The sequence below is a fragment of the Vigna umbellata genome, chromosome 1, assembly GCF_029865625.1.
Source record: "Vigna umbellata cultivar VRB3 chromosome 1, Vumbellata_1.0, whole genome shotgun sequence".
Taxonomy (NCBI): Eukaryota; Viridiplantae; Streptophyta; class Magnoliopsida; order Fabales; family Fabaceae; genus Vigna; species Vigna umbellata.
Genome location: NC_142165.1, coordinates 83,549,055 through 83,610,002, shown reverse-complemented (window position 1 = coordinate 83,610,002; position 60,948 = coordinate 83,549,055). Strand labels below are relative to the sequence as shown.

At 32.8% G+C, this 60,948-nt stretch overlaps 4 protein-coding genes across 6 annotated transcripts; 2 read left to right on the top strand and 2 right to left on the bottom strand.

The window, feature by feature from the left end:
- Positions 1-12,456: 12,456 nt before the first annotated feature.
- On the bottom strand, positions 12,457-17,876 carry LOC124832815 (heat shock factor protein HSF8-like). 2 transcript variants are annotated; one of them, XM_088104452.1, is made up of 3 exons: positions 17,758-17,876; positions 17,284-17,565; positions 12,457-13,948 (listed from the first exon to the last, which is right to left on the bottom strand). In XM_088104452.1, exons 2-3 carry the CDS (start codon positions 17,539-17,541, stop codon positions 12,686-12,688), a joined length of 1,521 nt encoding a protein of 506 aa, XP_087960578.1. In that variant the 5' UTR covers positions 17,542-17,565; positions 17,758-17,876; the 3' UTR covers positions 12,457-12,685. The 2 variants fall into 2 exon arrangements, with proteins under 2 accessions (XP_087960578.1, XP_087960577.1); XM_088104451.1 differs by lacking the exon at positions 17,758-17,876 and having other exon boundaries at positions 17,284-17,678.
- An 11,643-nt stretch (positions 17,877-29,519) lies between these two features.
- Positions 29,520-33,598, bottom strand: LOC124832814 (syntaxin-22-like). Of its 2 annotated transcripts, XM_047307120.2 has the most exons (7): positions 33,235-33,596; positions 32,516-32,609; positions 32,094-32,233; positions 31,774-31,848; positions 31,054-31,211; positions 30,836-30,936; positions 29,520-30,049 (listed from the first exon to the last, which is right to left on the bottom strand). In XM_047307120.2, the coding sequence occupies exons 1-7, from the start codon at positions 33,420-33,422 to the stop codon at positions 29,984-29,986; spliced, it is 822 nt and encodes a 273-aa protein (XP_047163076.1). In that variant the 5' UTR covers positions 33,423-33,596; the 3' UTR covers positions 29,520-29,983. The 2 variants fall into 2 exon arrangements, with proteins under 2 accessions (XP_047163076.1, XP_087960576.1); XM_088104450.1 differs by lacking the exon at positions 29,520-30,049 and having other exon boundaries at positions 30,062-30,936; positions 33,235-33,598.
- A 10,027-nt stretch (positions 33,599-43,625) lies between these two features.
- Positions 43,626-47,836, top strand: LOC124846743 (binding partner of ACD11 1-like). The gene is made up of 5 exons (XM_088104449.1): positions 43,626-43,775; positions 45,018-45,121; positions 45,217-45,292; positions 46,931-47,011; positions 47,085-47,836. Exons 1-5 carry the CDS (start codon positions 43,770-43,772, stop codon positions 47,655-47,657), a joined length of 840 nt encoding a protein of 279 aa, XP_087960575.1. The 5' UTR covers positions 43,626-43,769; the 3' UTR covers positions 47,658-47,836.
- An 8,742-nt stretch (positions 47,837-56,578) lies between these two features.
- LOC124846745 (uncharacterized) lies at positions 56,579-58,503 on the top strand. The gene is made up of 2 exons (XM_047324082.2): positions 56,579-56,806; positions 57,796-58,503. Exons 1-2 carry the CDS (start codon positions 56,685-56,687, stop codon positions 58,259-58,261), a joined length of 588 nt encoding a protein of 195 aa, XP_047180038.1. The 5' UTR covers positions 56,579-56,684; the 3' UTR covers positions 58,262-58,503.
- Positions 58,504-60,948: the final 2,445 nt, after the last annotated feature.

Here is a 60,948-nt window from a genome sequence, read left to right as displayed (position 1 = left end):
ATCAAATCCGATGATATTAGACTGGAAGTAGTGACAGTAGTCATTCAATGTCCAAACTTTGCGATTACTCTTTCTCTTTCTTGAGTCAATTAAAACATGGGTCTGCAAGGATGTCACATAGTTAGCTTTCATTTCTCATGTTAATAGAATATTAAGAGCATAAAATAACTACTATTTTAACCAACCGCATATAATGGACTAAAACATATCCTTTTCACTACTCCAGTACTCCTTCTTTCAAAGAACATGAACACGGATGTGCCAAACAAAATCCCCTACACAACCAAGAACTTCTTAATACTATACAATTCAACCGACATATAAACTAAATCATAAATTAACACACCAAATTTCAGTATTACCATGTTGCCAAGCTGCGTCCAAAAGAATAACACTCTTGGGTTCCAAATGTTTGACCGCAAATTTCAGAAACAACCCTTCAAACAAAAATATCACATAAGTCAACATGTTTCATCATCACACTAATAATAAATAAAATTTAAAAATTGTCAAATTGTCAAATTCATTACCTCCAAGGAAGCTTAAACGGAATAACCAAGTTGTACAAGTATTTTGGATTTACATTCAATAAAAATAAGAACTAACTTACCTCTTTCCGTTTAAACAAGTCCTCTATTTTGTTAGACCTAACTTAAGCGAAGGCCAATTTATTATTCGCGGGAAGACAATATGATGTGCACCGTCCGCTAAACCCAAACGTTCAACCGCCCATAGCTAAAAAACAAATATTAACCAAAACGATAATCATATAATAAACAAATTACGACCTCATGAAACGTAATAAAATTTTAAAATTCTTACCTGCAACACTACAACATTCCCACTGAGACCTAGGTCCCTTATGTCACGTTGCCTTATCATCCTTGACGCATTTCCTAAACTATTTACCACAAATGTGTGCACAGCTTTTGCCCAATTATATTGGTACAAATTATCGATGTTATCTAATACTGTAAAAGGCATGTTACTAACTGCCTTTGAATGTCTAGGAAAGTAGAAAACAATAAAACAAACTAAAATATACAAACGACAAACACAATCAACATCCATGTCATTATTTTGTATTAAGAACTTTATCCTATGTATGACATCTTTTAGAGTGAACGACTTTGACGAAAATTGATGACAAACAACAACATCAAAGTTATGATCAAAATTTACATCTAAACCACCAACACCCAACTCTAAACCCATGCAAACATCGCCAACTGTAAATGGTACCATTGTTTGCTTTAAAACAAAACATTCTTTGCGCCAAACCCAACGTCTAACCATTTCCTTGAACAAAGGACTGCAGAACTCAATTGGACTATTCATATAAAGGCACCACTTGAATGGAGTCTCCTCGATACGTGTCCTATCACTTTGGCGTAGTATAGAATTAAGGTCGACTATCGGTTTTGTGTCACTCCATGCCCGCAACCGCAACTACAATTCATTTTCAAACAATAAAACCATCATAACCTCTTTTCAAACAAAAAAACCATCATACCCTCTTTTCAAAGAAAGTTATAAGTTTTGATAATATTAAATCTACTTACATTCTTGTAACCTTCTTCTTTTGTGCAATCCATGACTACCAATCCAACAAAATTACAAAAACAATGTAAGATTAACCAAAAAACATGTATAAAAATCAATAACACTACAAAATGCAATAGACTTCAATTATATGTCAAATTGTAAAGGATAAACAACAAATGGAGAACCACACAATATCATTATTTATATCAAACGACCTTCTAAAAAACCCAATTCATCCCACCACATTTATTTCATCTATTTTTGGAGGTCCTCACTTCGGAGACACATTTTCAGTATCGTCAAAGGAATAATGTTTATGTTCTCATGTCCATAGTATCAATCACCACACAATTTATTTATCCAACAAATACTATTAACAAACCACCTCCATCATACATAAACAACATTCCACCGCCATCCAACAAGTCATATTTTTACAGCTTACAAACAACGTATCAAACATAACCAAAATCATCCACAAACAACATCATACATATATTAAAGCTTCATTCCACTGAAAAAAAAAAAACGAACCTTGAGTGAACACAACGTGTGCCGGTTGGAAAACCCCTCTTTTTAGTCCACCGGACCACTACCACTCCGACGACACTCCGGCGATGCTCCGACGGCACTCCGGCGGTGAATGCAAAGGTCCGACACAGGGAGGGAAGCCGGTGGGAGGAAGCGAGACTCAGAATGCGCCCCTAGTTCGCTGGGCCGGAGGGAAGACGACGCCGTCTTCAGTTCGTTCGCCAACGTCGGAGCTGCGGCGGCTCTGAATCGGAACCGGCTGGAGGGGTTCAATAGCTCCGAGACGGCCTTCAACGTTGTCCGGCGGCACTCCGACATGTAGTCCGTCGGACCTCTCTCTCTCGAACTCCCTTTCTCCAACTCTCTCGACCTCTCTCTCTAGCTTAGACTTTCTCTCTCTCAACCTTCGCGTTTCTCTCTGTACAATCCTTCCAAAATGAATTTCAAATTTGAAACGCCCCACTTCAAACCCCTGCCCACTCCCTTTCCACGTCATATTTCGTTTTACTTTTATTTTTCCACGTGGACCACTCCCATTTAGACACCTGTCCCGTGTCTAAATGTTGTCAAAAGTGGTTGTTCAAGTATCATTTTCCATATAATTATTATACGATTAACTTAAATTTATAAGGCTTATTGGCCTCTATTTTTGTCACCTTTGTACCTTTGTTCCATGTTAGACTCATTTGTTTTCAATGTTAAAATGTAATTTTTAATTTCGTAATTTATGTTCAATTTGATTATTTTTACTGACGATGTTTAAATAGTTAATCGCATAAAGTTCACCTAAGATAAATAGAATAAGCGATCACACAACAGTAATGTTCATAATGACCGACTCACATCATCAACTCATCACGTCATCACCATTTTCTCCAAATCAAAAACCTTAATTTCTGTAGGTTGTGGTTGATTTTGATTTCTGTAGGTTTTTGTGATTTAACGGAAAAGGATTTGTGAGTTTCGCTTCTTGCAGATGGTTTTGCATCATCAATGGAGGTTGAACGAGTTCAATGGTGGTGCAATTTGGGATTTTCCAGGTTTTCACAGAAGAGGCGCGGTTTTGCGAATTAGGGTTGATGTTCGATTTGAGAATTATGCGTTTTCTGTAGGTTCAATAGTTCTGTGATTTTTGGGGTTTTACTTTGCAGGTTCTCGTGAAATTGAAGTTCTCTAGTTTGGGATGGAGAAGATCAAGATGGTGAGATGTTGATGGTGGTTCTCATGGTGCATAGCGATTTGGGCTCACGGAATTTGTGTTGATTCGTTGTAGTGGAAGGTTTCTTTTGCAGATTGAGTTTCTTGGTTGATTCGTGGTGGCTTGTGTGGTTGCTAACGGCGAAGCTCATGGTGGTCCGACAACGTGAAAAAGATGAGGACATGAGTGTGGTGCACGGCGGCGCACTAGTGGAAAGAAAATTAGGATTTTGTCTTAGGGAAGATGGTGATGATGTGGCGAGATTCGTGACAACTTATTCCCTTTTTTGTTACGTGGACATAGTCATTAACGATTTAAACATCATAAGCCAAAAGAACCAAATTGAACATAAATTACGATATAAGGGATTACATTGAACATTCGAAAAAAATGAGTCTCACATCGAAAAAAGTTGACGAAAATAAGGACCAACAATGGTATTAAGCCAATTTATAATGATATTTTTCTTTCCTAATCTACTTTGCCTACAATAAAAGTAAGTATTGTTTACTATATCTACTATACCTATTAGAAAAGTAAGTGTTATGTTTTATCTATTAGGTAAATACCCTTCTTAAAATAGACTTAAATATTTATTGTCTCTATTCTTCTTAATTTTATGTTTAATTTAGTTCTTTTTCATAATATTATATAAATTTTTAATGACAAACTGTACATGTTACTTGTGTTTGAATGAGTTGTTGGATTATTGCTCATGTGGTCGTCCTACCTAAATCGAACCACGTTGTCAACCAAAAGCAGTTTCGTTTCTCCAATACTCTGACACATCATATTCCAAAACTATCGTGAACGCAACACCAACAAGGAGGAATCACGAATTACCTCATGCCTTCATCGTAAAATGTAAATCTATCTTCTCGAAACCCCTAATCATAAACCACACCTAGCACAAATCCATAATCACTCTCAAAATTAGGATTTTTGTGATGGTAGTATTGCGGTTTGTGTTTGCGATTTCCAAGTCTCTGTTTTAATTTGGGGGACATGATTTAGGGCCTTGATGATGCGATACTACTAACGTCGCAGTTCTGCTGCAATTGCTTGGTTGTTCGTTGTTGCTCGTGATTCTTGGTGGTTCACTTTTACTCGTGATTCTTGGTGGTTCATTATAGTGGTGAAAACGACATATTTGTGTTGGTGATAAAGGCGCGAGATGCAGAAAGGGTCTGACGTGGTTTGCATGATTTGGATTTGCAGGTGTTTCATTAAAGGCTAACGTTGGTTTAGACGTTGGTGGCTCACGGAGAAGTGTGGCGTTGTCAACCACCATTAGAGCCACCACCGGACCAACTTTATTCCTCCATCACCATTGTGAATGCAATACATTATGATTTTGATGTCCTTCTTGGGATGGATTGGTTGACTGACAATCACATTCTAATCTTATGTGGGCAATAAAAGATTGTTTTCCCATATGATAGTGTGGTATCGGGGTCATCATAAAAAACTTATCAGGGAAGTAACAAATGGAGCATTTTGTTTTATGATCGTGACTCAAAAGAAAAAGAAGAGTTTCAAAGAACAAATCGTGGGCATACTAATGGTCGAAGAGTATGCTGAGGTCTTTCTAGATGAAGCACTTTGATTACCACCGAGCAGAGAAGTGGATTTTTCTATCGATTTATTTCCAAGAGTAGGTATGGTATCTATGGCTCCATATCAAATGGCACTTGTGGAGTTAATTAAGTTGAATAAGTAAATTAAGAATTATTGGATATCAAACCAAGTGTTTCACCATGAGAAGCTATAGTATTATTGGTTAAGAAGAAAGATGAAATTTCTAGAATATGTGCGGATTATCGGCAGTTGAATAAATTAACGATTAAGAACAAATATTTGTTGTCAATAATTGATGAAATGCTGGACTAGTTAAGAGGAATTATTGTATTTTCAAAGATTAATCTGTGATCGGGATATCATTAGATACTTGCTAAACTTGAAGATGTGTAGAAGGTAGTTTTGGATCGAGGTATGGGCACTATGAATACGTAGTTTTGGGGTGATTAATGCTCCTACAATCTTTATGGACTATATGAATAGTGTTTTTCATCCTTACTTAGATAAGTTTGTTATTATGTTCATTGAGGATATTCTTGGCTATTCAAGGAGTCGGGAGGAATAGGAAGAACATCTGGGGACAACTTTAGGTGTGGTTAGAGAGGATCAGTTGTAAAGAAAAAATGTGAGTTTTTGTTAGATGAGGTGCAATTCCTTGGACATGTTATTTCTTCACAAGGAATTTTGTTATATCTAACTAAGGTGGAGGTAGTATCTAGGTGCGAAGTTTTGTGGGGCTAGTAGGGTACTACATGAGATTTGTAGAGGGCTCTCCAAGATTGTAGGCTCTTTAACAAACTTGAGTCGGAAATATCACCCTTTTATTTGGACATAAAAAAGGTGAAGCAAGTTTCAAGGAAATGAAAAGGAGGTCGACCAGTTCACCAATATTGGCTATTCCAGACACAAACAAATCTTTTGAAGTGTTATGTGATGCTTCTTATCAAGGGTTAGGTTATGTACCAATGCAGGAGAAGCGACCTGTAGCTTATGCATTGAGATAGTTGACGGTGCACGAGAAAAATCACCCCATATATGACTTAAAATTGGCGGCAGTGGTTTTCGTACTAAATACTTGGAGACATTTGTATATGGCTCAACTTCAAGTCTTTAGTGATCATAAAAGCTTGAAGTATTTGTTTGAGTAAAAGGAACTGAACATGAGACAAAGAGGTGGATGAAGTTTTTCAAGGAATATAACTTTGAGTTACACTATCATCTTGTGAAAGTCAATGTGGTGGTAGATGCCTTGAGTAGAAAGAAAACATATTTGTTAGCGAGGATGGTAAAAGAACATGAGTTGATTGAGCAACTGGGGGATATGAATCTAGGGATGGATTTATGCAAGAATCACATCAGTTGTAGTCAATTGACTATAACTAATGATTTCTTAAAGCTGATAAAAGACAAGCAATTGTTGGACAGTGACTTGAAGAAGATGATTTCTTAAGTTTAACTTTTTCTTTTATTTCATATGTCAATATCTTTTTAATATTTCTATTTCTTTTAGGTTGTCATATCTATATGTGTATCTATTTAAAAATTTTAACATCAACTTTGTAAGAATCGAGAGGTTTAGAAGAGTTTGGAGTAGACAGGTGTAAGCAAAGGATGTGACCGAGCGGTTTAGATTAAAATAAGATTGATATATAAATGAAAAGTTTCAAAAGTCTCGTCCCATTATCTGAATACAGCTTTATCTCTCCAATTTCTTCTACTCTCTTCTTTTCTCCTCCTTCTCTCTAGAGTTCTTCAATCTTAATTCATTTGTTCAACGTTCAGACTGTACCTAAAGAATCTGTGTGTCAAGAGCTTGCAATTCACCGATCGGTGTAGTGGTTAGAGCTGGTAAGTTTCGTTCCTTTAATTCTGGTGAATTTCTGGGATTTCTGACACATGCAAGTAAGCCTTGTTGTTTGCATGTGTTCATCAGCCTTCTCTTCTACTTTCTAACTTCATTTTTGGTACTTTGGTTGGTCTCTTCTCACCAATCAGTGAGTTATAGGTGTTCTTAGGATTTTCTGGAGGTGTGAGCAAATTTCTGGAAGGGTAGAAGATTTCCGTTCGGTTAAGAGGTAAGAGAAGCTAGTTAATTTAATTATTTGGTTGATGATGTATGAAAACGTTGTTTGATGGTTTTGCATGTGGGTGAAATTGAATGTTTGGGTGTTCGACATTGTTTGTGTGACATGTTAAATGTTGTGATTATTGAGTTGTAGATTATGCAAACTTTGGAGTGAATTCTGGGTTGAGAATAATATTCAGTTTTGGTAAATTCTAGTGTGTATTTCATTCTACAGAAGTTTTGTAGAATTATGCAGAAAGTTGAACAGACCGCTCGGCCAGGTTCAAGTACTCGGTCTTAGCGGTATTCGGTTTCATAGTAGTATTCGGTCTTAGTGTTGCTTGGTTTCGTATTGACATTCGATATTAACAATATTCGTTTTCGGCCTTGGCAGTATTCGATTTGATATTAGCGTTCGTTATTAGTCGTACTCGGTTTTGTATTAGCGTTCAGTTTAGTAGTGCTAGGTTTCACATAAGTGTTAAGTTTTGTATTTCCGTTCGGTCTTAGCAGTGTTCGGTTTTGTATTCGCGTTCGGTCTTAGAAGTTTTTGGTGTTGTATTAGTGTTCGGTTTGAGTATTGCACGGTGTTGTATTACGTTCAGTTTTAGTAGTATTTGGTTTAGTCATAACGTTCGGTTTCGTACTGATATTCGGTTTAGCTATAGAGTTCGGTCTTGTATTGGTATTCAGTATTAACTATGTTCAACCTTTTGTGGGACTTACCTGTTAATGACCGTTCGGTAATGTTTTAGTGATCAGTTTTATATTAGTACTCGGTTTAAGTTTTTAGTGTTCTATCTAAGTTAAAAAGTGTTCGGTTGTGTAAGTGTTCGACCTTTCAACTACAGTAGGCTCATGTTTTGAGCCTTACTTGTTAAATGACCGATCGATCATGTTCACGTTGTGAGTGTTTTTCCGTTCGGTCTCATTCATAGGTTATGTTGATCTTTTTCGTTCGATAGTACTCAGGGGTTGTATTGTTGTATATTTGGTTTTCTTCTACGAAATGTTATTCGGTTCTTAAATATTGATTTCATTGTTTGGTTCAGATTGATTATTAGAGTTGTATTGATCTATTATGTATGAGAAGTTGTATTAAAAATTCAAATAAAGTATGATGTTCCAACTTTATGAAAGAGAATTTCAAGGAGGAATGTCTCGGTGATTGGTTAATCAAGGTGGTGGTATAATATGAATATGGACAACGAAATCAACGACATTCATCCTAACATTCTAATGATTACCAAGTCTCAAGTAGAGATGGATAAGTCATGTCGTGAGAATAACAGGAGGCCCTAGCCGAGGGGGGGGGGGGGGTCCTACGGTGAGTGATAACGGGTTAACCTCATGTGGCAGCTGATGGATTTCTAGTTACTACACCCAGGAGTGCACGAACAACATATTCATACTAGTCCGGACGGCCAAGTTGCAATGGTCGGTTAATATGTGTTTATATGTTTTTCTACATGTGTATGATTATCTAATATGTTTGTTTGGATTGTATGTTCACATGACTATTAAATTACACTGGCTTACCCTTCTTTCTATCTTGCTATGTTGCCCGTTCGACATTTCTCCTTTGCAATGATCATCCGGTGGATGTGAGCAGAGGATGACGAGTGTTCGGTGGAGCAGTTGGATGGAGAGGATCCAGCTGCTTAGACTAGGACCAATCAGTCAGGTGGAGATTTTGTAGGGATCGATCGATTATGATTATAGTTTTGTTTTTTAGGCAGAATTTTGTAAAATTTTAATTTTATGATTATTTTTGGATAACTGTACTGTTAACACTTTATTACTTAGTAGATGACTGTTCTATTTTATCATGTTATGTAATGACTCTATAATATAGTTATACTATATTTTTCGAATGTTACAAACTTCATGTTGTATTTATTCTATACATAATAGGTTTAATCCTTTTGAACATCCCTATTTGTGGAGGTTTGTCTCAATTAGGTCCCTTGTTGTGTAAAATTGAATCAATTTAGCCATCGCCGTTAATTTGGCTGGACGACGTTTAAAAATGTTGTGTGTGGCAGAGTGACATGACCAAGTTTTACTACGTGGCACACATTGGTCGCTGAGTTGGTTTCTTTTATTTACATATTTAATTTAGTTGAATGAAATCAAAACGCAACGTTTTATTTATGCAAAACTGATTACGATGTTCAGGTTTTATTTATCCTCCTTCTTTCTCGCATTCATCCTCTTCCTTTTTATCCTCTCCCCGTTGTCTCTGAGGGGTTACCTTCCACCAACAACATTTGAATCAACTTGGTGCAATTCATCTTCGTCTGGATGGTTCCCTCGTTCATGATGTCCACCAACAATGAAACCTTCGCGGGTTGTATGAGATTCCTCTTCAGCTCCGAACCCAAATCCAAATTGACAAGAATCCCAATCGCTTCCGACCCAACCACGTGCGAGGTGAAAGGACCCAACAAGGAAGAAATCAAAGCAAGCCCATTGTTTTCCTCTACGGTTTTCCTAGTGGAGAGGTGGGAATTGATGAGTTTGCGATGTTTTTTGAGGTCACTGGGTCACTTCTTCGGTCATGCTGAACCGGCGAGATGGTGATGGAGGTGGTGACGAGAACTGCGCGATTCGAATGAGAGGGTGTTGAAGGAGGGAAGAGGGAAGAAAAGTTCATCTTTTGTCTTCACTCTCTCTAACATTTTCACTTTCTCAACAAATCCAAAATCTTCAAAAAAAAATGAGATTTGGTCAAATAGTCCAACTTTAAAGAAGATCCACTAAACACCGATTGTCTAGAAAAGGGGCCACCATAGAAAATATTAGCTCCAGTGCTCAAGCTAAAAGAAAACCGGCACAAGCTAAATCTGAAAAGAAATGTAAACTGAGGCAAGAGAACCTTGGAAACCCCAAAAATGGCAACAAGGTTCTGATCAAAGACGGTATGTGTAACTGAGGCTTGTACAATGTCGGTGTTGATGGCAACAGATCCATTCACACGCGAAATGTTGAGTGTGAAACTACCAGCACCCATGGCCTTAGTGGTGAGGGTGGGTTGGAAAGGGTTAACAACCGATTCAAGCGAGCCAAGAGGGTAATAGGAATGAAGGACATGGAATTTAAGAACCACCTATTTTTTATCTGCAGGTAGAGACTGAAGGTCCACAGAGGGTGGAAGATCAGCAAAGGCTTCATCCACCGGTACGAAAAGAGTGATTCCAGCACCACCCTCATTAGCCTCAAATTCCTAAAATAGGAAATTAAATAGTTAGTTAAATGTCAAAGTCTAAATAATGTACATATGATAGAGAGTTTCACATAAGTAACATGTAGAAAATAACTAATGAAATTCAAACTCAGTATCCGAATCACCAACACTACCTGAACTACGCCGGAGGCCGCGAGCATTAAGGCGATGACGTTGAAGTTGTGGTCATCGATTAGGGCTTTGGTGATGTTGAGGACGATGTTGGGGCGAATTTCAAACGCCATGAGGTCAAGGCCGTAGGGATGAGAAGGGAATTGACGACAAAGATGGTGACATTTTAGGGTAGGGTTTTGACAAAGGACAAAACGGTGACATTTGAGAGGGAGTAAGGGGGGAGCGGATCGAGACGAGGCCAGATTGGGGGTCGCGCGTGAGGATTTGGCGACGTACTTCTCCTAGTGGGAGCCACCAGGAGTTGCCAAGTGTACGGCGGGAGAGGCGGAGGGAGACGACATGGAGAGGATAAAGAGGAAGAGATGAATGTGAGAAAGAAGAGGATAATTTTTAAAAATTTAAAATAATTAAATTCCACGTAACTCTGTCACGTATTTCACATTGCAAAGTCAGCATCCTACATCACTGCAATCTTAACGTCGTTATAACAAAATTAACGACAATGCTCCAATTGACTCAATTTTACAGAAACAGGGATTTAATTGAGAATATTTACAATACAAGGACCTAATTGAGACAACCCTACATAAATAAGATGTCCGAGATGATTAAACATACATAATAACATTACACAATACATCTGTATTACATACATATTTTATTTTAATATAATATATAACTCAAAAATTTAGTTATAATTTTTAACCATATGGATAATATTGTTTACTATATATCACTAATCCATTAGTATCACTTTTATAATTTAAAACAAACAAATTCATATCTAAATATTATTTTTAATACTATTATAATTATTATAATAATAATAATAATTATGATTATGATTATGAGGCGTATAATCCATTATTATTGGTATTGGTATTATTAGCAGTATTTTGTACAATCCATTAATTTAACATAACAAATCAATATTAAAATAATACTATTTATTTTTAATTAATTTTTTATAAAAATAATGATAATTAATAATTTTTTTATATTATCAAATTCATTATTTAAATATTATATATAATTATACATAATTATAAAACTTAAGTATAATTATGTAATTAAACTATTATTTAAATATAATAATAATTTATTAATTTTCTTAATCCAAATTAAAAAAAAATTCACGAGTCTGAGACTAGTTTAGTTAAACATAGTATTTTATTATTAAATCAATGTTGTCTATTTATTAAAAAAAATATTTATATGAATTTCCTCGTCCACATTTATTTTATAATTTTATTATTTAAGTTTTTTAAACTAAAATAATTACTTTATCAATTTTATTCATTTGGTAATTATTATTTTTTTCAATTTAATTATTTTTATAAATTTAACAATTTTTGTAATCGTAAAACTACTTACAAAATAAATAAAAAATATTTACAATGAAATTATAAAATTTATTTATATTTACAGTAAAATTATAAAGATTATATTTTATAATCATGGAAAAAATGAAGCATGGTGAAATATAATAGTTATTGAAATATTGAGACCCACGAACAATTTTTAATTCTGAAATTCTAAAATATATTTTATTACTGTATTATATATTACAAATTTATTTTATAATAATACAATATTATAAATTAGTAATAAAAATACAATATTTAAAATAGAGAATTGAACTGAAAAATAAAAATAAAATATATTATTACCTTAATTTTACTAAATAATAAACATGTTACTTAATTAAACTATAACCATGTTAATATGATTTTTTTTACCGTATTTATATTAACTAATATTTCTATGTTTAACAATAAACTAATTATAATCAATAATAAATATTAATTAGGCCAATTGGAAAAGATTAGTGATTTAGTAAAAAATATATTTAAAATTAGCTTTTATTTTGTTTTAATTATATTTTTAGTACTTAAAATTAGAAATGAAGCTCACTTTAATTTTTTAAGTAAAATTTTTCAGATTTAAAAATGCAATTTCAACCCAACAAATTTACTATTTAAAGATTACAATATTATGAAAAAAAATCATTTTAATTCTTCAAATTTAGTATTTATGAAATTTTCTATATTTAGGAGAACATTTTAAGAAAATTGAATGACCAAAAACAGATTTACCTCAAATTTCAAAAGCTAAAAATGTAATTGAGTCTTTTTAACTAATAAATGAGTCCAACAAACACTGAGAATACATACTATGAGTTCACAATTAATATTTCATAAAATATAAGTAAAAAATCAATATTAGTCTACAACAAGACAATTAATTTTGGTCTGATATGCACAAACTAAGCCAGACTAAACAAAATCCATGTTAGTTCTGAGTGAGCACTTGCAGGTGTAATTAGTACTAAAAGAACATCACTCATTGTTGGGGACAAGGTTACCTTGAACAATATGAATTATTAATGTACATTTTCATAAGACATTCAATTTTTTTTTGCATCAGAAGAAAGTAAGCCCATCTGTTCAGTAAGTAGGTCCATATGTTGAGATTTTTCCCATCCATTTTCAGTTGGCTGCAACTCATTCTCATAGAATACTTCAGTACCATTCGTTTCAATATCCTCTGACACCGGAGTTCGCACAATATCATCCCAAAAGTGAGGATTGTTCAACAAATCATCGATGTCTGGTTCAGTTGAAATACTATCAAAATCAAGGGGTAGTGACATATTCACCCCAAATGAAGTAGGATCCATGTATCCGTCACCACCAGTTTCTGGTGCCATATAATTTTCTTGAGGAATATTGAGAATGTTTACTGCTACTATATCTGGTATTGTAGCAAGGTCCGGCATTATTTCATCTGTTTGAGTAACAGGGATAGCAGGTGCATTAGGTTCCCCAACTGAAACATTTAGATTAGGATATGTAACTTCTTCACAGGCTGCAACTTGGGAAGAAGATAGAATATCAGATTTTCCTGTTGAAGGACCGTGCCCTTGAGTCCTTGCTGCAGATGGAACATAAGAAGACTGCACCTTAGTTGGAGGGACCTCTTGAAGTGTTACTCCAGAAGATCGACTCAAAGAGTTTCCCCTGTCCATTTCACTGGATGGTGATGAATGATCACCAATCAAATAATTATCGGGGTTATTACTGAAAGATTCTTGTCGAGAAGCATCCAATTTCATTATTTGCCTTACCATTGCTTTTGCTGCTTCATTTATCAGAGGTTGATATTTAACAATTTGCCCATCAGAAGCAGCTGTATGTTCCATTTCACCAATACCTTCCTGCTTCAGTCGACGTTTTTTATTTGCCTCTGTTATGCGTCTATTACTATCATTTTGCTGTTGTACAAATTGAGCTAAGAAACCAGGGCTCTGAACAGCCTTTGCAAGGAATGACATCATTTGTTGCTGTCGTTGCTCCATTCCCTGAAGGCGCTGAACCATAGTCTGCAGCTGGTTATCAGTAGATTGCTGCTGCTGCCTCAATCTCACAAGCTCTTGCATGAGCACATTCTTATCTCTCTTGAGAATTTCAACCTCTTCCTCAAGTCCAAACTTCCCAACTTCTACACAAGCCCCAACCGATGAATTCTGTCCGTGTACTTGTTGTGCTTGTTGATGATTATGAGCATGGGCAGGTTTCCGCCGAGATATGGTCTTAAGCAAGTGCTTTTGACCCCTTAAAAATCCCTCATTTGCAAACTCCCAGCGATCCGGGTCTACCTTTCTAAAACCCTGCTTAATGATGAATTGTTGTGAGAAACGTAAGGTCACAAGGAGGCCAAATGTAAAACTTTTTATTTGATATACACAACATTTGGCATGCACTAACAGCCGAAAACCTTGAAGGAGGAAATTAAAAATGGTAACATATGGATAAGATGCAACAATATAGCAAAAAGATTAAACGGGCAACAAAACAGAATTATTCATTTAACCCACGTCTGCATGAAAAGGGCTCCTCCATAGCCTGAGACAGGTTCTTCTTGGGAACTAGATTCTAGGCAAAGTAGTTAATCCCATACACCAGAGCAAAGCAGCCTACCTCAGGACTTATGATACAAGATAAATTATTTATGATTTATACATTGCACACTAGCCGAAACACATGCACTACCAAACTTGTGTGTATACATTTCTATTACATTAAATTTGATATATATTATAATAATCCAATGCTACTTGTTTCTTTAACCCAGCCACCGGTAGAAACATTATGAATCTAATTCAAAATTTGTAATAAAAGCAGAAAAAGACTACGATTCTAGTGAATAATAAAATAATTTTAAAGCAATATTTTCAATAATAAAATCAAAGAGTAAAAAACAAAGGTCTTTGTAAACTGCACACACCAGAAAAAACCTTGAGAACAGAGGTGGGACAGAACAGGACAGGAGTTGCTACAAACAAGAGCAAACAATGCCATGAATTGCTGTAGAGTGGCAAGAAAATGACAATAAACACATGTAAAGGGTGAAATTCAAACCATAAGAAGAGCATGCACAACACAATGACAACTATGATTTCCTAACAATAGCAGGTGAAAACTAGAGCAAGAAGCACTGTCGAAACAGAGGGGGCCAAGATGAAGCTCATGAATCATCAGTAGTGACTGTGATACCACAATAATGCCATGATTATCACTAGCTTGGGGCTCTGCAATGGAAGCTTATGAAAATGTGATGCAAGGCGATGCATAACGAGCCAGTGGCACAACATCACAAAATCTCACAATCAACTACTAGATTTTGGAATTTAGATACTTTTCTCCTGCATATAAGCATACAAACCAACAAGGTTGCCAAAAAAATTTAAGAAAAGCTGTGATGCTTTCACAAGCTAAACTCCCAAGAGTTACATAACTTGAAGTGTTTAGAAAACTTAGACACACAAACATGGACCAACATGCCTATACATATGATCATTAACAGTTATCATTTGACGTGGCTCCAAAACTATGGTTCATCCCGTGTTGTTAAGATGTCACAAACTATGGTTATACAAAATTTAGAAGGAAGTAGCTGTATTGTGTAGAAAACTAGAAAACAATAGTGTATAAGTTTACCGAATATATACATCTTTATCCTAGAAAAGATTTTGACAATGAGCTTTTTAAAAAGTGGATTTTGGCTTAATTCAACTTTACAAAACTAGCTTACAAAGTAAGATTTATACTTACTTATATATTATAATTTAGAAGCATCTCTAGTTGATGTAAGATTTCAGACACAACTAGTCACATCAAGGATTGGGGACATCTCCAGTGTAGGACAAGATATTTGGAGGTAGTCTAATAGGAACTTGATAGACCAATCAAACCTTGCTATAACAGGCTCAAATGGATTTAGGCCTGATTCAACTCTATGAAAATTGGCTTGAATTTTGAGCTTTGCACCTACTTACATACCATAATTTGATCATATCTCTAATTGATGTGAGATCTCCAATACACCCATTCAAATTGAGAAATGGAAATCTGAAATGTGAGACTTTATAGTAACTTGATAGCAAGTGATATGATAACCCAACAAACCTTTTTAGGATAGATTGTGGTACATTTTAGATACCTAACTCAACCTACAAAACTAACTTACAAAGTATGAGAATTGCTTCCACTTATATATTATAACTTGACCATATCTCTAGTCAATCGAGCTAATTTGTTCTCAATAGCCAGAAGATTCTGACATCAAATGCACCCAAAATAACCAAGTATATAAATACCTCCTAACTTGAGTAGAAATGTCAATAAATAGCTATAGAGTTTAGTTTAAATTGATCTCTAGAAGAGGAAGTAATTAATAGAATTTGCATTCTAATAGAAAGTGCTCAACAGATCTGAAATAGAATGGTGAATGTGTGGCAAATGGCCTTTCATCATTCAAAATCACCTAGCTAACATTATTTAACACAAATACTAAGTTTGACGGCTTAGAATTTAAGTTTAAGTCTTAATTTAACTCCACAAAATCAACTTGGAAAGTGAAGACCGCCCATGCTCTATAAACTCTATTCAAGTAGTATATCTAGTTGATGAAAAACTAAATCCCCACCCTTGAAGCTACAATTAGTGCAACCCCCAAAACATGCCATAACTAGAGTTGCCTGGGATTGATCACTTCTAAAGGGGCTTTTCAACGTTACCATCTATTCCTCGGGCTACCAGCTTGGAGCACGGAAAATGCAAATGACCCAACAATAGATCTGGGATAAATTTTGATATCATCTTAAAAGTTGATTTTAAGCATAACTCAACTCCATAAACTAGTTGGAAAAAGTCGTAGTTAAATCAGGCTAGGAGTGACCGCACTACACAAAACATGGTTGCAAAGATTATTAATTCCATTTTCCTCAAAAATGGTCACTGCTTCGGCTGAGCCACCAGGTCATTTTTTACCCTAATCCTTAACTTACCACAATAAAAAAATAGACAAACTCAACTTAAAACAAATAATTTTTCATACTTTAAATGAAGTTACACATTCAACATAGTATAACCAGCCTACAATCAAATTTATGATAACATATCATCGGATCTAATCACTCGGTTTTTTGCAGCGAACATTGACGCATCCCCTCAAAATAGAGGACAGACCAATCAACGAGCATGCCTTGAGTCATCACACAAATAAACAAGCAATCATGTAACTTATCTAGCAAAGATATGTTTCCTCACATTCCCCTCAGGTGGTCCATCCCAAATAAACAATAATCGCAATCCATTCACTCTTCATAATCATCCAGACAAAACAACCCATAAATTTAATTACGTGATTGACCCAACATATATCCGAGAAATAAATAACAGTTACTTCCTCCATTATAATTCCAACTTCAAGGCCCACTATCTACTTCAGTTGAAACGACAACCAAGGACGGTAAACATAAAGAACAATTCAAGAACAATTCAAGAACAATTCAAGAACAATTCAAGAACAATTCAAGAACAATTCAAGAACAGTTCAAGAAAAACCCTCCATTTCCCACTCGGAAACAGTTAATCCAATTGACAATTGCCGGTAAACAATGGTCCAAGTGTAGAAAACGAAAGTCAGAAGGGGTTTACTTACGTAGGTGTTTAACTGGCGAACGAAGCTGGAGAAGTTATTGTGCTTGAAGTGTTTGGGCAAAAGGTCTCTGGCGAACTCCGGAGGGTTCCAAACAATGAAGCTGTTGTTCGTTGGACTCCACGACACAATTGAGTCCGTCGAAGGGTCGTCCACCATGTCATACGTCTTGCTCAGGAAAGGCGGCGGCGCGTTAGCGTTCGGAATCGGTGTCGGCCCCGCCGTCGACACTTCTCCGCTCCCACTGCCTGCTCCCTCCATTTCACAATTTCGATAATAAAAAATCTGAAGCCAAAATTAAAACGAAAAAAAATGCTGGGTTTTGTTATGTGTAATCTTGATTTCTACAGGTTGAGAGAGAAAAGGAAAAACTCAAACCCTAGTTGGAACCTGAGGATGCAAATTATGAATTATAATATATATATATATATATATATATATATATATATATATATATATTAGTGTTCGAAAACTAACCAGTGAGAAAATTTTACAGACAGAGAAGTTAGAGAGAGAAGGTATGGACGATGATGGGGTCAGGATTCAAAATGGGCATTTATTTATATCTGAGTGAGAATTGAGACCGTACGATATGCATTTTTTAGGAAAGAAAAATATCTGTTAGATTTTTGTTTTCTAGTTTTACTGAAAAACTTACCATGGGACAAATTTCGAAAAGGGAAAGGGGAATGATGACACCAGCATGATAAGTGAGCCCTTTGATTTTCAAATTTGTCACTACATGTATCCAACCCTGTTTCTCCATATGTAATCAAATTTACTTAATACGATTACAAATTTACTAATTCTAACAATTAACGTAACTTTAAGGATAAAATAGTAAAGAAAATATGTTTACGAAAAATTAGTTTTTTTAAACAACTTATTAAACATAATAAGTTTTATTGGCTTTATTTAATACAATATTTATAGATTTTCTACTTCTACTTTTTTTAGTTTTACATTATAAGATTAATGTATATAAATTAATTGAAGATTAAGCGAAAAATAAAATATAAATACAAAGTAAATCATGTCGTTTATAAAATAATATATATTAATAATAATCAAACTATAACAATTTACTCAATTAAAGTATAATTTTATATTTTTTTCCTGTAAGAATACAACAACACGATTAAATGATTCGCATTTTACCATACTTAGAAAAAATCAAAATATAAATAGACATCAAATAATCTTATATTAATATAAAATATAATATATATATATAATATGTGACATTCCTAAAATATAGACGTCATTCAATTATAATATTGGAAAGCAGTTAGAGACATATAACAGACTATTGTGATTACAGTCATCCAAAATAAAATCAGAATTAGTCTCTTAAACATAAAGGATCCCTGAGAAGTATTATCAAAATAGTTCTACAAATTATAATCCTAGAAGTACTAAGTTGTCGCATCACCATCTTCTAGCGCTTGCTCCACGGACACTTCCTCTTCATTTGCTCACATCCAATTGGATGATCATTGCAAAAGAAAACATACCAAAACAAAACACAACCACAAGAACAAGGGTGAGCTAGTTTTACAAGCAATCATACAATATTAGAGTAAATAACACATCAAGAATTACTTTTTCAATCCAAGCAAGTTAAATCATACAACCTAACATGTCATATACTAGACTTGACTCGTCCGGACTTAGAATGACTGTCGAGCTATGGCGGGTTATGCGCTCGTGGTGGCTTATGAAACTTGGGTTCCCCACCCTACCACACTCACGAGGTTAGCCTGTTCGGGCCTTGAGGCATACTAGAAGCCCCCAAGACTAAGACCTCATACTACTCCTCACCACATGGTTCAATCCTCTCTACTTGAGAATGAAAGACCATTGGAGCGTCAGGAAAACCCCCAAGACTGAGCTTCCCTACAGATCATTCTAAACACTAAGGCACCACCATGAATCTTCTCCTTGAAGATCATGGAATTACGTCCATCCATCATACTTATTACATTCAACCACCAAACATGTCTCATACATTCACATACTTTCAGTATAATAACATTACCACGATCATACTATGCATTTCAATCATTCCGCACAGTTAATTCAAACCAAAACAAGAGCAAATGAGCTTGAACCGAACGCTGTGAGTTTTGGCCGAGCACTGAGAGCTTTGGCCGAACGCTGTGAGCCTTGGCCGAACACCTAGAGCCTTGGCCGAACACTTAGAACCTTGGCCGAATGCTTAGAACCTTGCCCGAACACTTAGAGTCTTGGACGAACGCTTAGGGCCTTGGCCAAACACTAAAACCTTGGCCGAACGCCTAGAGCCTTGGCCGAATGCTTAGGGCCTTGGCCGAACACCTAGAGCCTTGGCCGAACACCTAGAGCCTTGGCCGAACACCTAGAGCCTTGGCCGAACACTATTTAGGGTCGACCGCTAAGAGAGACCGAACGCTATCAAGACGACTCACTAAGACCGAACGCTACCAATACCACCCACTAAGACTGAACGCTACCAATACCACTCACTGAGACCGAACACTACCAATACCACCCACTAAGATCGAACGCTACCAATACCACCCACTAAGACCGAACGGTCAACTGCAGCGTTCTGCATAATTGCTACCAGAACCCAACATGACCATTTCTAACCATTTCTACTAACTTCTAACACCCTTAATTCTTGTTTTATACTTAATTAAACTTATCTAAATGATTCTAAACATTCCTACTACCATTTTAAAGTGATTAGAGTTCAATTTTAACTCTAAAATACCAATTTCAACAACTTAGGGACCTAAATCCAATTCTGCTATTTTTAACATGTTTTATTCTAGTTTTAGGACTCGGATCAGTTCTAGTTGACTCACCTATGCTAGCCCAAACTACCCAATTGGTCATTGGAGAAGAACCCAATGTCTGAATGCATCAAACTCACCTTCGATGCCAGCACATATGACTAGTCACAACTGACTGGATCAGACCAGGGCTGCTCTATGATCAGGGATGTGCCAACTTAGGTTTTTAAGGTTCCTCTATCCTACCAACAAAGTACTCTTCCAATACTACACTTCCCTTCACAGTAATCTAAAACAGTACCTGTAATTATCCATATTGACTATTTTATCATAATTCTTACCCCAAACCTGAAACCCAGTAGAACCAACAACTCATCCAAGTCAAAAACATTCAGTACACCATGATTATGCTACTGTTACACATCCAATAATACAAACCAACATGCTCATCACCAAAAACATAACATAACAGTAAAATAAATCACAATTTATTCAAACACACACATAATACAGTCCAAACAATATATGACTAGCTCCCCTTACTTTGGTGGTTACAAGCACAATACTCTTTAGAAGAACCCCAAAACAGTAACCCTTGCACAGAAGCAAGTTCAACACAACCTACAAACCGTCAAATTGGGAACAGAGACATCTCTTAGAGTTAGAATAGGTAGAGAATCTAGAGAGGAAAACCATTGGCTACATGCAACTGCCAAAAATTGCATGTCCTAGGCTCAAGAGAAAAGGAAAACAGAAAAGATAACTTACCCGTCCAAAGCAGAATTTAATCGGATGAATGGGAAGCTCCCAACTCCATGAACGAGAGAACACCACCTATTTCAAATTTCAATGGTGGAAATTGACAGAAGAGTAGAGAGAAGTCAGAGCAAAAAGAAGAAAACGCAGATGTTTAGAGAGAGAAAGGAGAAGGAGTAAATAAACTCAGAGTTGAAAAAAGAAAGATCCCTACTAAGGTTAGGATGTCCTTAGTGATATGGGCCGAACTGCCTTAACGGTCCACTTATTTATCATGCTCTTACATAATCTATTTGAAAGTGAAATAAAAAAAAATTATTCCATCTAGAAGTAAAACATTCTGATAAAAGTTAATTTAATCGCTTCCAAATTTTATATTTGATAAAATTAACGTAACTTTTACAAAATGTTATTCCATCACCAACTTTATATAAATTTGATTTCATTCATCCAGTCGTTAAATCATAACTTTGTATTTTAGCGATTACATCACAAAATTAACTTTTTTATATAAAGTGGTTGAGAATATAATTAAGTCAAGTAAAAGTTACATTGATTAATAGTATATCATTAATACCTTTATAAAACATTAATTTGTTTTAATCATTAAATTTTAATTTCTTATAACTAATGATTATTCACATAAAAAGTTGTAATAAATAAATAATAATAATAATAAAAAAATATAATTAAATTTTTTATATTTTAAAAAGTATATGTTACATTGATTTTAATTTATGTAAACAATACTTCAAACAATTTTAGACTAACATAAAATTATATATAGGCATTATTGTACTTTGATTTATATTTAGTTAATAATAAGCATTAAAATCGTCTTTTAAACAGCTTTATGCAATAATTGGATTGTCTTTTATGTTTCTTTAGGGAAAGCTTGACATTGATGTAAGACCTCCTTGTCAATGCATGAAAATGACACGGGAAAAGATAAGAAAACTTAGCAAGAAAAGAAAATTTGGATTGCTGCATTAAATTTGCAATGTTTTATATGAAAAAGTTTATAAATATTTATTAAACTACTCATTTAAAAAAAAAAAAGTAACTAAACATTATTCTTTTTTATATAGCAGAAAAAATGGCTTTTCATAAGAAAATCCTAATTTGTCACCAAGATATTAATGATTTATTTTGACGTATCTCTATAATAATAAGTTTTTGTGATAGAAAAAGTCAAAATTAAAAATAGCAGTGTAAAAGCTTGAATTTACGTTGTCCATCCAAATAACATTAGTAAAAAAGAAATGGATATAAAAAGTAAATATAATTATATTAGCATAACTAATATAGTATATACTACATTTCTTTCTCACATGAGTATCTTACTTTGATCATTTTTAAGATCTTTTCAGTGTCATGGTTTCTATTTTTAATTTTAGTGGATATAATTATTTTTGTTTTTCTTGTGAGTTTTGTTTTTCACTTTCATGTTATCACTACTATTGTGAATAATATCAATTATCTCGTGGTAAAAAAAAATGAAACAAGTTATAATTAAATCACAATATTTGAATGGTTGCACTCCTACATAGAAAGAATTTTATCGTGACTGTCAAGTATAATTTTGTATATAATAATAAACATTCAATCCAATAAGTGATATTAGAGTTAAAATTATAATAAAATCGTGATTTGGTTAAGATGATACACAAAATATAAAAGTTACATATTCAAAAAATGCTCCATGTTAGATCTTTCCCTTTTTAGACATGATATATCTTTGAATCTTCTTCCCTAAAATCGCATGAATGTTTGAAAAAAAAAAAAAAAATTTGCATGTCATATAAAATAGGAATAATTAAAAGAAGATAAGAGTTAAGAAAGTTTGAATATTTTACAAAGATGAAGGTTGAAATTGAAAGTTAACATGTGTCATTAATAAAAAACACAAATCAAGAGATGTTTCTCTCATTTAACTTTTTCCATGATTTTATCAAAAAGAGTAATGATACCATAACATACTTTTACTTTCATTTGACACACAATACAAAGGTAAAATGATCATAAAAATATAATTTTTTTGTATTTTTTTAAGGAGAAATGGTACCAGGAGAAATGGTACCATAACACATTTTTACATTCATTTAACAGAGAATATAAGAGTAAAATGATCATAAAAGTGTAAAATTTTGTATTTTTTCAAAAAAGAAGAGAGTAAAAAGTAAGTAAGGATAATGTCAAATAAATGTAAACATTTTAGATATCTTAAAGAATCATTTTTCTTTTTCAAGAATGAAAAAAGTAAAAAGTAAGAAAAAGTATTGTCAAATGAATGTAAAAAAAATTTATGTGTGTCAAAGTATCAAAAATATAGTAAATTTAGCTGCAGAAGTTTGCTTTTTCAAAATAGTCAATAAATAAATGAAAAAACCTAATTTCTTTTAAATTTATAGGGGTCACAACAAATACTCATTTTATCTTACAACATTTCACCGTGTGCTTTGCTTTGGTAGTTAAAAAAACTATGCATTTCCACCTAATTAGCTTCATTTGTTTATTATTTATCCTTCATTTGTATATACTCAACAAAATTGCTTATGCTCTTCAAATGAAAACTTCTTATCCAGACATAATTAATCACATTAAAATTTTACTCAATTAAGAAAAAATGTTCCTTTCGCATGAATTTAGTAATTATATCAACTTGTTAATTATTTGCAAAAGTAAATTTTATATCAAAAATATTCCTTTTTACATAATCTGTAATGAAATGCTATTTCATTTCAGTATGCCTTACTTTGTAGTGTTGTATAAAATTTTTGGATTGACTGATGGCATTACTATTTTCACAAAATATAGGTATAGTAGTTCTCCTTCTAATACTTTACCTATAAAAAATTGAAACTTACACATGGTTTTTCTTATAACACAAATACATGTTAGAAGTGTCAACTAAATAATAAAAAATCCTATTCATAACCTTGAGATGTAATTTCTTTTGGATTAGATTGATATCTAACAAGAAAACAAATATTATGCGTAATATTTGGTTTACAAATTATGAGATAAAGAAGAGAGCCTATTTTATATTTGGTAAAAGGGCATGCAAGGAAGTTTTCATGGCCTTTGATTCATCTACCTTGAATTTCTTCAACATTTTCTTTGTATATTTTGTTTATGATGATGATATTATGTTCATGTTTCTTGATTTATAATTCCAAGAACTTTAGTTATTTTACTATTCTCATCTTGAACTTACTTTGCATAACTTGAAAAAAATTTAAACTTAAAAATTTATTAGAAGCATCAAAAGTTATATCATTAACATAAATATGAATAATAATAATAATAATAATAATAATAATAATAATAATAATAATAATAATAAAATAATAATAATAATATTTTTTTCTCTTTCTAATTCTCCTTTTTTTGAAAAAAATATGTTGACTTTGGTTGTCATAGAGTCATTTCTTAAAAGAAAAGTGTTAAATGTGAGCTTGTTTATGAGCATCCATCTAGTTCCCGCTGATCCTTTTGCCTTCTTGCCTTATAATAGAAGAGGTATTATCTTTCGAACATTATTTTTAATAAAATGATTAAAATTTCCTTCTATGTCAATCATCCAATCATTATGTGACAATGTTTATTTTATCCATTTGGACTCAATCTAATAAACAAATGCATATAATGTTTGTTCTCGTATTGATTATTATGTTTTATTTCCTTCGGTTTCTCAAATGATTTTCTCTTTTGAATGAGAGAAAAATGTATTTTCAATAATTTATGTAAGTTCAAATCTTGAAGTGAAGGATTCATAATCTGCTAGATGAAGCTTAGCATCATTTGGTATTCTAATTTACATATTTGTAAAATTATTTCCAAAATATGATGTTTTGAAAGAAATCATTAAACTTAATAATTATGGTTTCTTCAATGACCAATGTATTAACTATAGACTTTGAATTTGACAAAGTAACTAAGACATATACCTTTACCTACCTTGGAATCAACCTTACCCAATTGATCCTTGGTACTAAGGATAAAACATTCAAAACTAAAGATAAAAGTATAATGATGCTCTTCGTCCTTTTAATAGCTCACAAATAGTCTTATCCAACAAAAGTTTAATGAATAATACATAATAAATAGTGCTTGCAACCTCAATCTACAAATGTTTAAATACATAATTTCTACAGAGCATAGTTTTGTCCATTTCTTCAAAATTTTATGTTTTTTTAACTATCTTGGTTTGTTGAGATTTTATCAATAAAAAGAAATTGTGATAAACATGCTTAACAAAAGCTACGAGAACATTTTTCTTCTTAAAAGTCATCCAGAACACTTTTCTTGACAATTAATCATGAAGTTTTTTCTAGTCAATTAAAATTATATATAAAATACTCGTGAATGTCGAACCTTTGTTTATCATCTTACGTAAAAAAATAGATTTTCTTTAATTTTGGTTCATTCCCTTATTTTCTCTAATTTTGGTTCATTCCCAAGTGTATGTTCAATCACCTTTTCATGTAATTTCACATTAACTCATAAAACAGCACAATTTTGAATATGTTTATGTATGATATTAATATCTTTTGTGTTTAATATACATATAAGATGCTTTATTTATAATAGAAAAAATATAAGCTAAACTCAAAATACAAATAAAGAATAGTAACAAATTAACTAAAAATAAAAGATAAAGATAATATATTTAACAACCCCCTCAAGCTGGTGCATACAAATCGTATGTACCAAGCTTGTTAGTAATATAATCAATAAATAGTTAGTGAAAGTATCTACTTCTGCATCTCGAGTGACACCAAATTGTTAATGATTTGTGAAGATGAAATATCAACCCAAAAGACTACCCTGAGCAACAAATCTTGGAGGCTTCTCCATATAAATCTCTTCTTGTAAATTGTTGTTGCGAAATGCATTATTCACATCCAGTTGTGAATGAGTGCAGAAAAAGGTCGACAAACAATTAATAGTAGCTATGAAGAATAATATTGGACAATGATAGACTACCGTGAAACTTCAACTATGATAACTTTGACAAAGAAGATTACCATCAGTAGTGGACGACGATTAGTAGTGACAGATAACGACAAACTGCAGGGACTAGATTGTCATCAATAACAAATGGTGGCCTGTAGTGACAATGATAGATTGTAGAGACTAGATTGGACCACATAGAAATAGACTCTCTCTCACGAAAAATGACGAAAATGACGACGCAATGATAATAGACAATGCAAGTGGACAATTTGGCTCTTCAAAAGAATGGTATCCTTTATTCATCAAAGCACCTAGAAACAAACTTCCCCCACAGGTAATGTCGTTAGACAAAGACAACGAACAATGGACAACAATGAAAAATACACGGTAGAGAACTAAAATTAGGAAAGTAATACTAAGGTACTCAAACACAAGTGTTGAATGAAAAAATTATTAAGGTGTCCGGTCGCCAGTTGCTGGTGGCCGATAACAACAATAATGTTAGAAGAAACTCAAACAATCAGGCTTTGGTATGATGTTAAATATATTGAAAACTATGTATGAGATTAATCTCTCTTGTATTGAATATACACATAAGGTGCTCTATTTATAATAGAAGAAATATAGGTTAACTCCAAAATAAAAAGGTTTAAACCCTCATATGGTCCTCATATTTGTTGAGGAATCTCAAGTCGATCTTCTTCTTTAAAACGGTCTCAATTGGGTCTAAATTTTGTAAATTTGTAACACTTAAGCCATTTCCGTTAAGTGGTCAGAAATAGAGTCAAAAGTGGTTGACGTGTTGCACAATAAATGTATTGAGGTGGATCTTTTATTACGTGGAAATTGGATTTAAATTATAATATGAAATTTGGATTTAATTTATAACATGAAATTATTTAATTGGAGACGTGGTTAGGAAAAAAAGTTAAAAAACTTATTACATTTGAGTTTTTGAAACTGCAAATTTGAAATTTCGAAAGAAATATAAAAACGGAATCTAGGCAATATCATCACCATCACCATCTTTCTACATATTTGTTACTATTGCGCTTTTCATTTCAGCACTTGTACAAGCATAAGTTCATTTTATTTCATAAAAGACTATAGCACCATCATTCTCTTCTTCGCTCACACAAAACTTCTCTCTCATCATCTTTCTACTTCCCTCTTAACTCATATATATCAAGATTAATTTTTTTTCCTCAAAAACGTTTCATTGGGATCTCACCCAAGTTTGAATTTCCAAAACCCCAAAATTTGCAACGACCCTAAAAAAGACATCATTGGAAAGTGCTGAAATGAAAAATGCAACAATCTCTACACCCAACAGACTCCAATGCACCATTGTCTTCTTCGTTCACACAAAACTTCTCCCCATCATCTTTCTTCCTCCCTCCTAACTCATATATCAAGATTAATTTTTTTTTCTCAAAAACGTTTCATTGGGATCTCACCCAAATATAAAATTTCCACAACCCCAAAAAATTTACTTAAAAAACCCTAAAAACAAACTCAACATTAAAACAAAAGAAAAAAAAGAATTATCGAAAGGATATTGATTTTGTGTAGTGTATGAAGATTTAATAGGAAGACATAGAAAACTTTGAACAAATCTAAAAAAATCTGAGAAAGAGGTTTCGTATAGCCACAAAACCCCTTGATTTAACATTTCTCAATCGAGGTACTCCACAATACTCGAACATTTGTAGAGTTAATGTTGTCCTCAAATTGGTGTTCATACAGTATCAAGTTCCCGTTTGCAGCAAGTGTGACATGGTAGATTGAACTTGTGTTGTGTGATTTGTTTCCAGGGCTAAAATTTTCGTTCAAACATGAAATCCCAATGCAAAGAGAGACCGTGGCATCAAGCTCGAGCTATAAGTCCACAAAAGTGTTTGAAGCCCAATAAGCATAAGTGCCAGATGTTGCGTTGTTCTTTGGATAAGCAATGAGGTTTCCATCTAATTGCATGACCATAAAGAAAGCTCCACTCGAATAGTCTTTTTCGGACACACTAGAAACCAGTCGGTCGTCTCTAGCTAAACTCTAACCTCCTAATAAGGTGTTAGTTGGATAATCAAAGTTTTGCCAAACAATAGTCCTGTCATTGCTATAGAGCACAAAGTTGCCAAAATTAAGCACAAAGTTGCACAAAATCCCTAATTTATTTTGCTAACCACATTGACCAATTACATAACATCATGTCAAAAACTAATACATCATAATTTAAATCTTAATTTCACGTAATAAAAACATCACATCAGCATGTTTATTGTGCAACACATCTTCAACTCTTGACATCGTTTTTGACCACTTAACGAAAATGACTTAATTGTTACAAATTTACAAAATTTAAGACTCAATTAAGACTGTTTTAAACAAGATGACTGACTTGAGATTTTCTCAACAAATATGAAGACCATCCAAGGATTTAAACCAAATAAAAATAAAAAATAATAACAAAGTAACTAAAAATAAAATATAAAAATAAGATAAAGATAATATATTTAATAAAATATTGTTTTTAATATAGAACCAAAGTATTTTTATTTTACTCATTTGGCAGCTTAAATCTCAAAACCCTATTGAAAAACTATGGGAACCAAATGAAACCTTTTTTTTTTCAACACACTTTCAAACTTCAATAAGAATATCAGAGTCCAATAACTTTATCCTGATACATGCATCTAATGCTCTCTTTTACCTCTCCAATTTGAATTTTATGGAAATAAGTCAAATGTCATTCGCCCTCTATCTCACTAATACCATGATCTGCAAAAAACCCTTCTCCATTCATTGTTCAAGCATCTTAATCTAAATCTCTTGCATTTGTTTCTCTACTTTTGACAAGCTCATATATCTTACTTTCTCTATTCTTTGTCCAAAGGGTTTGTAATTTCAAGGACTTCAGATTGTGTGCTACAATCACAACTTGTGTCAATCCCTGTTATGATACTTGTCTAGTTTCCAATGTTGTTAGGATACTTTGTCCAGTTTTCAATAGTATTACTCTTGAACAAGAATTTAAAACGTTCTCTTTTATTTTTTTACCTTGTCTTAAACATATTTATTCCACCACCTCGATTCTTCATCACTTCATCCAAAACATTTTGACCCACTCAGCATCTTCAACAATTTTTCCTTATCTTGTTAGACATATAATTCCAAATAAACACAGCATTGCTTTGAAATTCCCACCAACCTAAAACTTTATAATTAGAAATCAAAAGTGTGATCCACATAGCTACATAAAAAGGATAAAATAGTATCCCTTTCACATTCTAACCCACATTTTCAATTGGTCCGACATAAACAATAGAGTACACAACAAAGACGACGAAGTGGGTAAGTAATACTCTTGATGTTGCTGGAACAATGCAAGGAAACAAATGATCTAAGATAACTTTGCAACTACGGTTGGATGTATATGCACTATAATAAAATCTCCATCAAAGACAACACTAGATGTACGAAAATTACAAAGAGCACGTTTACGCAGCACAAGTTAATTAAAAGGTCGCTTTCAGAGCTAAGAAGAAATTGCCAGGAAACTCCATATAATTTTTTAATGTTCTTTACCTTTCTATAGGGATTGGCCAATCTTAGAAGTATGAATTTTACCTTCGAATGAAAAAGGGTTTCCGTTATCTAAAAAAATAAATACTAAAACTAAAGCAATTTTCCACACCTTCCTTGCCTTTTGGGCTTTCAGAATACACAGACGAGAAATTTCCCCCACACGAATAAATAAATGTCACTCACCGAATAAACTCATCAAATACATCCAAATTTTTTCTTCATACACATTACAGTTCCAACTTTGGGAAAGAAAAACACTAAAAGAGAAACATATTACCATATACGAAGGTTTTACTGATTAGTCAGCACAACCAGCCAGTTTCAGTGTTGCATTTACAAGGGAAATGAAAGAATTAATACCTTTTCAATTAAAGAAACAAGGAGAGAACTTACAACATAAGTCGTTACATATTTGAAAACCCCAAACACTAACATATAGAGAGAACATAACATCCCACAACAAAATCATGGGAATTCCCACATCTTGTACTGAAATCAGATGCAACAAACTCCAGTCAATCGCCAGATCCGACAAAACACCGATCAAGTTATATCTTCAGCAAGGAAGATGATATCTGCTGCTCTGTATATATGCATTTACTTCATAATGGAATTGAGACAATATTTGTCTAAGCAGCAAGAACTATGATCACGATCAGAAGCACAATCCCAAAAATCACCAAAAGCAAGCATGTCTATGGAGAAAATAAAAGAGCACAAGGTTAACAAGGGAAATACACCAAGATTTCAAAAGGGTGAAAAAAAGACTAAACATTGACCAACGATGTACAAACAAGTCTTTCAAGATGGTAGACAGTCTATGATAACTCCTTTAAGTAGGAAATTGCATAAGCTTATTACTTATTCCATCAACCACTTCTTCCCTTCCATATTATGACAACGATGCAATAATCCTACTTTCAAAATGGAAAACAAATATTGTTTGCAATGTGCAAACTGATAATAATAGACAAAATTACAGGCTAATCCACCTACAAAGATTTAAGCTGCATGTATAGTATGTTCAGAATACGTTTCTCTATAAGTATTTCTAGAAGAAGAAAATAATATAAAATGAAATAAACTTTTCTCCATAATGTAAAATTAGTTCATGCACAAGTTAAAAATATTTTTGAGAAATTCTACATATTAGCTTATCCGTAAACTAGTTTAAATTTATATAAGTTCAATTAATTTTTCCTTCGTATTTTCTTCTTGTGGAGGAGTTTATTCAAATAAATCCATTGTTATTTCCAAAATACGTGTCATGTACTGTAATCATAATAAATTTAATTTTGCAAGTAAATACATCAGCACAACAAGTCAATACAAAATCATTTTTAAATCAAATTCCATTCTGTGGTCAGGGCCATTAGTCAAACCCTCTTTAGAAGATATCTCCTCTGGAGATTCCACATATAAAAAGTCATTTCATGGAAGGAGGTTAGTAATTTTGTGGCAATTAGAAATTGATACATTACCAAAGAGGAATTTGATCTTTGGGTCTTTGAAGCTTTTAAAAGTTGAGATTTTGCTTGTGCTGTTGCTGCATGGGAGTTCTCAATGTTGGAGCCAATATCATCTGTAAAATGAAATTTAGTTGCATTAGAGAACATGAACAAATACGGAAAAATAAATTTGTATACAGCGATATAAAATGTGCACAATCACAAAAATAAAAGGGAATGAAAAAAAATACCAATCATGGTTCCTTGCTCATGGACAAGCACAGCAAGATCTTTGAAGATCTCGTTAACTTCACCAATTTGCTGCTGTATTTCTTGAATGCCTTGCTCCCTTTCCTCAATGATGGCCTCGTTAAAAGCAATCTCATTATCTAAGAACAAAACCTCCTGCCTGCAGCATGAATAAAACAAGAGCTAAGGTACTGAAATGATGCAATGTAGAAAATTTGAAAACTCTGATAACGCATAAATTCAATTATTCATCTACTTTAGAGACACAACGGATAATTCTAACATTGATTATGCCACCAATTTCAATACACCAGAGCATTATAAGAGAAAAAAAGCGGGAAGGGAGCTTTTGGTAGTTGATATCAATTATTTTCAGGATAATAGTATGTTGCAGATGAATATGTGGTACTCCAACAGCTAAAATGGAAAGATTTCCTTTTTCAGGATAAACAATTGACATTCAGTTGTCCAATCAAACTTAACAATGTAGCCACGATCAATTCATGATTCCAGCTCCTTCGAACCACCAAAGATGAAACAATAAATAAAAGCATCCTATTTTTCACCAATTCTAAATTTCAAATGGTTAATAATCCTGATCATTAACCCAATATTACATTTCAAAAATTGCTTTTCCACACCATATATTGGAAATAGATCAATAATACACAAAATGAATCTGCAAATCACTGACATACTACTAATCATAAATGAGAAAATACCTCCTTGATTCCACGAGTAAGGCACGCTCTTCTGGTGATTTATCAGAACCAACACCTAATTCACCAGCAGTATAGCTGCAAGCCCAAAGGAAAATCTCCGTCATACCATTGTTTGCAAAGGTATATTATACACTGGCAGTGATTACAGAAGAAGAATCGATAACCTAGAAACCAATTGCATAATATTAAACTGCAAAATTCTAAATGTAGCCTAATCTAAAACAGGTCCCACTCTGCATAAGCCATACACTTCAAAACAAAGGAGAAACATAGTCTTGCCCCTAAACTTCTATAGGCTCTAATTATAATTGATAAATCACCTGGAAGGAAGGACTGCTTGGGGAACAAAAGGAGTGTATGCTGTTTCCCTTTCAGCTGCAAGACGTTGTGCCTTCTGAAACTCTTTCAATACTGCTTGAAAATCTTTCGCAAGTTTAGCATCTGCGATCTTCTTGCTTGCCTGCAAAAATAAGAAAAACTTTTAGGTAAAAGGCATTGAAGATCATGCAACCATACAAAGGATTTGCCTGTCACAAACTTTCATAGTATTCTTTAAAAGAATGATGCAGATTGATTATAAAATTACCAATCCAGTAAAAATGACCGCAATAATATAAGTAATAATAGTATTCAGAGGAGTTAATGCATTTTGGAAGACGATCACAAAATACTGAGACGGGGACCAAATAAACAAACTGCTCGTTCAGATGCAGTAAAACACAAGATCAAGGTTCAAACTTACATTAACTTCAGCATGGTGATCAATGTCACTGGCTTGCTTAAGTTTAGCTGATGTATCCTTCACCAATTGCCCAATATGTAGTCTTGTCTTGTGGCTGTAAGTTTTAAAATAGGTTAAAATATTAGTCAACCACAGTAATAGCAAAAGAGGTCCTTGTTCTACTAAATCAAAACTTAATATACAAAAGGGACAGTGTCCAGTTTGCAAGGCTAAAAAAAGAGTTCAGATTCCCAACATCCCTCGGCTTCATCTGTTAACTACTTTGAATGACGAAGCTACCTTCTATAAAAGTATAACTACTTAACATGATAATCACCAAATATTCCATTACATAGAATGTCCTGTTCTTGAATTGAAAAATTAGCATATCACTACATATCTTAATCCCGACTAGAGAAACAACAAGAAGAAATATAACCTCGATCAAAGCATCAGAAATAGCAATTTTGATCATTCTTCCCAAAAAATAAAGGTCCGCTGCAATTCAATCGAAAAAAAACCCAAACTTAGCCCATCTAAACGAAAACGATCCCCAAAACGCCAAGCAACATGGAAATATTGTAATTCGAGCGGCCATTCAGCTGATTCGACAATTTTGATGTTGAAGGGGGGAAAGGGGGGAGGGAACGTTTCTTTATCTTTTTCTTCGGAAAATAAAAAGTCAATAACGATCAGTTAGCTGAAATCAAAGAAATTGAGTGTGATGATGAAGAACTAACAGCTTCTCACGGAGCTCGGGGGTATCTTTGGGGGTTCCGAGGGTGTTGACGAGTCTCTGGAAGGTGGAGACGGCGGTGTTGATCTGGAATATTCCGGCAGCCACTGCCTGCGTGGGGTCCTGCTTGCCGTTGGTCAAGCCACGCCTGGAACCGAAGGGCCGACCAGCCTCGATGTCCTGAAAGCTCATAATTCCGTTTCACTTTCTCGAGAAAATTGGGAGAATTTTCCTGAGAAAGGGAGGGAAAAGGCGAAGGAGGCGTTTACCGGGATCTGGGAGAATAAAGAGAGGGGAATTTGAGGAATTAGGGCAATGCAAGAAAAGGGAAGCGAACGAAGATTTGGATTCCGTGAGGTAGTTTCTTCGGTGGGTCTCTATGGTTGTAATTCCCTGCCGCTACATTGGCGTGGACGCGCTCTTCAAACACGTGTCGTTCTTCCATAGGATGGAGTCAAGCTTCTATTTTGGTGGCGTCGTGGTAAATTAATAACTCCTAATTATTGGTGCTGTGTTTACTTAATTTTAAATTGTGGGAGAGGGAGCCACCGTGGACGCTTCCTTTTGTACGTGTCTAATCATTTTAATTAAGTTTAATATTAAAATTCATTTTTTATAAATACAAACTTAAAAGATTATATGTTTTCACTTTTCTATATTTACTTTCATTTGTTTTTTTTTCATAAACTAATAGATTTTGTTTTCATAACATGTGTATATTCTGTAGCCTTTTTAATGTCAATAGTAACAATTTATAACTAAATATCACTTATAATTAAATATCAAATATATATTGTATCTTCAAAATTCAAATACATTCTTAATAAAAATCGATATTATATATATATATATATATATATATATATATATATATAATTAAAGAAAAAGGGCAAAGTGCAACAATAAACTTTGAATAAAAAATAATTTAATTCAAATTAACTTAGATTTATTAAATACGTATTGTACTTTATAAAAAAATTAAATCATTAATTTTCTAGTCAACGATTTTAGTTTCCAACTACACTTTATCCTTCAAAGTTTTCTTTTGCGAAATTAATTTTTAAAGTGTGTTTTCTCATTTAGAAGAATCAAGACCATAGTTTTATATGTTTCTAGTATCAATGGAACAAAATAATTTATTGTACTTTTTTTTAACTTTAACTTATTTAATATCTTTAGACCTAACTTGAGTTTTTAAGTTTGCAAGAAATTATTAAAAATTAAAACAGAAACATATATTATTTATTGTGAATCAAAAATATAGGTTATATGTTAAAATTATTTACTAGTTACAAATTTTAATATGATATAATTTATATATTTTTAGTTGAATAAATTACATTTTTATTATTTATTATGTGCAACTCACAGTCTATAATACCTGTTGATAACTCTAATTAAATTGTCCAAAATGTTGGTAATTTAATCCGTAAGGTTTTCAAATTTTGGAAAGTTTTACTTATGAGCAAAAATCAAGTTTCATGAATCAAAATGACCACACATTTAAAGAAAATAACATAATATGAAAAATAAATGTTTAAAATGCTATGTTATTAACTATTATTTGAAAGCAACACCAAACGGAATTATGTTCTTGTCTCTCTTAACAAAAAAAATATGTGAAACAAGACAAGGCAAGGCAATGTAATGAAACACGCAATATTCCGTGGATAGTTCGCGCAGGTATATTACAAAGAATGGAAAACTTTTCATCTATAGCTTGCTACTTCAGTGTGATGTTGGAAGCTAGTTCGCAAGCAATATTGAAGGTTGTTGCTCCTCTTCCACAAGCATCGGGATTTCATCCTCTCTTTATGGATGTTGATTCAGTCTTAAACAATAAAGTGCGAGATCTTCTAAAAGACATGGCCTTTTTTGGGTTGCTCACCTTATGCATCCAATCTCTGTAAATAAAAGATAAACATACGTTCAAAGAGGCACGAAACAAATTCTTGAATAATTTTCTCTCTCGCATAATACTTTCATCTAGAGTTCTTCTTCTTTCTTTTACAAAAATCATCTTGAGCCATTTCATTTGCGTCCCTTTGTTCTCTTTCTTCTTCTTTTCCATAAATGTCCTAGGTTTAGTTATTGAAAATACTTTCTAGTTTTGTTATCCTCGAAATTTTTGGAAAGTTCTTATTGTATTCTGGGAGACTTACGCAACACACTGTAGATAAATCCCTAAGGAAAATAATCTACACGTCTTGAAAAATTATTGTTGATGATATTATTGTAAGTTTCTACAACAATCTTAAAGACTTATAACTGACATTAATAACCCAATTCCAGAGAATTAGAACATTGTTTCCATAATGCAGACGGTCTCCGCAAAACCTTTCCTAGATATATAAAAAACGTGTGTCTAGCCTTTTTGACATGTATGGAGTTACTACTTCTCTTTCATATCCAAAACCCAACTCTAGTCTCCTTTCAAATTCAAAACAAGTTGAAGATTTGATTCATGCGAGTAAAGTATGCTAACACACTCTACTTAGTGCACTTTCTAATGACTTATTCGATGTGTATTATTCTTATAAGAAAGCAAAAGACATTTAAGATTCGTTGATTCTCAAATACATTATTGAAGATGTTGTCAGACAAAGGTTCATCATTGGGAACTACTACCACTAGAAAATAATTGAAGATAAAGATATAAAGTCTCAAATTAATGAGTACTACAAGTTGTGAAGATATCAAAGCGGAGAACATTCTTCAGCCCGATGAATTTGTTTCAATACTTCCAGAGCTCATCACACGCTACAAAAATATTGTTATTTAATGGAGGTTTATTTTTAATTTGCGGAGGTTATTTAATTGTTATTTTTCAATTTTTCAAACCTCCACAGTTAAAGTCGTAGTTATTAATTTGCGGAGGTTTTTTATGACCCCTGGTATCAAATTTATATTGCAGATGTTTTTTTAGAGAGTTTTAACATCTTCTATTAGTGGCTATTATTTTTGTGGAGGTTTGAAACCTCCTTTATTTATAATTATCCACTTTCATTTATAATTTCTTAATTTAATGAAATATGTTTTTTATAATAAGAAATAAATAAAATATATAAATTTGTAAAATACACCAAAATTAACCAAAATTAATTTTATTAACTTAAGATAAAGTATATTTATTGATAATTAAAAAATAAATATAAAAAAATACATAGGTAGAAAATGTAAGATCTGGAAAAATATTGGTTTTACAATTAGTTTTAAGACTTTGAGTTTTTGTTTGGAAATTAATGTTCTTGAGTGTATATTTTTGTTAGAACATAATTGTTATGTTATATTTTTATATTTTTGACTAGGTCTTTTACCTTTAATTAATTTTTATACATAATTGTTAATGGTCTTTTACCTTTAATTAATTGATGTAGAAATTAATTAAGGGGTGGTTTGGTGTTTAGAAATCCTAGAAACTCTAAATCAAAGAGAGAAAATAGAGGAAGAGAGGAGATTGACATTTTGGGAGAAGAAGAGAGAGAGAGCAACAAAAATGTTTTAATGTAAAAGAAGATTGGTAGTTTTTTAGGGTTGTAGTAAAGCCTTATGATTGACCAAGGTATGGAGAAGCTTACCTTTGTTTGTTTATGGTTGTATGTTATATGTGTTCTTGATATCTTGATTGATAATCCTTGTTTTGATACATGCGTATATGATTATAATTATTCGTGATTATTGTTGGGTAAGAGTTTGTGTATGAATGAGCATAGGGTTTTGTAGTATTTGTGAATGAGTTTTTCCTATGAATGTATTATGTATGTTTTGTTGGATTATTCCAACAAAGGGTTTGATGCTATAGAGAACAAAGTTATGATGCTTTGGGATTTTCATGCAAATATATGTTATAAGTGTTGGGTTATAGGGCTCCCTTCCTATGTGAAGAATATGCCAAATAATGTGGACCATTATGTCTCACTTTGTTTTAGTGGAGATGGGTCAGATTAATAAGGTACATTAGAGTCATTTTAAGAGAGAGAAAAGCCCAGTGAGAGAGAAAGGAAGAGAATAAGTCATTATCGCATAACATAAAACCTACACTAGTGTTTTTGTTGTTGTGAAGTCGTTCACTGTTGGATAGGGCTGATTTTTGGACAGTGGGTTCTAGACGTATGGTTCTTCATTTTGACCATTCGGATTGTCAATCGAAAGTCTAGTTTTGGATAAATCAACCTTGAATCAACAACTCTGTTTTGGAGAATTTCATAAAATCTGCACTGGTGTTTTCGTTGTTGTGAAGTCGTTCACCGTTGGATTGGGATGATTTTTGGACAGTGAGTTCCATATATATGGTTCTTCATTATGACCATTAGGATCGTCAATCGGATGTTTAGTTTGGAAGAAAAAAGCCTGACAACAACAACTCTATTTTGGAAAATTTTCATCTTCTTAGTTCTCATTTGTAAGCATTATGCTTAGTTAGTTTGGCTGATTGAAAACCCTATTTAGTGTTTTTATCGGATACAATTTTGCACCTTATTATTGGGGGTATAACATGTCAATGATTGGATCTGGATTATTCAAGTGATGTATTATATGTGTTTGAGTATGTTTACATGGTATATGATGCTTGAATGCATGTATGATGTGTTAACTATGTTTCCACGTGATCTAGGATTGATGTATGTATGTTTTAATGCTCGAATCATGTCAAGGATGTGTTTCAATTCGGAAATAATCGATTATCATTAGTTATAATCGATTATCTGCACATTGGTTTTGAGTGTGGTTTCAGGAATAATCAATTATCTTGGATGATAATCGATTAGCCCTTCTTGTGTAATTTTTTGGTAAATTTCATTCAGGTAATCGTTTATCTTAAGTGATAATCGATTATCACAGTGCATTTTGGTGAAAAATGACAAATTTGATTAAGAATGAACGTGAACCAAGTCTGAGGAGTTGTGGAACATGATGATAATGAGAGATTGAGGTTAGTGGTTATGTTTAGGGTCAGTTTGACTTGTGGTTAAGAGTGAAGCATGAGTGAGTGTTAAGATGTACGTGAGTATGTGATTGATGAGCAAGAGAGTGAATGATAAGTTTACTTGTTGTACCTCATAAATCCTGGTTCTATCTACGGATAGGTGCTTCCTTTTACCTTGTGTGCATTGGAAGGAGATGATCTGTAGGGGAGACTACAAATGTCCTATAGGGGAGGTTACATGTGGCTTGTAGGAGCGGCTACAGTCGGTAAGGTAGGGTACAAGAGTGAGATGAACTCTTTCCACTATGGTATTATGGTACGGTGATGCTCATGGTCTTGTTCATGACTAGGATTAAGGGTGGGCAAAATGAATTGTATTGCACTGTACTCTTAAAAACTATATTAAACTAAAAACTAATTTGTTTAAATTGAATTGAACTAAAAATAAGTTCAGTTAAACTGAACTAAACTACTTTTTTTTCTTTTAAACTGTACTGTACTATTTTAAACTTAAAGAAAACATAGTTATGCCTGCAACATCTTCCCTTCACTATCTCATTGGTTCTGCTTTCTAATAAATAAATGTGGTTTTGCACTAGTACAACTGTCAATGGCTAATCATCGATAGAGTTAAAAGAATTAGTTCAATTTGATTTTTTTTAATAATTACAAACAAATAAATTAATATTCAATAACATCACAACATTTAAAAAAAATTAAATTATAAATCTATATAATTAGAATTAGTAAATAATTATAATAAAAAATTTAAAAAAATTAATGAAATATTATTGGTACTATTTTATCATATTATTAAAATTAAATTAATAACTATAATTATTTATCATTACTATTTATTATTAATTTAAAGATATAAAATGTCTAAAATTTGATTCTCATATTAAATATAGTTTGATTTAATAATATAAATTTGTTTATATATTATTTTATATAGATTAAAAACTTAATCTCTAAAAAATATTTCTGTTTATCTTTGTTTTGCGTTATTCGAAATAAAAATTATCTAGTTTAATATAAAAACTCTCATCTTTCTTCTCTTCTCACCTTTTTCTGAATTCTCATATATATATATATATATATATATATATATATATATATATATATATATATATATATATAATATTATATTTTATAATTATTTACATAAGTACTTTTATCTTTTTGTTTTTACAATTATAGTTAATTTTATTAAGTTATAAAAATAATTACCAGTTTTTGAAATATAATTACAATATAATAAAATTTAGTTTTTTTTAAAATATATAATTATTTTAGTATAAATTTAGTAATATCATTTTATTTTAATAATTATTATAATAATAGTTAACTTTTTAAGAGACTTGAAAAAGAACATTTATATATATATATATATATATATATATATATAAAAGTGACGTAAAAAAAATTGTCTCATGTCGTCACAGAAAACAAAATTAATAAAATTTAAATTCTATATATATATATATACACACATCCGTGCCTTTATTTCTTATGTTTGTGTTGTTGGAAATAGAAGAAGAGCAAAACAATTAAACAAGAAAAATTAAAATAAAGTACATAGTTTGAAGTAGTTAACTAAACTGTTAATAAAAGAAGTTCAGATTTTTTGAACTGAACTACAAATAAGTATAATTCAGTTTTTATAAAAAGTAGTTTAATTTTTATAGTGCAAAATAGTATAGATAATCCATAGTTTAGTATAATTTAGTTAATCATGCCCAGCCCTAACTGGGATAATCATGATGGTGATGTATCTATGATGATGATCATGGTACTTGAGATGCTTCAGATTATGTTATGTTGATAGTGGTATTACTATAATGGTTATAGTAAGTAATTAGCATGGGTGCTAATGAATGGATAGACCAAAGGTCTATGTGTGAGATGTTAGTGATGATATCATGGGTTAAAGATCAATGATTGATGATCGAAGTTCAAGGATCGGGGATCGAGGATCGAGTAATTCAATATAATTGAATTGTTTATGTTAGAGTATTAGAAATTCTATTGTTATTACTACTATATATGAGGTGTTTAATTATGGTTGATATAATCAGAAGGTATGTATCTTGTTGTGTGTTTGATTATGGTTGGTATAATAAGAAGGTATGTATCGTGTTGTGTGTTTAATTATGATTGATTGAATCAGTATGTATGTATCTTGTTGTTATGATTGTTTTATCAGTAACTTACCTCATACATGTTTGTGTTTGTGTGTTTGTGATTGAAATTGTCGGCAATGATAGTATAATGTGTTATACGTGAGCAAATAATGTTACAGGTGTTCTAGAGGCGTGATTGACTTGAGAGAGGATGGGGAATAACCTTGGGATTCATTTAAAGTTATTTTGTTTTACAAGTTAAGACAATATAATTGGAGTATTTTCTTCGTTATTTTATTACTCGAAATAATGTAATTGGATAAGGTTTTCTTTAAGTATGTTTCTGCGTTATGATAAATTTTGAATTTTACCGATTTTTATTAACTCGTGACATCTCAGAAATCGAGGTGTTACAGAAAAAAGAGGGGAATGTATTACAGTGAATGTATTCTCGCCCAATGACCACCAAGTCAATAACTCTTTGACCTTGGCTTCTCTTTGGGAGTATATTTTCGCTTAATGAGTTTTCATAATTATGCAGATTTATGTCATTCTAGCCTTACAAATTCATTTCATCAACAACACAGATGTCAAAACATACCAAATTTGCATTACACAACCTTCACTAACTCAAATCATCTCATTTGTCATACCAATCACAGAGCATTCCAAAAATTTCACCATATAATCAATTTATGTAATTTAAGAACCTAACCACAATTCAACAAAGCACATTTATCACATAAATCAATCATTTAGTCAATTCACCATACAAACATAAAATTAGACACTTGAAGGTATATATAATTTAAAATAGTGCAATTAGCTTTCCTTACTTAAAAGATATATGAAATTGATCTAAGGAATCTGAAATCCATTCAAGCTCACAAAATATCCTATCTATACCTAGGAATAGCAAAAAAATTATTAGGACACACCATTAGAACCATTGATTAATAAAGACTCGTATAAAAGACTAAAGGTATGCATACAAGTAGAAGAAGACTTACATGCCACAAATAAAAGAAAAAGACCACGAAAAAGGGCTAAAACTCAAGTTACACAAGCAAAGAAACTGATTAGTCCAAATTAAAGAGCTCATCACAAGGATAAATCCTCCGATCTCAGTTCTTCAATCAAACGAGTAGAGAGGAAGAACTCCTAGAGAGAAGTTTGAGAACTATACAAAGGTGTTTCTAAAGAGATGATATATTTTAAAATAATGAAATATGTTCATAACAAAACTATTTATATTAAAACATTTTAATATTAAAATATTTGAGTCTCACTATTTTTAAACCACTATCATTTCTAAAATGTCATTTTCTAGGTCTATACAAATTGAAAATATTAATATTGGGATATCGTTAAGATTTGATATTTTGTTACCCTTTTTTCTGTCTTTGTACATATTACATGAATAAAATAAATAGTAAGTTTCTTTGTATAATATCTCTTGCTCTTACATTTTCAAAATTTTGAAATCTTGATAATGACACATTATCATCATTTTAAGAAACTTGTAGAATGAAAAGAGAAAGAATTTCTTACTCATGGTTATTTATGAGTCATTTTAGTGGTGAAAATTTGAAAACATAGGGAAAATGAAGGTTAATTAAAGAAAATCATACAATTGAAGGTAATTTAGTTCATACTAGCGAAAGAGTTTTCAAAGTCAATAACTACAAAAGAACCAAATACAAATAAAACAAAAACGCAAGAGTTTTTCATCTTATCTTATTGAAAGAAAAATAGTTACCAACACAGCCCATATGAAAAATGTTACAAATATGGTCATGTGATCATTTCATATATGTACTAACTACTTTTTGTACTTTTTAAAAACTTAAAATCCAAGGGGAGAAAGTAGTTGAAAAAACAACATTTTAACATCCTTACACGTCCAATATTACTACCACATCATTCACATACCAAAAAGAAAATATGAGGTTAATGAAAGAAAAATTATAACAAAAAATATCAATTTGAATGAAGATATAATCCCATAAAAAAAAGAAAAAACAGAAATGAAAAAAAACATTATTTAAAAGAAAAGAAAGCAAATTTGAAATTCAAATAAATAAGTATTAAAACAAGAAAGAGCGTTTAAAATACTTGCTCAATACATTTTTTTTAAAATTAGGTTTTATGAAATCTTTTATAAATATATTTTATATAAAAACAAAAAGACATTTATTTATTTTTTATATTTATGAAATTAAAATTGAGATATTATTAATATTCTATATTATATTATATTTATTATATGTATATAATTAAATAAATCATAAACTTCATATAATATATCTTTTATATTTTTAAATCTCTCAAAATTTCAACAAATAATACCAGATTAATTGATTTATAATTTAAAAAACAATATTTATGTGATCAACAAAATATAAGAAAATTTACAACATAAGAAAACTCACACTTAATTTGAATGTTTAGTAATCTCATTTCAATAATAATTATATTCTATCAATTTCATTTATTTTTTTCTACATAATCTTTAACTCAAATAATATTTAGTCGTCACTAAATATTATTTTGTTTATTAAATATAAAAGTTATATGTATTTTATATAATTGTTTTTCGATAAAATATTACATAATTAATTATTTTCAACGTTTGTTACCAAATTATAAAATAAAATATTTTTTAATAATCATTTTAAATAATTTTACCACATTAGTGTACTATTTCAAACGTTTAAAAACTCGTTTCAATTTTTTAATATTGAAAAAATGAATAATCGTAATAGGTAATTACAAAAATTGTTAAATTAATAACAATTTATATTTTACGTTTATTTACACAACCCAAAATAATATCTTATTTTAAACCACTATATTTATTTTATTTTTATAAGTCAGAAGTTTAAATTATTTTTTCATTATAAGTTCTTATTTTGAGTTTTTAAAATTTGTCCTTTTCTTTTTGAAACATTTGCAAAAATAAGAGAATAGATCATTTTCCACTGGAAAACTATTCTGCACAATTGAAAATTCAATTTCTCTTAAACGGAAATCTAAACTTGTCTAGTCAAAAGTCTAATTGGAAAAATAAAATTTGATAATTCATTTGAGAAATTTTATTTTATTTGGGAAAACTTTTTTTGCTTTCTAGTGTTTAAAACTTTATCAATTAAATATATTCTTACAAGATTCTGAACCTCGCAATACTGTTTTAGGACAAATAGACACTAACCCTAAATAGATCTAATTTTATAGTCTTTGTTTTAATAGTCAGTCACGGAAAGTCAAAATCTTACATATCCTAACGGGGTTTGCATGCCTTGCTATACACTCCATGGCACTCGCACGTGGGAATCAAATCCGGCACGTGTTTCCAAGTCTTCTCACTGAGACAGATAAATCAGAATACTAACCTTTCTACCGTTTTTTCTTAGCTGAACTCTTCTCCCTCTCTCTCTCTGTATCTATCTACCTATCTGCGGCGGTTTCTGGTCACCGGAGATCTCTACGATGTCGGTGAGTTCCAATCGCATCCGTATTATTATTTGACAATCATTTCCGTATTTCTAAATTTCTCTCTCTCTCTCTCTATGAAATGTGCGTACTGTATGAAACACTGCCACCGCTGTATAAATTTCGGTATGTGGAGCAGGTTCCGTACTTTTCGCAAAGCTAGTTCAGTTTAGTGTAAACGCGGAACAGTAGATCCGTCTTAGTTTAATTTTCTTTGAAACCGTGCTGTCTGGGTAGTTCTTGTGAATTTATTATGTGTTATTAATATTTGGCATTTGGATTTGGAAAGTTCTGTTTTGGTGCGGAGGTTTGCTTTATTGTATCTTGACTTCGGAGAGAAATTGCAATCTATCGGACTAATGAACTTTATGTTAGTTGATTTATGTTCTAGATGTTCTTAGGCTACTGTTCTGTAGTGTGTGGTATGATTTTCATTTAAGAGTTTCTAATAATGATATCTAATTGATACAATTACAGATTCTGGAGAGATTTATCTTGAATGTTTTGATTGAAATTTCTATGTTTCGTCTGCCCTGCACTAATGTTCCCCTTAAAATGGATTGAATAGCATCGCTAATGTTAAATGGGAGGATTGAATAGCGGGATTAAACAAGATGCTATGTTTTTATTCAAACTTGTTTAATAATTGTTCGATACATTTATCTGATAGGTAAAGAGTGAAGAAATATATTAGTAATCCTTGTAAAGTGGTGACACAAATGTATACTTTTAAGAATATATCATATCTCTTTACCTAGCTGATTAAGCTGTGTGTAGTTTATGTATTGATAGGGGTTGGTTCAGGTGACTAAGATTTCTGTATTTACTCCTCATTTGTTTTTTAACCTTTTTTTAAATCAGGATTCTCCATTTTCCAAATTAAGTTTGTTAAATGTTGAACTCTCCCACCTAAGTTATGTCCCCCCTTTCTGACCTTTTATGCAAGATCGGGTTAATATGTGAATGGTAGTTATAAGGGGCAATTATGAACATTTAAAAATGAATGAGAGAATTGAAAGCTTAATATTAGTTATTATTATATGTATATTTCTTTTTATCATTACTGGTGGTCTGAGGCGGCATCACAATGGAAGTTTCCATTTTTAGGAAATGTGCTTCAGTAGTAAGTAATGGTATATGCTTTGATTGTGTCCTAAACGTGAGATTTCTGAATACGTGTGCATATAAGGAGGTGGGTTCTCCGTGCTGTTTTAACCTTTTAGTATTACATTATTTTCTTTCCAGATCAAAACTATTAAAGTCAGCAATGTTTCCTTGGGAGCAACTGTGCAAGATATTCAGGAATTCTTTTCCTTTTCTGGTGATATTGAATATGTTGAAATGCAGAGGTCAGTAAGTTGCTTTGTTTGGTGTTTTAGTCCTTTTTGTTGTGTTTTACACTTTAGTTTTATTATACAAATTGTAATTTTATATATTAATGCAGTTATGATGAACGGACACAAATTGCCTTTGTTACCTTCAAGGATCCACAAGGTGCCGAGACTGCAGTATTATTATCGGTAATCTGCCTGTCATTTGTCACCAGTTAGAGTATTTTTGTGTCAATTTTCAAACACGATTCTTTATAGGGTTATTGAGTGTGGCAAACAACTAATAAAGTTGTCCTGTATTGACAACCAAAACACCTATATTCATTATTAAAAGTTGAAGATTCAGGATTGCATGTCATTATGCAACATGGACTGACAGTTGGATTTAAAGCAAGATAATGCAGTATGAGCAACTTACTCAAAAGAATAGATTATATTTGATAATTTCAGAACCATGTTGTGTCACATGTTTCAAAACATTTCACTTTAAAGGCTTTTGAAGATCCTCTTTTCTTGAATTTCTATAGCATATGTTGGTTAATCTTCAATCTGCCTGAATGTTTACATTTCATTGTTTTAATGTGTGCTAAAATTCAAAAGCATCTTTGATTTTTTCTGTCTGCAACATATGTGTCTTGATTTCACATATGTGATTATTTCAGTGTTATTGTGTTACTGTGTCCCAACATTCAGAAGTTTGTTCATTTTATATTTTCAAGTATTTTGGATTTTTTGCTGTCTGCAAACATATGCGTGTTAATTTTGAAGCTTCGTATGAAATGTCATTCCCATTCATTTCCCAGTACAAAGTTAAATGTTTTGAAAGAAGCTGGTTCTGATACTGATACCGATGCCAGTGCTTGTTTACATTAATTATCCATTGTTTCATTTTGTCAACAATAAATGGTTCATAGTAAACCTCTTTCTTATGTAAACAATTTTTCCTATCCTGAAAGTTTGGGCTTCCTTTTACTATTATTTTCAGTAATCTTAATGGATTTGTATGTTATATTATTGATTCATGGGAATGTTCTGGAAACGTTTCCTTATCTGCTTTTGATAACTACTGGAACTATTTTGGAAATTTTCATCATCTTTCAAGATTATTGATGCTAATGGTGACTTGTTTTTCTTGCGGTCCTAGCGAATAAGCTGTCTTAGCAAATAAGCTGTCTTATTTATGGGTGATTCTGTGTAGCAATTGAAAAGAAAATACTACGTGGAACTCAGAGGTGGTATGATTTTGCCTCTGTATGGAATGTGTGTAGTTTTTATATTTATTAGGACTACCATAATATTATGATAGGTTATACCCGGAGTTTAAAACATTGTTCATCACCTGCTACATTGGTAAATGTTTATTTTTTCCCAGTAGTCATTGAAACATGTTATAATGTCATCTAGTCCATGTGAGATCTTCAATGAGTGGTCTAACAGGAGTCTAATAACAGTGGCATAATAGTCCCAAAGAACCTGACTAGGATAGACTCAGAGTATCTTAGTAAGTGGATTTATACTTAACTTCACAAAACAGGTTTGCAAGATAAGCATTGCACCCAACTTATATATCATAATTTGATCTTATTTCTAATTGACATGGGATGTCCAACATACTATATAATTAGCCCCTTAAATGACATCAAATTGATCAATGAAGAATGAAGGGGGTGGCATTAAATTTCATTGATAAATGGAGAAGCAATGTGATGCCAAATGTTCCCTTGTACGTCTATGGATAACTAAAATGGGTGTATATTTGTTCCTTTAATGTAGAATTTTATATAGCCTGAGGTCATATTAAAATTTAACCAAGTTTCAATATTTCAGGGAGCAACTATTGTTGATTTGTCAGTTAAAATAGCACTCGATCAAGATTACCAAATTCCACCTGCTGCCTTGGCATCATCTGTAAGCTTTGTAAAGATCCTCTACTTATAAAGTACCTAATGATTTTGCCTAACAACTATGTGATATTTTTCAGGCAACACAGCGTAATGCTCCTGGTGGTGCTGACTCTGCTTTACGGAAGGCAGAGGATGTGGTCACCAGCATGCTTGCGAAGGGTTTTATCTTAGGTAAGGATGCTGTTAACAAAGCAAAGACTTTTGATGATAAACACCAGTTATCTTCAACAGCTTCAGCAAAAGTTACTTCTTTTGACCAAAAACTTGGGCTTAGTGAAAAAATAAGTGCTGGTGCTTCTGTTGTAAGTGGTAGAGTACGAGAAGTGGATCAAAAGTTTCAGGTTTCAGAGAAGACCAAATCAGCATTTGCAGTTGCAGAACAGAAAGTCAGTACTGCAGGATCTGCTATAATGAAGAATCGATATGTGCTCACTGGGACTTCTTGGGTTACTGGTGCTTTTAATAGGGTTGCCAAGGCAGCTGAGGATGTTGGACAGAAGACAAAAGAGAAAGTGGTACATGCAGAAGAGGAACAGAAGCGAAAAGTAGAAGACCAATATGCACAGGTCCTTTCTGACTCCCCGAAAGCAGCTGCAACTAGCGATCTGCACTCTTCCAAGCCTGCTCCTGCTCAGGGTTTGATCCTCTGATTTGCTTCTTGTACATACCTTCTTTGAAACTCTTGCAAATTGTTTCCATGTGAACCCCACCCTTTTATCTGATTGAAATTAATGTAACACTGGTTTTACTCGTTAGATGCACAATTTTGCAGTTGTTTCTTACTTCCATAAGCAAGATAAAATGAATGATCTGAAATGGTTTGTTTCCACGGTCTTGCCCGCTCCCCCCATCTGTTTGGTAGCATAATAACTTTGGCCGTTCTTGTGCTTCAATAAGTATATTTGGGTGAACTCGTGCAAGAAAAGGTATATTTGCTTTAATCAAATGTGGACTCTTTATATGCCAACTAAATTACCGGCTGAATATCTGAAGTACCCGCGCTATGTTGTTGTTTTTTTTTTAATTCAAAACAAGAAGTTAGGGTTTGTTGGCAAGTTGAAGATGTAATAACGGTGGAAATGATAGACAGAAGGACTAGGTTTTATGAGACTGTGATATGGGCAAGATACGGGTTAAAATTATACTAATAAAATTGAAGTCGAACAATCTTCCTTGGCCCTATAGACTTTGGTACAATCTTCCTACTATTGAGGTCGAACAATTGACTACATTCTTTAATAAACAATATTTTTAAGTTAGGCAAAAATATATAGCTTAGTAAAATAATAGATATAATCTTTTAAGGGCTTAAATATGTTTGTAAAATTTTAACGCAATATTGAAATTTATTCATATTCTAAATTTTGATTCATTTTAATTTTTTAAATTTAAAAAATAAATAAATAAAAGGATATAAAAAAGTTAATTCAATTAGTTTAAGATAATTATATTTATTTAATTTTAAAGTTTGTGAGTAAAATTTTTAATTTTAATCAAAGTTAAAAGAAAAAAATATATTTAATTTAATTTTTTTAACTACTTACTGATATTGAAAAAATGAGGAGAAAATGATAGTACGTGGTGGAGGAATATTTTAGTGTTGGTTTAGAGATATATGGCTAGATATACGGTTGTAAAAATCATAAGAATCACACTATGCGAATCGTGATTGCTTTTATTTAGGATTGATTCTATCAATCCTTGATTGACTCGTCTCGATCTTCAATCAGGATTGATTTATCACAACTTTCAATTAAGGCTAACTTGGTCGGCTTTTGATTAGGGCCATCTCATTAGATCTTCAATCAGAGCTAACTCATTAGGCCTTCAAGCGAAGCTGACTTGACCAACATTTGGCTCAGGCCAACTTAATCGACCTTTGCCTCGAGTCGGCTTAGTTGACCTTCACCACGGACTGACTTAGTTCCTAACCGACTCAGTCGACCTTCAAACCAGGCCGACATAGTTGACCTTCAATCCAAGTTGATTCAGCTTGAACTTTGACCCATACCGACTCGACTTGAACTCCAACTTGTGTCAACTTGGTTTGAAATTTGGCCTGACCAACTTGACTTAAACTCTGACCTGGGAAACCTTGGCTTGAACTCCAACTTGGAAAGACTTGGCCCGACCTTCAACCCAAGATGACTATGTTTGACCTTTTATTTGGGATGACTTGGCTTGACCTTTAGTCTTGGCCAACTTGTCTCGATCTTCAGCTCAGGCCGACCTATCTCGATCTTCAGCATGAACAAACATATCTTGACTTTTGACATAGATCGACTCAGCTTGATTCTTTGATCTTGACCAACTCAACTACAACTTCAACTTGGGTTGACTCGACTATATTGATAACGTTGATTTTAATGTGTTTTGATGCGTTGATTTTAATGAATAAAATCAACTTTCCCTAGCTTTTATCTTGTTTAATCCTCATGTTTATTGTGTTTTTGGATTATTTGGTGTTTTGGTTATTTAATGCTTGTTTTACCTTTAATTTCTATTTTGATGTGTTAATTAAGTGAATAGGAAATACTTTTGGTGGAGGAAAACAAGTGAAGACTTAAGCATGTTTTGGACAAGAAAAGATCATTTTAGAGAAAATACCAGCATTGGGCGCTGTTGGAATCAAGCCCAGTGCTACAAAATCAACAACCAACAAATGTTGTAAGGGAGATGGCGTTAGGCAGTAGATACATGGCATCAGGCGCCACATGCAAGAGAAGTTATCAATGTTGGATGGTGGTTCTGCAAAGACCACTATTTTGTGTTTTATTTGGTTGTGTCGGGTGGTATTAATATGGCACGGGCAGTATCAGTGCTGACATGTAAAAAATGGGTATTTATACATGTCTTTCACAAGAGTTTTAGGTATTCCTCATTTTTCACAATAGAGAAACACTTTAAGAGCTTGGGAGAACCTCTTGGAGATTGCTAAGGGTGTTGGGAAGCTCCGCCACTCTTCCTTGGGTCTTTTCCTTCATTTATGAAGGTTTTTTCCCTTTTGATGTTGGAGATGAAGATGGACTATGAATGAGAGATATGGATGTGAATGTGGAGCGTAAATAGAGTTTGGAGTAGTTGCTTAGTGTCTTGGAAAAAGGTTTTCCTTTTTTTCTTTGGTCTAATTTTATGATGTTAATAGATATGTTTTTCTATTTCAATTTTAATATTCTATGTGCAACTTGTCGTTTTCCACTAACATCTACCTAGACTGATTTGGCTGAATCTCCATCTTAAGTCGACTTGACTTAATGTTTGCTCTAGACTAATTCTACTCGACCTTAGACCTAGGTTAAGTTGAATCTAAATTCAATCTAAATTTAATTAAGTTTATATTTAAAATATGAAATATGAATTTGAATTTGAGATAAATCCATTTAAATAAATTGAAAGTAATATAAATTTGAATTATTATAAATTGAATCTCAAAATTTAGATTTTTAGCCACCCTTACATTATACTCTCTTTTTCTTCTTTTTCTTTCTTTTCACTCTTCAATTCAAACATACTCTAACATTATTTTGTAGAATACACAATCATTCGCCCTAAAGTTACTATGAATAAAAAACTAGATAAGTTTCAATTAAAATAATTAGATCTTTCTTTAAAATATATAACCTTTTGGTCTTGAAATATAAGGTGGCGAAGAGATTGGATAGGCTCCAACATATGATGCAACAACAAAATTTGTTACAATATATGTTTATATCTGCATGAAAATGAAAAACTAGACTCAGTTCTATATCAAGAAAAAGAAAAAAAAATAAAGGCATTAATATATACAATAAAGTGTACAACTCAAATTCCAACTTTATAAGTTTTGCAATTTTGTTTTCTATTAAACAATCTAATTCACCATTTAGCTTGTGTTTGTTTTTGGAAGTGGACTTGAAGAGTGGATTTCAATTGATTTTGAGAGAAAAGAGAGTTTTAAGTTGGGTTATTTGGATTAAGAAAAGATAACAATGTTTTAAAAGAAATAAGAAGAAAACTTATGAAAATTAGAAAGCAATATGATTGATGTGATAGATTACAAAATAATGAATTAAATAAGTGATATGACCATCTTTTACCTCTCCTTCCCTAATCGACGTTTTTTCTGTGCCACCGATCAGACCTCTTTAAAGATGACTAACTTGTGAGACATCATCCATGGATTATTCCCAATATGTTGGTTGACGTCCATGTAAACACATCTTTGTTTTTTAGAAGCATAACTACTAACATTTGCTCGAGTGCTTGACTCATATCACAACTCAACTTACTGACCTGATTATTTGATCGGCCTATCTTCAGATCCTTGATCTCTCCTTGAGGCTCCATTCTATCGATGGTGTTCGTCCTATGATCAAAATCTATCATTGTCACTTTTGATCGGTGAACCTTCCAAGGGCATCAGTAAGGTGTTACCTTTAAGCCAACATATAACACTCTCAAGCTATTTTCTAGTTTGCATGCATCTTGCATATTTTCCTTTGTGAGATGCAAATTTCATGGCCAAGTGTGGTATGGACACTATTGCTTCAAAAACATTCAAATATGGTCGACCTAACAACATATTGTATGAGGTATTGACTTTTTCCAATAGATAATGTACTCGCTCCTCTCAGTTGTCCATCCTAAATCGATCTGTGTCCATAGGTCTAGGTAAGTGTGGGTATCAACCTATTTGCCTAAGAATCCTACTATCTACTCATCATAGGACACAATTAGATCTTCCAATATAAGATTTTGAACAAACTTCCTAGGTCAACTAACACCTTGTTGATCTTATACTTAACTAGCTTGATTGAGATAACCATGTGGTCATCCTGATTAGGATACGGAGTTTGGAAGTTCTCATCGGTGAATGTGATTGGAGGCATGTTTTTTACTTTTCTCTCGGCCAAGTGTACTATTTTGAGCTCTCGGACATGTCTCTTTTGTGTCAAGTTGAAGGAGTTGTCTCCTGCAAATCTTCCAGATATAGTGTTTATATGCCTTCTTAGTGGGTGGTTCTTACTCCTATTTCTGCTTTGGTTTCTTCGCTTGGGAGACTCTCTTTTTCTCCTGATCCCATACTCTGCTCTTATAGGATAGTGTATAGGACTCCACTAGCAAGGTGGACTTCGGTCTAAACAGTTCTTCTTGACAAACTGTTTTAGATGGCCAGCTTTGACGAACTCCCATATCTTGTCTCTCAAAGCAGAGCATTCTTCTATGGTATGGTCAATGTTATGATGATAAAGGCAGTGCTTGTTATCGTTAACATTGGGATGGTAGACTTCTTCCTTGACAGGGAAAAAGGTCAACATTGAAGGCCTCTTCCAAGATATTGGCTCACGACACACTGAGCGTGTGTAATTATTGAAATGAGGTCCATTGGGTCATTCTTTACCTTGTGATTCGTGGGGTTTTCTAGACGAATTCAATTCCCCTCACTTTTTATCTCCTTCCAATGACTCTATGCACATCTGTTTGGGGATATCCCTCATCTTCTCTACCTGCATGAACTAGGATGCTCGTTTCCTAAGCTCGTCCATATTTTCAGTAAGCTGCATAAATAAACTATGACAAACGGTATTGGTCGTTTAGGCCATGATCATATAATGCATGACCATGTCAAGACTAAGGTTCCTCATTTGGAATGAGACTTTCCCAAACCACTCCATGAAGGCTCGAAAGGATTCATATTTCTCATGTCTAACATTGACCAAGGCGATCAATGTTAGGTGATGAGATCAGTTGGTGGAAAACTAAGCTCTGAATCTTAATCAGATGATTGCAAAGCAGTCAACAAGATTGGCTGGTAAAAGGGAAAATCAAGCCAAGGCTTCTTCCTTTAAAAAGGTAGGGAAAACTCTACACCATATGGTTTCACTTGTCATATACATCGTCATTCTAATGTAGTCGTTCAGGTCGGTAGACCCATCATACTTGTCAAATACAAACATCCTCCAATTGTCGGGTAAAGGAGTCTCCATGATTACCATAGTGAAAGGGAGCAAACTGATCATATCAACTGTCGTTAGGGACGAGTTATGATCTTTGCTTGCCTCGAAGTTGCTCTCTCGAACCATTCGGTCTAGTTCATCCTAGGGCTGCTTGGTTGATCCTATAAGGGTCAGGATGGATGACAAAGTATCTTTATCACCCCTCTCCTGTTGAATGATCGTGTTCTAAGCTCACAATTCCTTTAGCTCTTCTTCATACTTCTTTTGCATGTTGTCAGGACCCTTAAAACCCCATGTTAGTGGAAGACAGGTGTAGGTGCAAGGGTTTCTGAAATTCAGAAAGTGAAAGACAGATGTGGACTGCAGAGTGGAAGAATGGTTTTGATGGTAGTAAATAAGTCAAGTTTTCAAATTTCGTGCCACTTTTCTACATGTACCCTTCATCTTCAACCTTATGAGTTTTTCATTTTCTCCTCCTTCTCTCTACAATCTTCTTCTTCTCTCTACAAAATCTTACCCTTTTTTCTTCCGATCATCATTCAGGCATCGCCTGAGTTTTCCTGGAGTTAAGGGTTTCAAGTTGCACCGATCAAGTTGTTGGTTTGAACTGGTAAGTTCATTCTTCTCTTAGCACAGTTGTTTTATGTCACATGCAAACCAAGATTCTGGTTGCATGAGATTATCATCTTCTTCTATGAAATTCTGATAGCAATTCTGGTCTTTTATTTGGTTTAGTTTCATAAACCAGGAAACTCTAAGTGTATAAGATTAGTAGTGGTGAACCAGATACTGCAACCGTGAGGGTTCAGCTGAGTTTAGAGGTAAGGGAAGCTTGTAATTTAATTATGATTTTCTGATGATGAATGGTTGCATGTTTGAACGATGATCTTTATAGTTATTTGATTGATATGAATTATCTATGTTAATGTATGTTCGTTGGTATGCAGTGATGTTTTATAAATGGTGTGAACTGGGTAGGAATAGGGTTTAATCTTAAAATCTGCAGTATTCTATGCAATTCTGTAATTGTCGTCGAGAGTCATTCTTGACCGTTCGGTTTTTCCTTTGGGCATTCGGTCTGGACTGGATTCTTCTTCTGTAGAGAATTTCAGTTAATGACCGATCAGTTTTTCTATTAGTATACTTGAAAAATAAGCGTTCGGTATAAGTATAGGTTCCTATTTCTACTTAGTAATCAACCTAGTTAAAGTACCCAATATAACTTAAGTATTAGACACTATATTTATCCTCAGTTGTAAATAAGTATTTCATAGTTGTATGATAGATCTATTTATTCATTCTGTATAAGCTTAGTAGTGCTCGATTTTGAACCAAGCGCTCGGTCTCAGTAGTGTTCGGTCTTGTACTAAGCACTCGGTCTCGTCATATTACCAAATTATATACTTGTAATTGATACCAATAGGTTTAGGTTAAAAGCTTTTAGTATTCGGTCATGCCTAATTATAAGTGTTATATAGTGTTCGGTTCAACTAAAAGTGTTTAGTCTGGTTATCACGTTCGGTCGTGTTGGTCATTAAGAATTAGTCTTCCATTCGGTCTTGTTCTTAGGAATGATGTTATCTCTTTAGGTTTTGTTTAAGGATGAGATCATATTTTATTGTTCGGTTTGACTGTATTGATGATTAAGTATGATGGTATTTAAAATGTGATATGAATGGAATAATATGGATATGAAAGAGTATTCCAAGGAGGAATATCTCATGGTTGGATATTGGAATGGTAGAGTATGAATGTGGTTATGCTTAGCTGACGTTTATCCTGATATTCTGTGATTACTCATTCTCAAGTAGAGATGAGTAAGTCATGTGTGAGAATAGCAGGAGGTCCTAGTCCATAAGGTGAACTTGGGCGGAACGGACTAACCTCGGGTGACAGCTGTTGAGGGCATCCCAACTACTACATCACCCGGGTGCACAAACGTCGTAGCTACACATAATTCATACAGTCCGAACAGTCAGAGTAAAGTGGTCGGTCATTGCATGTATTGTTGTATGGTTATGGTTGAAAATGTATGATTGGTTGTTGCATGATTGACCTCTTGATTTATGTCAGATTTATGTGAATTATATGTTTTACGGAATTAATTAAATTACATAAGCCTACCCTACTTTCTTGTCTTGTCATGTTGTCAGTCCGGTTATTCTTCCTGTTGCAATGATCATCCTGTGGATGTGAGCAGAAGGGGACGAGTGTTTGTTGAAAGAGGCTTTGGAAGAAGTGGAAGTTAAAGTTGAACCTTAAGACCGTTCGGTCGTTAGAACTAAATTTTATTTTGTATAACCGTTCGGTATAAGCATAGTTCTAGAATCGTTCGGTCTAGTCCTTCGTTTTGTAAAGTTTAAATTCTATTATATGGTTTTATACTGTATTTTTGGGATGTTACACATCTTATCCATCTATCTTTACATCTCCCACATAATCTCCCTCATATCCATCTGATCGTTCGAAGCTTCCTCCAACACAACATTACTCGTTATATTTCTCATGGTTACAATGTGAGCTTAAGGAGTTTATGCTCAGCTCCACGGTGATGTCAAAATATTTCGAGTGTAAGGTGGAACGTTCATTTAAAATAATTTCTTAGTTTTCACACTCCGATGGTCTCCTCTCTGTGCTAAGGTAACATGTTCGTTAAACGATCAAAATATCTACTAAAAATACTCTGATACCAAAATTAACCAAAGTTTAGTCAGTTAAAACAATTAACGCTATAATAAAAATATAATTAATTTTTTAATAATCATATATTTAATCTGTATCTATAATTTTTTTTATAAATTTTTAATTAACATCCATCTAATTATAATCTAATTCTCGGTAAATCTGTTTAGTAACTTATGTTATTTAGATTTTTATCTTATTTTAATTATGATCGATAAATAATCAGTCGTACTATTTCTATCACTCTATACAGCTAAGTACATATAGCACACATATATTATAAAATATTAAAAAGCCAAGATAAAAAGACAATGCAAATTTGACATGATGACGAAGGAATAGGTGGAATCTCATTATGTTAACTTTAGAATTTGCGTTTCAATAATTACATATTACAATAGATAAATAAATATACTTTATTGGACCAGTGTTGCAAGAATGAAACAACGTTCCATGAAGGTATAATAGACTTTTCTATTTTCTTTTTAATTTTGGATGAGTCAAATATTTAGAAATTAACATTTTTTTTACATAATAAACATTTTAAAATGCTAGTTGAATACATCTTCTAAAATCTACAAATTAAAAATGTAGTCTTTTTAAAATATGGATTGAATACACCCTCACGTTCCCGTTCACTCTCACGAGAATTCTACAGTGAAAAAATGAATACAAAGCTTTTTAACAATGATAGATTTCTACGAATAATTTGGAAAATTATTGTACGAAAGGATAGAAAATTAACAGTTTCAAAATTGATAAGAACTTGTTGAAAAATAATAATTATTCAATTAGAAAAAGAGAATACCATACTTACATACTGTGGGAGGTGAAAGTCCACAGATTTTTCAGCGGTAGAAAGAAAACAAAAGCAAAAATCCAACGGTTACGATGAGACAAGGGAAACAAATGGCTGTGATGCGATCCCAAAGTAATCAAAATCTTGGGCAACAAGCAAATCGTGCAAATTTTGAGAGCTATGCATTAAATCAAATGTTGGTAGAGAAAATTAATAAACCCTAGAAACACAGCCACTTAGGAATCTGGGTGAGAAAGAAAATGGTGTTATGGGAGATTACCCTTGCCACTGCCTATTTTTTGGGCATCAAGCGAACCTACAAGCTGGCTCTCAGGATTCAGCGTAGGATCCTAGCACCTAAGATCCGTCAATTTGTTCACCGGTATTTTTTTTCTCTTCTTTGATCTGCATCATTTCATGCTAATGCGGTGTGGATTCGTGTTCCTGAAAATGAAGTAAAGAAATGTACGAAATGGGCGATTTAGATTACAAATAGTGTCAATAATGTTGCTTTAGTTTTATTATGCATGTTAGGACTGTCTTATTAAGTATTGGATTTAGAATGTTATGATTTTATATCTCAGAGCAGGAAATTTTTCATTGCCTATCGCCTATCCTTTGAACGAGAAAGTTCGTGTCTTTGTTTTTTTTTTTATTCCTTTCATGTGAATTTGTGATGCTGGACGTCTGAATCGACTTTAGACCTGTCTGGATACAGGGGAAACGGGTTATTGAGAACTTTGTCGCTATATACATAAAACTTATTTTCTAAAGCTCTTTTAGTTTTGTATTCAAACGTGCTTTTAGTTATAAGAATATCCATTTCCCCCCAATTTTTTGTTTTTAATTTCTTGCCCATGAAGTCAAGTTTCTGCGTAAGGAAATGTTATGTCCTTCTAGAAGTGACAAGTTGCCGGTGCTATGAGCGAAAGGCATTTGCGTGTTTTAAAATGTTTAAAACTTGGTGTCGTTTGGAGATATGGAATCTGCTCTGAATGGATTACATTTTCAGGGAAATCATGGGAGGAACACCAAGAAGGGATTTAATGTTTTTTAATAAGTATTGTATCCAATCATTCTAGCTTGCCTCGCCTAGGAGGATCAAGTTTAGTTGTCGTTGCCTTCTATTTCCAGAGGACAGAAAATTTAGAGTGTTCAAAAGAATATATTAGTTAGTCTCTTGGTAGCAGGCGAATTTTCTTGCTGCTAAGCATTCAAAGCATAAGCAGTCAGATTTGAGATGTAATCATTGCGTGATATTTCCCTTTTTCCCTGTTTCCCTATGCTTTGCCATGAACACATCAAAATGATTATTAATGTTAGTAGCTATTGGTAATAATACAATTTCTTTACTTGTTTGTTACTTCACAGACGAACACGATCTGTATTTAATGTAGCACTCAAAGTTAATCGGACCATTCAAGAAAGAGACATTACATTTGGTAGGAATATGGGAAACTACATTTTGCAGAGGCTAAATAGAATGAAACCACAGGCTCAAACTCAGGGTGGATCACCCTCCAATGGTGCTCCTCGCCCAAGTTTAAGAATGACAAAGCTTGTATCAAGTTTTTCCAACAGCAAAACTTCTAGTTACTATCAATTATTCAAGAGGAAATCAGGTATACAAAACACCTGGTTCCAAAAACAAAGCATATGGTCAAAGCCTTTCCCCTCCATTGTAACGATGATGCGGCCTCAAAGTCTTGCTGGGACTTCCACCCATTGCAGGCACCTCACTATCAACGCTTCTCATGCTTTTAGGCCAAACTACAGAGTAAATTGGCCAGGTGATGTTATTAGGAAGGACATAATGCAATGGATGTTGCGAAGCTAACATTATATATTCTTGCAGGGGAAAAGTTGGTAAATGCTGGAAATCAGTGCTGATGGAAGCTGCTTTTATTTTCTGTCCCAAACTTTTTTTTTTTGTTTTTCAATAATCTTTGTACATAGTTTGTTGATCTTCCTTTTGGAGAATGAACTTTGTGGGATTGATCTTCCTTTCTAGCAGGTACCTAGGAAATGAAATAAACAAGAATGATTTCAATTAGAATATTCAGGAGAGATCTTGAGGTATATCATGAAATATAAACTCAAACCCATTTGACTGAAGGAGTTAGGAACAATTACGTGCGAAATGAGGTATAGATAACTCCGAATTATTTTTGAGTTGTATGCATGACATTAGGCATTTTCATTTCAAGGAATGTGGTGCCACGACCTAATGTGGGGTTATTGCAGTGAGCAAGTGTTTGCATTGCAAAGTAATTTTTTTTTTTTATAAACTAGGATGTATTGTCCTTCTCTCACTCTGACTTATTTTTAGGATAATGTAGTACTTCTAGTTACGATTTTCGTTATAAAGAACTTTAGCATCAAACTATGTATATCCTTTTGCATCTAGGTTTTGCGTTTTAATGCAAGTTACTATTCATCTCTGTTTCCTTCAGGTAGGTTATAACCTCTTCGTCTAGTCTCTTCAATCCATTTTTTCTTTGAATTCTGAGATTGTGCGAAATTATTCGTTGACAACTTATAATATACGTTGGAATCAAAATTAGTAACGATTCCGATTAAAGTACATTACTCTAGGCTCTAAACAATCGAGACGACATAGAAGTTACAGAAGCTCCAGAACATATATAAGTTGTAAACAAACTTGTTTTTAGTTGGGTTTCAACTTTGTCCTTCAATTTTTTTATTTAATTTGGAATCTAAGTTAATTTTTAAATGTCAAAGTTTCTTTTTACCTTTTTTCAATTCAATTTATTCCTTTTTTATGATTTTTGTTATTATTATCTTTGTTGTCTCCCAACTTAATGAAGATTTTTCAAATGACCACGTCTCGAACTAGTAAATATTTTCCTTTGCAACACTTTATTGTTAAACCACCATCCAAAATTTGAAATTTTGCTATTGTTAATAATTTACACCATGAACTCGCAACGACAAGAAAAAAACATAAAAATATTCTTTAAATTAGCATGAAGTTGGGGGACGAAGCATCCAAAGAAAAGTTTTTTTTTTCTTCTTTTTATAAGCTATACCGAAAGAGTCTTTGATAGAGCAATGTAGTTAAAAAATATATTAAATTGCAACTTTAAACACAAAACAAAAAAGAATTAAAATGTGCAATTATTTTTACTGATTAAAAGTAATTATTGCACCAAATTCACTGCAGGAGGAAAATATGATTTGTTGTCTCTATTAATCAATAAATGTACCCTTTAATAAATTCATCTCCATTACTAGGTGAATTCTCTATTAGCCTTGTTAGAGAAATGTATCTCTCACTTTCACATATAGAGGGATTGAAGGACAATGAATTAGGAAAGAAATTAAATGATTGTATATTGTTGGATGTTTAACACAAAAAACAACTCAAATGGCTACATATTTAAGTTGTACATAGTTGTACATTTGCTGCCAAACTGTTTATTTTAGGTTTTTCATTTCTTCACTCTATTCTAATAACAAAAGGACTAAAACACATTTGTTACGTAACTTAATCTTCAATCTAATTCTTCCTCCGATGCTGGTTGTTTTCCAAAGTAGTTAATGATATACATGTTCTAGATATCTTGATCCAAAATATTTCAAATAAGATAATCTAGAACACTAATCTCTTTGTTCTAGAATGCCCTGTCAAGAAGTCATAACTCATTGTTTGTATAGAAATCAAAAGAAATATAAAAAAAAATTGTATGTTGAGTGACGTGAGAGATGATGCAAAAGTGTTATAAATACACACAAAGGTAATCCTAGAAGCTACAAGGAGATCGGCCTGAAACATGAGCTTATGTTAACATCTTCCCTCAAACTCACAATGTTAATGCTAAATACATTGTCAAATAAAAAAATGAAAGTGTAAAACAAAACGTGGCTTGGTTTTACAATTTGTAAAATCGATGGAACAAACGATAAACATATAGTACCAAATTGAAGATGGTGACAAGTAAAATGACAATTTGTTTTAGTATGCTTGATTCGCTTATGAAAAATATGGTTGCTAGCAATATGAATAGTACTTCTTTTGTCACAACAAATAGGTGTATGATCTTTCAAATAGACAACCATATTTGCAAGTAACCAATGTAGCCAAATAATCTCACAGGTAGTCAAAGTCATTGCGATACTCAGCTTCTATGGATGATCGAGATGTGACGTCTTGTTTCTTACTCTTTCATGATATAAGTGAATCATTAAGAAAAGTACAACACCAATAAAGGATTTTCGATCATTAGGATCACCATTCCAATCCGCATCATAATAAGCACACAAGTCTAAAGACGACATAAAGGGAAGTAAAAGAAACTGAAATTGAATGCCTTGAAGATACTTGAGGATATGAAGAACAACAATCCAATGAAATGTTAAGGCTAAACAAACTGACTAACAACATGAATAATAGTGCAAAGTTTGGATGGGTCATAATAAGATAAACCAGACTCCCGACAATAGTTTGATATAAAGTACAATCAATCAAAGGAACACCATTCGATGGGGAATATTATGCACTTG

Bases quoted from the DNA above. Each gene is read 5' to 3' on its own strand.
- LOC124832815 (XM_088104452.1), bottom strand. From the start codon at position 17,541: ATGGAGGGAGCAGGCAGTGGGAGCGGAGAAGTGTCGACGGCGGGGCCG. The intron at 13,949-17,283 runs GTAAGTAAACCC...ATCATTAAGCAG, and splicing joins TTCGCCAGTTAAACACCTAC to GGTTTTAGAAAGGTAGACCC.
- LOC124832814 (XM_088104450.1), bottom strand. From the start codon at position 33,422: ATGAGCTTTCAGGACATCGAGGCTGGTCGGCCCTTCGGTTCCAGGCGT. The intron at 32,610-33,234 runs GTTAGTTCTTCA...TAAAACTTACAG, and splicing joins CCCGAGCTCCGTGAGAAGCT to CCACAAGACAAGACTACATA. The intron at 32,234-32,515 runs GTAAGTTTGAAC...TTATTTTTGCAG, and splicing joins ATCACCATGCTGAAGTTAAT to GCAAGCAAGAAGATCGCAGA.
- LOC124846743 (XM_088104449.1), top strand. The intron at 45,122-45,216 runs GTCAGTAAGTTG...ATATTAATGCAG, and splicing joins GAATATGTTGAAATGCAGAG to TTATGATGAACGGACACAAA. The intron at 47,012-47,084 runs GTAAGCTTTGTA...GATATTTTTCAG, and splicing joins CTGCTGCCTTGGCATCATCT to GCAACACAGCGTAATGCTCC.
- LOC124846745 (XM_047324082.2), top strand. From the start codon at position 56,685: ATGGTGTTATGGGAGATTACCCTTGCCACTGCCTATTTTTTGGGCATC. The intron at 56,807-57,795 runs GTATTTTTTTTC...GTTACTTCACAG, and splicing joins ATCCGTCAATTTGTTCACCG to ACGAACACGATCTGTATTTA.